The 72,089-nt window shown below is 40.5% G+C and overlaps 1 long non-coding RNA gene across 1 annotated transcript; it reads right to left on the bottom strand.

Annotated features, from left to right (window-relative positions):
- Positions 1-41,451: 41,451 nt before the first annotated feature.
- On the bottom strand, positions 41,452-71,031 carry LOC148354703 (uncharacterized). The gene is made up of 3 exons (XR_015852199.1): positions 71,010-71,031; positions 41,724-41,903; positions 41,452-41,639 (listed from the first exon to the last, which is right to left on the bottom strand). It is a non-coding gene; the product is annotated as an uncharacterized LOC148354703 (long non-coding RNA).
- Positions 71,032-72,089: the final 1,058 nt, after the last annotated feature.

Raw genomic sequence — 72,089 nt, 5'->3', positions numbered from 1 at the left:
ATGTGAAATAATTTAACTGTTCAGACGCTCCCCTACTTACGACCATTCAACTTATGCAAAACGGTAGATTCGAAAAAAAAATTCAGGACGTCGAAAAATATTATCATTGCTGTAAGTTAGATTTTGTATTGTGTCCACCTTTATCCAAGTAGAGGACAGTAGTCTAGTGCTTCTTTCCACCACTACTGGCGTGTGGCACTGTGAGAGGTCACCCAGCATCCACCCCAAAGATGAAATCCGGCTTCTACTTCCTAGTTCGTGTGTAAACACACTGCACTTTATCTCTAGCGCTCTAAGAACCTTAACGTTTTTATCGTTTAATATCTCGTGCATCCATTCAATATAGTTGGTGTAAAGTGTAAAGAAGAGGCGGGACGTTTCTTTTGAAATTAAAGTGGAATAAGAAAGTTTGATGCGATCGAGAAAATGGTTGGATCACTTTTTTTCGGCCACTTTTTACAATGGAGAAGGATTTCGCCTAACTCTTACAAAGGTATGTTAAACTTTTTTTATCTTTGTAGTCAAGTCAAGTCATATTTATTTGTACAGCCCTTAATCACAAGGAGTCTCGAAAGACTTCACAGACCACAGAATCTCAACGCCTAAAGTGTAGCTTTGTTTTTCAGTACTATGTCAAGTCAAGTCAAGTCATGTTTATTTCTATAGCCCTTAATCACAGGAAGTCTCAAAGGGCTGCACAGACCACAGACTATTGTAAACTACAGACTATTATTACACCATCCCCTTATCTAATACCTACATGAGGGCAAAGAAAAACTCAAAAACCTCAACATGAGGAAAATGAAGAAACCTTGAGAAGGGGACGACAAAGGGGGAAGAGTATTCCACAGCACCGGGGCCCAAATGGAGAATGCTTTCGAACCAGCGGATTTCTTCCTGGCTCTTTGATCACTAGTAGACCAGCATTTTCAGAGTAAAAACTCTGGACCAGAACATAGGGGGAAATTAAATCTGAAAGATATGAGGGAGCAAGTCCATGCATGATTTTGTACACTACCAACAGAACCTTAAAATCACATCTTGAGCTAACAGGGAGCCAATGCAGATTAGCTAATCATTCAGCCTGCTTTGTAACGTTATAGAACAGATTATTTTATGAAATGTTTATTTTTTAGAACATAACAATACTGGTTACTTATACAAGCCTTAAACATACAAAATATAGCACTGAAGCAAATTTCGAACAAATTCATCTTACGAACGATGCCAGATTTGCCAGATTTAAGTATTTTCTGATTTTAGTAATAAATACTTCTTAAATTGAGCTAAATCCCTGCCATCAAATATGTTTTGCTCATTTTTTTTAATCCTTTACACAAGAGATATAATTTAAATAGGTAAATAGTATTTGTTTCTGCCAGTGTATGCATTTATTCCTGAGTATAGTGTGTACAATGTAAAAGGTATTTATATTAATAAAGACAAAGTGTATTATATTATATTGATATCAGTTTGGAAAAGTAGGACGTTATCGGTAATAAAAAAAAAACTAATATCGAGCTTCTCTATTCGTCAGTTAGTATTTGGGTTTTATTTAGTTTTTCTATATGTGCTGCGCCATGAAATTAATGCTAACTCTATTGGGTCATCTGTCACTTTCCATAATAAGTTTGTATTCTTCTGATGACTTTACGAAATGCAGGTGTTGGCCTGGAACTTTTTTTTCTAATAAGCAGTGAAAAAAAAACTATCCCAATCACACGCACACACACACACACACACACACACACACACACACACACACACACACACACACACATATATACAGTATATATATATATATATATATATATATATAATAATAATAATAATAATAATTTCCTTGTATTGTCATTCTGTGTAACAATGTACACAGAACGAAATGTCGATTGCACCTGACCCGTTGTAACGAGCCGATGCAGCCGCAGCCAACAGAGGGCGCCGCCGACCACTTTTTAAGTCTTAGGAATGACTCGGCCGGGGCGCGAATAACGTAATTACAAATTATAAATTAAAATAAAGGCTTTTACAAATAATTACCTGAATGTCTTTGCAAAATTATTGTGTAGAGCAAATAAGCCCTGCACAAAATGGGCTTCCAAGGAACTCAGAACTTAGGAATTGATTGGACGGCTGCGTCCCCTTTTGGTCAGTTCCCGAACGTACCAATTCACCATGTACCATAATGAAATATTATAACGTGAAGTTTTGAATGTAATTAAAACATCCAAGTCTATGTATTGATAAAATAATGTCCTCATCATACGTAACCATGTCCATCAGAGGGACATTCTCAAGTACAAAACATTAAGTTTAGCAACTTCAATCATTGTCATCTGAACTCTGGTGGTCTCAGATGTCAACGACCGCGCCCAAAGAGGCATGACCTGGTCAAGCGTCCCTGGTTCATATACAAAGAGGAGGCCTCTTTCTCTTCTCCTTGCTTCATCGCAAGTCGACCACATGTCTTGAGAAGCACATGTGCCATACGTTGTGACCATACGAAGCACAAGACCAAATCTCGCAACAACAAGTAAGAGGGCGGTTTAAAATGTAACACCATGTTTGCTGGTTCTTGGGAATGAGCATTTTTTTTCTGTACAAGGGTATCTCCCCAAATCGACTAGCATCATAGCAGAAAACTTTCATTTTTGTGCTGGTAACTTTTCTCTGTCTTAATAAATTACTGTATGTGTGCTATTTTAATCGGCCTGGTTTCATTTAATCCATTTTCTAGTAATAGTTATCAAAACTCATAAGAACTTAAAGTCATAACATGATTAAAAAAATGTATCAGTGTAGGAAATGTTAGCATCCTTTAGAGAAAAAAAAAGATTTATGGTGGAGTACAAGAGGTAAATTTGTTTACTTAGTGCAGTAAAGAATAATTTGTTTCAATCCTAACGATTTTCAAAATTTAAAGCTATAAAAATCCTTACAATTGTTTGAAATTTTCTGTACAACTTCACCAAATATGCACAATGAAACAATCTAAACCCCGTGGAACATGTGTAAAAACCTCTGGCCAGTACGAGATAATGCTACAAATGATAGTACTGTATCGGAGGCAAATCTGAATAAGTTTTCTTAATTCATATAGGTCCACTACATTAATACCTGAAATTTTCACGTCATATCTTGTCTCTGTCTGATTTTGTTAGTGTATTTTTATAATATAGGTCACTTTGTCTTCTCGTGATGGCTTTAAAAGTATTAGACACTGGATGAGGGGTCACATGGTCTGTGGGATGAACAAACCATATTTACAGGCTCAGCATTTGTCTGGCAAACACAAATACTCTACTTTATTAACTTTTTTTCCTTAAATAACCTCTGTAAAATAACGTGCAGTCCATTCTCAAGGTTTCTTCATTTTCCTCATGTCGAGGGTTTTGAGTTTTCCTTGCCCTCATGTAGGTTTTAGATCAGGGGATAGTCTATAGTGTGTACAGCCCTTTGAGACTTCTTGTGAAGAGCTATCCAAATAAACATGACTTGACTGGACTTAAAATTAACACTTAGATTTCATTGTGACATTCCCCTAGACTCAATGAGTCAGCATCAGAAAAAGCTCAACAAAGACACATAAGGAAAGACCAGATTATGTCCACGATTTGCATTTTTTCACGCTTGAAGCGTTTAAAGCCTACAAAGACACACTTGCACTATAATCATTTGCAATTGGCCTGCTGAGACACACCAAGCCCCCAATGCAAATCTTTCATCTGTAGAATCACCGATTCCCTTTGTGCATTTAGTTGGAACACGGAGTTATGTAAGGTACTTCTGAAAAATGCAAGCACCCTCCCCGATGGTATCAAGTGTGTCCTGCAGGCTGAGCTAAGGAGACAAAACATCCCTGATTTCGGATAGCGACGGAAGTATAAGCCTCCAGGCCGCCATGAAACCCGACAAAGCGCTGTGTGTTTGTGCTGCCATATTACAAGGGGCCAAATTGCTGCTTCAGACGTGGTACCTATTGAGGTACTCTCTAATGCCTTTGACACGAGGGGCACACAGTGGGGCACTGTTAGTATTGCCAAGGGGATAGATGGGGATGGGACACACCTGAGAACAGCGGAAGCCCAGGGTATGTCTCTGTCTTATGACAATTTCACTTAATAGTGTGTAATAATATATTCTTTTCTCTTGATGGCATCCGCCCTTCTACACAACATCAGCAACAAATTACTGTGTGTGACCAAATACCCATAACATTTTACAGCAGGGGTCTCAAACGTGGTGGCCGCAGGCACCAGAGTCCCCCCTTAGAACAGTTGAGGTGCTGGATCATTGTAATTTTCTAATTTGTAATTTTCTAACAAAATTGTTTTGTTTCCGTTGGAGGAATCTTCCACACTAAACTGTGGAAATTTGGAGGCCTGCCTCACTGAGATAAAAGAGTGGATGTCACTCAATTTCTTGCGTCTTAACTCTGAAAAGACCGAAATGTTAGTCATTGGTCCATCTAAATGCCGTGACTTATTCTCAAAAACTGCTGTGAACATTGACAAATGTCACATCACACAGAGTGACTCAGTTAAAAATTTAGGTGTCATATTTGACCCTGATCTAACCTTTGAGATGCATGTAAAGAAAATTACTAGAACCGCTTTCTTCCATCTTCGTAACATTGCCAAAATCCGTTCAATACTGTCTCAGTCTGATGCGGAAACTATAATTCATGCATTTGTTACCTCCCGTCTCGATTACTGTAATGCACTACTCTCCGGTCTCCCGAAGTCCAGAATCAAGTCTCTTCAGCTAGTACAAAATGCCGCAGCGAGGCTTTTAACTAGGACAAAAAAGTACGATCACATAACACCGATTTTGGCTAAATTGCACTGGCTCCCAGTTAGCCAAAGATGTGACTTCAAGGTTCTCTTAGTATTGTACAAAATCATACATGGACTTGCTCCCTCTTATCTTTCAGATCTGATCTGCCCCTATGTCCCGGTCCGAAGCCTACGATCTGAGAGTGCCGTTCTTCTGGTGATCCCGAGAGCAAAGAAGTGTTCTGCTGGTTCGAGAGCGTTCTCCATCCGGGCACCGGTGCTGTGGAATGCTCTTCCCCCTGAGATCCGATCTGCAACCTCAGTGGAAATGTTTAAATCTAAACTTAAAACTCACTTCTACTCCATTGCATATGAATAATAACCTACTCTTCTTGTCGGCTGAAAAATAGTCTGTGTAACATAGTGTACTAATCTGTGAAGCCCTTAGAGACTTATTGTGATTAAGGGCTATACAAATAAAATGACTTGACTTGACTTGACTTGACTTTTTTTTAATAGCGGAGTCTATTTAACTCAATTTTAACAACTGTTAATAACAAAGTAACAACATAGAAATAACATGATAAGTTGATGTTTTAGTAATTCAAATAAATAAATATATTTAGGTAATTATTTAAGCAATTAATTAAAATGATTGAATTTGAATGTATTGAATAAATGTATTCAATTATATTTTATTGATTTCTTAACAGATATTATCACAAACAAAAATTTAATTTATGGATTTTTTAAAGCGAATGAGCAGAAAAAAGTTTTTTTAGCAAACTATCTGGCTACCTTAGATTTGTAGCTAGCTATCTTCATTCCCATTTCGCTGTTTAGAAAGCTATCTAGCTAGCTTTTTGGATTTTTGGTGCATGCTATGTGGCTAACGTTGCTAGTTATCAAGCCAAATTTTGGCCTCCTTTCTAGCTAGTTAGCTAGCTAGCTTTTAGCTTTCTATCTGGCTATTTAGTTGGCTTTTTCACTCTTTTATCTAGCTATCTAGCTTGCGAATGAAATACGGTCCGGACAATCGTTCATCAGTTGAAATTGTCCGTAAGTTGCTTTGAGGCTGTATTTTGTATGGAATGTACGTTTCAGGTTTATGTAAGTATGTTTAGGGGTTATATATGTATGTGTAAGGCTTGTATAAGTAACCTGTATGGGTTTGTACGGAAAAATAAACCTTTAATCAAATAATATGCTTCATAAAAATAAATAAAGTGAAATCGATCTTACTTTTGGAAGATGGGCTTCAAGAGTTAGGCGACTTCCTCCTACGCGGTAAAAAGTGTCCGAAAAAAAGTTATCCAACCATTTCTCAACCGCATTGAGATTTCTTATTCCACTTTCATTTCAAAAGAAGCGGCCCGCCTCTTCTTTACACTTTGCACCAACCATATTGAATGGATGCACGAGATATTAAACAATAAAAACATCAAAAATCTTAGCGCTAGAGATACAGTATAGCATGTTTACACACGAACTAGGAAGAAGCGGATTTCTTCTTCTGGGTGCTGGGTGAGCTCCACAGTACTGTCCTGTACTTGGAAAAAGGTGCACACAATACAAAATCTAACTTAAAACAATGTCCAGATATTTTTCAACATCCTGAAAAAAATGTTCGTATGTACTGTTGTTTGTAACTCGAACTTTCGTAAGTAGGGAAGGTTCTGTACTGTTTTGTTATCTTTTATCTGGGAACCTGGAGTTTGGAATGCATTGACTTCGCATTATCATAGGTTTCTATAGCCTGATATACGGCAAAATCCCTGATCACGAATCAATATGATAGCAAGAGAGGTCGAATGTAAAATTTTAGACTTGACTCCTCCCTCAAAAGTGAATTCCCAGGAACCAAATTACAAGGTAGGAAAACGACGATTACTTCTTTGGAGTTGCTCGTCTTAGTTTTTCAAACTGTAGCGCGTCCCTATCACTTTTTTACTTCTTCATCCGCCCTCTTCTCCTTCCCCTGCCGGCTTCTCGTATCCGTCCACCCACACTGACCCTGTTTTATTCAAGACATACTGTATAATAGAACACAATATATGAGTGCTTCTGAGGGCATCCTCGTCGGCTCGCCGTCTCCCTCGCACCTGAGGCTACTGTGGGCGGTGACAGCGGCTGCGGCCCAGCTTTTGCGTCATGGGATGGGGGGTGGTGTAAATGTCAAAGGAATTAGCTGCCGCTGCCACGCCCACGGATCGCGGCGTGACAATAGGCGGGTAGAGGGGTAAGAGGACAGCATACTTAAGCCGCCATCACAACTCTTGTTTTGATTTTTGTTTTGTTTTTCTTCTTCTCCATCTTCCTTGCCAACTTCCTCACTTGTCCTCACGCCCTCGCTCTCTCCTTCTCTGGTTCCGTATCGCCGTCTCGCCCACCTCGCCTCTGCCCGCGAGCGCTTTGGAGCAGATTATAGGCCTGCCACCCCCACTAGCCCATAAAACCCGAGCGCTCGCTTACACACGGGCATAAACACTACTCGCAAGGGCTACGCACACTTTGTAGGCTATTTTTTTTAGCGCCACCTACATGACAGCTTCATGTAAAGGAACATCCTGTCCAGTCCAAATGCGGTTCGGCCTCTGACAAAATGTCCTTGTGAGAGTAAACACAGCCGAGAGAAGGCGCGACACAAAAAGTGAATCCTGATTGAAGTGAGTCCAGACTGTTTCAGTTTTGTGGTAAAGCAACACTTGTAATTAAGGCGGCGTGGACCCTCTATGAGCCATGTAATTGCGGGAGTGAAATCTGTTGGAGGGAAAGCTTTCTAACTTTTGCTTATTGTGCTTTTTGTTCAGGGTTTCTCATTAGGAGGCAATACAAAGACCCACAGTGGAGAAGCCGCACAAACATGAACTTATTTCTTACTCCATTTTTTTTTTAAATCAGGGGCTATGTGTGTGTAGCGAATATGGGTGGTAAAAAAAATTCTAACAGACAATTTATAGACCAATTAAATTAAAGAGCCGAGTTTATTCTTTTCGTCTGGCCTTTTTGGAGCACCACATACATTTTTAGATCATTATGTCAGGAAAACGGATGAAAAACATTGTTTAGTGATTCTGATGGGTGGCTACACACACTTTAGGTGAATTTTAAGTGAATTATTTTTGATAATCAAGACACACACACTCTTGGATTTATGGACTTTTCGTTTACTAATCACCTACAGAAGAAGCTTGAATAGAACACAAAACAAAAATAAAATAAAACAGAGAAGACTAGAAGTTGATTATTTTATGACATTGCAAAACGGCATTCTGACCAAACGTTGAATACTCTACATGTGCAAGTCCAACAGTAGGACAATGAAATAAGTGAAAAAAAGATATCGAGATGAAAACTATTTGGCTAAAAAAAACAGCTAGTATTATGGCCTCATTGATCATGATTAATGGGGACCAGAAACGGGAATCCGCGAAGATATCCCCCCCTTCAATTTTTAAATGCTGGCCCCTACTCACAACAGTAGTCGACCAGGGATAATGGATCACAGCCACACGGTGCTGTTTATTATATGTGAACAGAAAGGAAAAAAGAGTCACAATGCATGACACAAATTTGCTCTCCGGGCCCCCACTCTCGGCAATAGTCAACTGGGGATAATGGATTGCAGTCAAAACAGTCATGACCCTCAAATGACCCTTAAGTGGCCCAAACTGAGAAAAATGTGTTCTGCTGGACCCTTGTTCTCAGGAAGAGTTGACAGGGGGTATTGGATTGCGACCACAACCGTGCAAAACCGCATGCCTCCCCTGCTCACAGCGATTTGGGATTGGGGATAATGGATCACAGTCACACGAGTGCAGTTCATTTGAGGAAATACAGTATTGTCAAAAAGAAAAACCGCCGGATGGATTATAGGATATTTTTTAACACATAAATGCAATGAGGACGCATAGTACGAAGTATGAAGTAGCAAGGAATAATTGAAACCATAACATACCTATCAACTTGTATGTTTTTCCCGTATTTTATAACATCCTTTGATCATTTCAAATACACTATATAAAATTATTTTACAGTAAAAAATAAATAAATACATAAAATCAAAAACAAACTTGTTTTTTGTTAGACCCATCTTGATTTGCCCATTTTGTCTCTAATACGAATAATTCCGGACACTCATAGCAGATGACAACGCCATCTTAGCATTTACTGCAAGTGGGAAAAGAACTGAGAAAGATGATGATGTTGTTTATCTTGTGAATAATTATATCTGTTTATCTTCTACATAGTTTGTCTCGCTGTGAGTAAATAGGCGCCGCATTGTATTCGTAAGGTTTATTGTCGCTTGATAAGGTTAATTGCAATCATCAATAACGGAATCAATTGGCTGAGGTTGACGGGTATGTTATTATGATTCAATCAGTCAAGCAATCAATAAAAAAACACAACAGAAAAGGTTTCAACAATGACAGAAGAAAGGAGCTCACTTCATACGAATTTTATGTCAACATTTGATCAGGAACGGGAAAAAAATGAATGGACTCCCAAAAAAGCCTTGTGTAGTATCTCCAATAACGAGCCTGTGTACATTTTTTCCAACGTGTTGATGCGCATCCTCGGTGGTTAATGGCTGCCCTGAGCACAACACCTAACCGATCCTCTAATTGCTTTCGCTCCTCTGCATTTATCATCATTCAGCCAGCCTGTCATGTTAGCAAATCTGTGAGGAGGGGACTGTCCACTTGGGAAGGCAGCTGGCATCACAAGGCTAGGGACACCTTTGTCATGGCTAAATTCAAGTCAAGTCAAGTCAAGTCATTTTTATTTGTATAGCCCTAAATCACGAAGAGTCTCAAAGGGCTTCACAGATTGTTACACTATATTACACAGACTATTTTCAACCGACAAGAGGAGTAGGTTATTCGTATGCAATGGAGTAGAAGTGAGTTTTAAGTTTAGATTTAAACATTTCCACTGAGGTTGCAGATCGGATCTCAGGGGGAAGAGCATTCCACAGCACCGGTACCCGGATGGAGAACGCTCTCGAACCAGCAGAAGACTTCTTTGCCCTCGGGATCATCAGAAGACCAGCACTCTCAGATCGTAGGCTTCGGACCGGGACATAGTGGCAGATCGGATCTGAAAGATAAGAGGGAGCAAGTCCATGTATGATTTTGTACAATACTAAGAGAACCTTGAAGTCACATCTTTGGCTAACTGGGAGCCAATGCAGGTTAGCCAAAATCGGTGTTATGTGATCGTACTTTTTTGTCCTAGTTAAAAGCCTCGCTGCGGCATTTTGTACTAGCTGAAGAGACTTGATTCTGGACTGCAATTTTAAGGCACTTTCGGGGCCAGATTTTTCCAGTAAAAGAGGAAATCTGGCGTAAATCATGCATTTTGCAAATCTACAAGTATATCTGCAATTTACATATGCGATTCATTGTCAGGACCAGAATGGAGACAGGACCCACTTGAGTTACGTTTCTCAGTTTTATTAGGAGAAGGATTGCACCCACGATCCGGTGACCACTGGTCGCGGAAAACAGGTCGCTCTGAACGCGGAAGTGGGACTTCCGTGGCGAGCGGGAACGGGAAAAAAACAGGTCAGTGGCCGGGACAGGAGAGCAAAAACGTGGTCGGGATCAGAAAGGAGTCGAAAGCCAGGAGGGGAGAGTAGACGAGGTCAGAATCAAAAAACAGGTCGAAGCCAGGCAACGGACGGGAGCAAAAACAGGTAGGACTCAGAGTCGAAAAGGCTTGCTTAGAGTAATCTGAGGTTCGCAGACGGACTGACAACAGATGATAGATAGACGTGGGTTTAAATAATGACAGGGAGCCAATCAGAGTCCGAGGCAGTTGCCGTCAAAGGAGCGAGCACAAGTGCATCACATCGGTAATCATGACATTCATAATCTTTTGTTATTTAGATATATGATTTTTAGATCTCTGGGAAATCGCGAATATATTTGTGGATTTTAAGAATATGTGTGCAAATATTTTTGAGACAAATCTCTCCCCATATAGGTGTTAAGATTAAAATTTACCCCTGGGAAACGCTACCTCAATTTTTTTATACAGACCTCAATGAATGTTGGTAATTGATACATAATTCTTGCACAAATACACATTTCATAGTGCCCTGGTTAGCTGTAGGACAGGGGTCGGGAACCTATTTGTCTCAAAGAGCCATAAAAGCTAAAATATTATTTTTTTTTTTTGAGAGGGCCACACCATATACTCTATTTTAAGACAAAATTCAATAAAAGCACAAAACCCGCTCTCCTGACCAAAGCTAATTGTTTAGCACATTTAATTTTACTGTTAGATGTTTGATGATTTTATTAAATCTATGAAATAATAATAATGCCGGAGTCTGTGTCCCATATGAATATCTCATCTCATCTCATTAGCTGTACCGCTTATCCTCATTAGGGTCGCGGGCCATATCAATATAAATATACCAATTCAAATTTGTCTCCCTCCCTCAGTGACTTAAGAGTGTTAAAGCTTATATTTGTCCTAAATAATGGCTTCAAAACAAGGTGCGAGCAAAGTTATTTAGTAAAAATGTCACAAAATACTGCAAATGAGAATAACAATGTGCATTTTCCTGCATCATACCAATCACACCGGTTGAGAAATGTTGGCTTACATGACATGGCTGAGTTTCAAATTATATATTGTTTTATTTCTTTTATGGGTAAAAACACAATATCGTAAGTTTATTTCGTCAACTTCACATGAGGTTTGTAAGGATCATATTGCGATATTTACCATAGCAGACATCTGGTTATTGTTCTATGGTATTATAGAACTGTAGGGGCTGTAGTAAATTCAAAATCCCAAAGGTGAGAACCACCAGGAAAAGTATGTGTGTGTCTGAGTGTGGAGTCAAACTTTGGAACAATTTACAAGACAAGATCAAACAATGTCCAACTATTCACGTGTTACTGGCAGAATACAGAGTTGAAAAAAATGGCGTATGAGTGATACTAGGGATTGGAAATACTGCGTTTACAACTATAGTTAACCTTGTTGTTATTGTTACGATTATTATATCATAACTGTTGTTATTGCTATTGTTGTTATTATCATTGGTGTCACAATGATATTTAGTGACTAGTAGGATTATAACGTTAATAGATAGGTACTACGATGATTAGTGTGTAAAATATCTGACTATTGTTTTTGTATTGTATTATTATTACATACCTGTCAACCTCCGCGGCTCCATGCCCATATAAACTGTCGTATTTTCCCGTACAAAATACTAAATAACTGTACACTATATCTTTTTTTTTCTGAATGATGCCTGATGGGAAATCCCCAGGCGGCAGACGCATGCAATTGACAAATGTGCATTTTTCCGTACAGATTTTCTTGTACGTCGTACTCGTTCTTAAATGCATAAAAAACGTACTTTGTACGGCAAAACCGTACAGGTTGACAGGTATGTTAATATTATTATTAATATCTGACCTATGTAATATGAATATCCGTGAGACTTTGCTATATTAGACACAAGAGATTAGTGTCTAATAGAGATAGTCCGGTTAGCACTAGCCCTAAACGGCATGCTAATCGCGGTGAGCCAATTCAGACGCATAACAAGTTCAGCCCCCTAGCTAGTCCCACTCCACCCCGGTCTACTGGCTCCCGCACCCTAGTTATAGGTGACTCCATCACCCGTAACATAAAGCTTAGCACCCCAGCCACGGTTATGTGTACTTCTGGGGCCAGAGCACCCGACATTGGGGCTAATTTGAGGGAGCTGACGAGCAAATCTAGACACCAGGACAGGGCTAGCTTCACCGATATAGTCATTCACGTCGGCTCTAATGATACTAGAATGAGACAATCTGAGATTACAAAGAAAAATATTGCTAGGACCTGTAATCTCGCCAGAAAGATGAGTCGGCATCAAGTAAATGAAATGAAATGATCTGCAATTATATAGCGCTTTTCAAGTCAATGACTTCCCAAAGCGCTTTACAATGTGCTCCACATTTCCCAATAGCGGCCTTGCAGCCATGTAAGGCACTAACCTGCTTATTGGGGGTATTAGGGGTTCAGTGTCTTACCCAAGGACACTTCGACAGCCGGGATTCAGACTGGGATCCCTTGATCCCAAGACGAGCGCTCTACCTCCTGAGCTACTGCCGCCCCAACTGTAGCGAGCCGATGCAGCCGCAGCCAAACAGGGCGCAGCCATTTTAGTCATTAGGTGACCAAATCCCCCAATTCCAACCCTTAATGCTGAGCGCCAAGCAGGGAGGCAATGAGTACCAATGTTGTAAGTCTTAGGTATGACTCGGCCGAGACTTGAACCAGCGACTTCCCAGTCTCAGAGCGGGCGCCCTACCATCTAGGCTACCGAGCTGGTATATGTCTTATTTGTAATTGTCTCTGTCCCCTTGCCTGCAAGAGGCAATGATGAGAGGTTTAGCAGACTAGTCTCGCTAAACCGGTAGCTGGCAAGTTTTTGCAATCAGAAGGGATTTATGTTTGTGGATAACTGGCCTGCTTTCTGAGGCCGACCTGACCTGCTGAGGAGAGACAGCTTTCACCCTAACTGGGAAGGTGCTCTCACTCTTTCTAAAAATATAGATTACTGTTTAAGCCTTCCATGACAGGGTGCACTAGTGCAGGCCAGGTCACAGGTGATTAGTGAACCTGTAACCACGGGTGTGGAGTCTGTAACGCTAGAGCTAACTAGCGCTATGCTAGATTCATGCAATTCACATAGTTTTTGTAGTTTAGAGCGTTCTATTGACTGCACCATACACCCTGATCTATCCTCTTCTATAGCATCTTCTTCTGTGCTTCTTCCCTCTGTTTCTCCCTTGTTAGGTGAGGAGGGAGAAGAAATAACATTATTTTATACCAATAGTCATCCTGCTACTCGACCTGTCAACAATATTCTTGTGGTATGGAATTCAGGCCGCATCTGCCGTCATGCAACGCACAAGACCCGGGACCGGCAGTATAATCCTGTGGAGGTTACCACTAAGGTTGCCATTAAGGTTCACAACTTGCGAAAGGTTTCAGCTCAGTCCACAGTGCTGAAGCTTGGCCTTCTGAATATTAGATCACTAGCCTCCAAGGCTTTACTTGTCTATGACCTTATTAATGAACACAATCTTAACTGTATTGGCCTTTGTGAGACCTGGTTAAAACCAAATTAGTTTGTAGTGTTAAAGAGGCTTCTCCCCCTAACTTTGTGAGTTTGCACTTGGCACAACCATGCAAAAAAGGTGGAGGTGTTGCTCTTATATCGGAAGGTAAGTTGAAATTTACTCCTAATACCCCTACTGGTTTTAAAACGTTTGAAGCACTTGTTGTGAGGTCCTTAATGTCAACACCAATTTATTTAGTTGTTGTGTATCGCCCACCTGGACCATACTCAAATTTTTTGGAAGAATTTTCGGAACTGTTAACAGACTTAGTAACTTCTGCGGACAATGTTGTAATCATTGGTGATTTTAATGTTCACATAAACTCCCCATCAAATTCACTTGCAATTGATTTTAGGTCACTGATTGATACATTTGGTTCCAATCAAATAGTTGTAGTGCCCGCTCATAAAAATGGGAACACTCTAGATCTCGTTCTGAACCGTGGCGTAGTAGCCTCAAATGTTACAGTGTTACCGTATCCTAATGCCATCTCTGCTCACTATTTTGGTAAGTGTGAGGTGCTGTTTAATGTTTACTGTGATAAGGAAAATTTAGGCTTCAGCAGTCGCAATATCCGCCCTAAAACAGTATTAGCCTTAAAAGAAGTATTACCTACAGTAACTACAGCCTTGCCTTCGTACACTGGGTCTTTTGACTCACTTACAAACAACTTCTATACTGTTTTGGTTAATGTTCTTGATTCTGTGGCACCCCTAAGGCATAAATTCCGACCTAAGAAGAATACACCTTGGTTTACTGAAGAAACTAGGTTACTCAAACAAAGTTGCAAAAAACTTGAACGAAAATGGCACACTACTAAGCTTTAATAAAAAGATTCAACTAATCAGGAATGAGATTTTAAAAGAACGCTCTGTATCCTCCTCCTATATCAAAGATGTGGAGGTGTTAGGTATGGACCGTGTCGGTGGTTGTTCAGAAACATTCTCCAGTTTCAATGATTTGTCCCTTGATAATCTAACACAGATGGTCAGTAGGGCCAAACAAACTACATGCCTGCTCGATCCAGCTTCACTGGTGAAGGATTTGTTTGGGATCTTTGGACCATCAGTTTTAAATATTATTAATATATCGCTATACTCGGGTATTGTTCCTGTAGCCTTCAAGTCTGCCGTAATTAAACCTACGCTTAAGCGACCTAACCTTGACCCAGAAAGCCTAGGTAATTATAGGCCAGTGTCAAATCTGCCATTTTTTGCAAAATTACTTGAAAAGGTCGTTGCACAGCAGCTAAATGACTTCATGTCAGAAAATAACCTCTTAGAAACTGTCCAGTCAGCATTTAGGGCAAATCACTCTACTGAGACAGCCCCGGCTAAAGTAACCAATGATCTCCTTTAGCAATAGATTCCGGTGCCTCATCAATGTTACTGCTGCTGGATCTCAGCGCTGCTTTTGATACTGTTGACCACAACATATTATTGGTTCGTCTAGAACGCATTGGTATCTCAGGAACTGTACTCTCGTAGTTTAGGTCCTACCTGTCAGACAGAATGCAATGTGTTAACTATGGCAATCTGACCTCTAAACAAACTAATGTCCCCTGTGGTGTTCCCCAAGGCTCTGTACTTGGCCCCCTTCTTTTTAGTATTTATATGATCCCGCTTGGTGACATTATCCGCAAGTATAATATTAGTTTCCAATGCTATGCAGATGACACTCAACTGTATGTGCCACTGGAAAAAAATGGACATTTAAGTTGTAGAAATCTGGAGGCTTGCCTTATTGAGATTCAAAGATGGATGTCACTTAATTTTTAACGCCTTAACCCAGAAAAAACTGAAATGTTGATTACTGGTCCAGCTCACTGTCGTCAGTTGTTTTAAACACTACCCTGAACCTAGACAAATGTAATATCACCCATAGTGACTCGGTCAAAAATCTAGGTGTTATATTTGATCCTAATCTGTCGTTTCAGTTACACGTGAAAAATATTACTAGAATAGCTTTCTACCACCTCCGTAATATTGCGAAGATTTGTTCGATGCTGTCCCAATCAGATGCAGAGGTTTTAATTAATGCTTTTTTTACTTCTCGGCTTGATTACTGTAATGTATTTCTTTCTGGTCTCCCGATGACTAGCATTAAAAGTTTGCAGCTGGTTCAGAATGCGGCAGCTAGACTTTTGACTAAGACCAAAAAGTTTGAGCATATTACTCCTGTAATGGCCAACTTGCACTGGCTCCCAGTCCACTTAAGATGTGACTTTAAGGTTCTTTTTTTAACATATAAATGTTTGCATGGGCTTGCACCCTCTTATCTCTCCGATTTGATTTCCCCCTATGTTCCTGCACAGAGTCTGCACTCGGAAAATGCCAGTCTACTTGTGACTCCGAGAGCCGAGAAGTCTGCAGGCTCAAGAGCGTTCTCCATCCGGGCCCCAGTGTTATGGAATGCCCTGCCTCTCGAGATAAGATCTGCAACCTCAATGGAAGTTTTTAAATCAGGGCTTAAGACACACTTCTATTCCAAAGCGTATGATTAATGCCCACCTCATATTCTGTTTTGTCCTGTCTTTTTCCGACGCCTGCCTGGCTGATATGAAGGAGAAGGACAATTTGAGATGAGTCAGCGGACCAGCGTTTGACCTGAAGCATGTCAACCCCTGCATTTACCAGCTGGCAGAGATGGGAAGCAGCGTCGTGGCCGTCATAGACTTTCTGGACCAGTTTACAGGCTGGGGGTGTCGTTGGTGTCATGCTCTTTCCGGACATCTTCAACATCTTACCTAATATTTACTATTATGTGTACAGTAATGCTAATTGTAATTCACCCTGGTCAATCCTGGAAGGGGGATTACCACATGTGAGGTCCTTTCTCAAGGTTTCTTTTTTTTCCTCACACTGAGGTTTTTGAGTTGTTCCTTGCCTGCATGCTGGTTTAAGATCTGGTAATTGTGTAATTTTGTAATTGTAATCCTGTGCAGTCCTTTGAGCCTTTTTTGTGATTAAGGGCTATATAAATAAATGTGACTTGACCTGAAGAGGAGCTATCTATAAAATGTATTTAATAGGGAAGATGAAGGGGTAGGGAAAATAAGCCTCTCCTTCTTACTACCCCTTTTCGAACATGACCGGCAAGACAGGACAGGCAGAATCAGGACCGGCAAGACAGGACAGGCAGAATCAGAACCGGCAGAATCAGAACCGGCAAGACAGGACAGGCAGAATCAGAACCGGCAAGACAGGACAGGCGGAATCAGAACCGGCAAGACAGGACATGCGGAATCAGACAGGCAAACAAGGGGGTCGGACTGGCAGGCAGCGGAGTCGGAGTCGGACTGGCAGGCAGGGGAGTCGAGCAGGCAGGAAGGGGAGTCGAACGGGCTGGCTGGAGAGTCGAACAGGCAGGCTGGAGAGTCGAACAGGCAGGCTGGGGAGTCGAACAGGCAGGCTGGGGAGTCGAACAGGCAGGCTGGAGAGTCGAACAGGCAGGCTGGGGAGTCAAACAGGCAGGCTGGGAGGTCGAACAGGCAGGCAGGAGAGTCGAACAGGCAGGCTGGAGAGTCGAACAGGCAGGCTGGAGAGTCGAACAAGCAGGCTGAAGAGTCGAACAGGCCGGCTGGAGAGTCGAACAGGCAGGCTGGAGAGTCAAACAGGCAGGCTGGAGAGTCGAACAGGCAGGCTGGAGAGTCAAACAGGCAGGCTGGAGAGTTGAACAGGCAGGCTGGAGAGTCGGACAGGCAGGCGTCAAATCCTCCCGGGGCAATACCCAAAACCCCCCCTCGCACCCCGGAATGGGTCGACGCTCTCGATTGGGGCAACCCCGCTCCCTCCTCTGAACAAGCAGGAACGAGGAGAGGCAGGCGCCATCGGCGTCGGACGGATCGGACTCGGCGCTCGGCAGGGGGGATTGGACAGGCAGGCACGGGAGTCGGATGGGATCGTCCGCTGAGTTCATTTCTTGGCTGGCTCATTCTGTCACAAGGAGGAGCGGGCCAGAACGGGAGAACTCATTTGCGTTGACAATCATAACCTTTATTTAACAAAATAAAAGTCGTAAAAAACTCTGGGACAAAACAGAACAAAAACATTCTTACACTCAGAATGGGCAAGTACAGGTTTCCTCCGACTCAAACTAAACAGGACAGGGCATAACAGAACGGAAAATGTGTAATGAGCCAACACCCGCAATACCCACAACCCAACCTTAAGTAGCACACACGCAATTAGCTGATCTGCTTCAGCTGGTGCCCAGGGGGCGGGGCAGACCGGTCGCCACGGCGACCATGCTGGCCATGACACCGAGGCCACCGTTTTGGTCCTGTAAGGCTTTTATTTTTGTTTTGTGGCTCTGGACATTTTTCTTTCTAGTCAGTTATGGCTCTGTCCACATTTTCGATTGCTGATCACTACACTAGTGTGTCAAATTCCCTAACAACAAAGTGTCATAGTATGTGGAATGCCAGAAGCATGGACTTACACTGTATAGGTTTGGATACAACTGTTGTATTTTTGCCGTAGTGAAATCAGCCAGTACACATATGGCTTTTTAGCGAGTAAGCCAGAGTTTGCGCCAATCATTCGCCTACAAGACATCCAGAGTGGCATTAAAATACCCCAGATGAGAAAAACTGCCAATGGATGTGGTATAGATGATCCCTGGGTGGTTGGATCCCTTAACCACTAGGGTTGTAGGGGCACCATTTCCAGTGGCGTGTCTTGGGCAAGTACACCCTGCTGGCGCCTATTCTTCTTCCAGCCAACATATTGTGAGAGAAATTATGGTCTAAATATGCCTTTTATACTATATTTTACTTACTTATATCTTTATACATTTATATTTCTATAGTGCTCAATAAGTGTCTGGTTTTACGATTTTGCAAACACCTTCAAGGTAAGGAGAATACGTTCTCAGGCACCAAGGGATGTGCCTCTGATTAAAAAGCTACAACTTGAAAGCCACTATGAGGCCTGCAAGCTGGGTAATCAAGGTGATCTTGACACTCCCACATTCCAAGCCGAGAGATTGCTTTTCTTCTCACAGAGACACATTGTGTATATTAAGTTTCTCTATCCTTATAACTCATTTATACTCACACACCATCTAGCGACCCACATTATACACTGCATTTACCGTAAATTCCGGACTATTGAGCGCACCTTATTATAAGCCACACCTACCACATTTTAAGAGAAAAAACGATTTTGTACTTACACAAGCCACACCTGTATATAAACCGCATGCGAACCCAAACCCGACTTCAAGTCCCGCGATTGAAACTAAATGTCCTTCATTAAAGTACACAGTCCAAAAATCACAGCCGGGAAAATGAACGGAAAATGATACCAGTACTTAAGGTTTGATGCAGACCTGCAGAGTCCGGGTCCCGTTGAAAGTAATCCAAGGAAAAAAGTGTATATTTCCAAAGGTAAGGGTGGGAAAAATATATATCCACTATTGTCCGCCGCATCCACAAACAGGTCTGTCTGTTCCTCACCTTTACCCCACTTCCCGTCACCCCCCGTTTGTTCCGCCCCTCCTTTTTTATCCGCCCGTGCAAAACATATCAGAATAAGTGTCTAAAATAAATACAAATAAATACATTACAAAAATATACAGTTGCAAATACATATTATACATGGGTTACACATATTTACAAAGAAAGACGGTGAACCGAGAGAGTTTTCAGAGCTTTAATAATAATAATATAACTTTCATCCCAAACGGTGCCTGTGACAGGGCAGTTAATGATAGCAACACGCTAGCAACACGCTCGCAACACAGTAAACAGGTCTGGTAAAAAAAACATACCATTGTAAAAATCACGGTAAACCGTCCTTATCTTCCTCCTTAGAACTGAAGCCATCAAAGTTGTCTTCCTCAGTGTCGGAAAGAAACTTTGTCATATAGACGTCGTCCAACGCTCCCTTATTCCAAAGCACGCTACCAACACGCTCGCAACACAGTAAACGGGTCTGGTAAAAAAAACATACCGTACTTTTAAAAATCACGGTAAAGCGTCCGGACTGCTCGATTGCTTTTAGCTTGAAAGCTGCGTCATGTGCCTTTCTTTTTGCATTTTGCATGATGAGGGTATGTTTATGCTAATTTAATTTATGCACAAGCCAAGAAGTTGCAGTCTTCCTCAGCACATATATTCCACCGGTCTAAATCTTACCTTTTGTACTTGAGCGCCACTGGCGGCCGTTAGAAAAATTACATAAATTGGCCGCATCACTGAATAAGCCGCAGGGTTTAAAGTTTGGGAAAAAAGTAGCAGTTTATAGTCCGGAATTTACAGTAAATATGTGATTCCTGTCCAAACCAATCATATTTCTTTCCTGTCAGATGTGTAGTCAGAGTCTGAAATAACGTCTGCCAGGACGCCCGGTACAACTTACAAAACGTCTCTGCCTGGGTGTCCGACAACTTTTTCAAGAAAAAACTAAAAATAAACGAAATATTTCGGGTTATTATTTTTTTTTTTCTAATCAAACGTTTGCTTTATTCCGATTTCAAAATATTTTTTCGGTTTTGAAATTTCGGAATTTCGTATGGCAATTTGCATACTCTGCAGCCAATCAGAAGCCTGCATCGAATAACTCCGTGCTTCCGGATTTTCCCGAGTGTTATAAGGTCATGCATTTGCGTATCATATATTTTTTAAAGTAGACGCACAGACAACACAAGAAAAATGGATAGGTGGTTAGGAATCAAGCCAAAACCTCAGCCCCAGAAGAAATATTCAAAAGAAGCAAACCAAATTTATGACGCTACAACACGTAAACGTACATTAAAAGCATCGAGGAAAGAGGAAGTCACGTGGCTTGTATGAAGATGAGTAAATACAGGAACATACTGATGGCAGATGGAAAACAGCGAGGTCATATACATGCAATGAATGTTTTAAGTAGATTTATAATAAACTTATCTTTAAAGTGTTGTTCTGTTATATAGACTGATTATCAATCCTTAATACTTTGCAACAATGGTTTCTGACTCAGAGTGGGTTATTTTCTTCTTGCTACTACAATCGCCATCACGAATGGCAGCCACTCCAGCAGCTCCCGTGTTATTTTCGATTGTTCTCAGCTCAGGGATGCTGCTGGAAAAGTGAATTTCCCTTCGGGGATGAATAAAGTATCTATCTATCTATCTATCTATCTATCTATCTATCTATCTCAAGTTTTAACCTTGCTTGACACACAAGTTTCCACCCGGTCTTAAACGAGGGACCTTCCGCATATCAGGCGGATGTGCTAAACACGGCACGACGGAAGCATGAAATATTGCTAACCACTCAAACAGTACAGGTGTTACCAAGCGCTTCGACCTAACTTCATCCGATTCCCTTCCAAACAAGCTGAATCTTTGAAGCCGCACATTTTCGACAACATTCGTGTCCTCGGGGGTCTTTTGTGCAATAGTTATGGCTAACATATCTTGCCGCCCGGTATCGAACCGGGAACCTTTCGCGCGTTATGCTAACCACTGCACAACAGAAACGCTATGGTCCCACATTGCGGAAATTCACTTAATTAATTAGGGCGGATTTAGGGCAACACTATTACCACCGAGGGCCAGACTATGTATTTTGTAAAATTGGAACAATAACATTGTTGGTAGAAAAACATTTGGAAAAAATACAGTCCAGACCAGCTTTTTCTGCTGAATATACAACAGCAGCCTGCTTACGTGGCCAATTTCACGCAGCAATAGCAACCAACGTAAACACAGACAAAGACGATGCTGTGTAATAGGAAAAAAAACAGAATGAGGAAGGGGGGTGGGTGTAAACGTATTCGAGGACATGCTGCACGGCATGACCACCTCAAACAAAAGGAAAAGGCGCAGCCAAAAACACAGATGGAAAAGACTCCTTCTGTCTGTTCTCCTTCACACACATTCTCCTTTTCATCCTCCTGCTGTGCAAAGCAGATGCGGGCAGCCTCGGCACGAAGAAGCAGGGCGACTAAAAATAAATGGATCCTCGGTGAGGGAGAGCCGAGCTCAAAGCTCTTAAAATAGCAGCTCAAACAAAGGCGCGAATAAACGAGATCGAGTGAGTGGGTTTTTTATTTTTTCGAGAGGAAACCACCCACCCGACCATCCTCCCCGCCTCCCGCGCCCGCCTTTATCACTCTGCCACCGTTGCTAGGTTACGACACTTGTGGCCGCCATCCTTGGCCCAGAGGTGCTCGTGCTTTAAAGGAGGCGTCAGGAGCAGTAGGGCGGAAGTGGGCGGGTTTTTATTTTTGGGGGAGGGGGGCTTTTGGTTTAATTTAAAAGACCATAGACTGTGTTTGGGTTTAAGATCAGGAGATGTTGCTATTATCATCTGCTGGTATGTGAAGCCCTTTAAGACTATTTTTTGATGGAGGCCTATTGAAATATATGTGACTTGACTACCATGGAAACAAGAGGGGACGCTATTTTGAGCATGCGAACGGTCCATGCAGGGGAAAGTAAACGTTTTAAATGTTTGCGCTATTTTGATGCGCCTTAAAAACATGAAATAAATTGTAAAGAAAGGCAAGTGCAGATACTAGGAATTTTGTATATCTATCCTTAATTAAAACAACAGGAACTCTAAAGGTAGCTTGTACTGTATAGGTATGTAATTGTCATTAATTCTATACTATTGTGATGACGATATCCAGTGCCAGTATGGTATTACCTAAATTAACTCCCACAATACTTTTTTTTCATTCAGTCTAGAATATCCTAAATTTTCGAGTGGGGGTTAAAATACACTCTTTTTTTTTTGCACTTATTCACAATGGGTCCAGAGGTTTACAGTGATGCTAAACGAGGAAGCAAAAACATAAATACCGTGGAAAGAAGCTTATGATGATTAAATATGAAGGAGGCTCATGAATGGCCATCCTTGTCGCAGACCCTTCTTTATTTTTAATAATTGTCCTGATCCCCGATTGATTACGGCTATGCAATTTAGTGAGGGTAGGACTTGATGTGCCTCCTTTGTGTTAGCTCCACTGCAAGTCTTGGGACTCCTAGTAGATAAATACAACAAAAAAATCAGTATTGTAAGTCCTAACAAATCAAATAAGATTCTGTAATAAATGGAAAAAGAGCATTAAGGGAGTTCAGCCATCAGCATTTTAAGAACCAATAGAATACCAGCATTCCATATGGTGTTGATCAATAGCAGGTGACCTAAATCGTCAGTTTTTGGGCATATATTGGGGAAAATGCGGTGGAAAAGGGGCTGAAAAATATCGTATTCCGGAAAACTAAGTAAAATTTTTGTAAGGCGGGGACACCCTATGTGTACTGTATTGTCATCTATCTATCTACCCTGGTCATATCCATCGTGAGGGATGACCGACCGCAAGACAACACATACAAAAATCAAGGAAATGAAAGAAAATAAAAAGATAAGAAGGGAAAAAGTAGCAAAGAAAACACACCCAAAAATATTTGGACCATGGCCAACCCAAATGCCCAAACACCCAAACAAGTTAAACACCTCGACATCGAAGTTGGTCATGCTTTCGTCCCTCCAGATGAAATCATGTACTACAGCATATTCACCCGAATGGGACATATATTTTCATCACCATACTAACAGACGGAGTTCAAACAAATGAGCAACACAGACAATATATTAATTATGTAGTGTGAAAGCAGAGGGGTCAAAGTTAAACCCCCAGGGACGTGTCACTTCCCTCCGCCTCCTGTGGATCGGTGGACAATGTTTACTGGTCAAAGGAATTCTTTTTGGCCTCCCATGGCCAGCAGGGAGTTGGACGGATTTTAAAGGCCGGGCCTGGTGGAGGTGATTTAAAGCAGCCTGAGCTTTAGCCGCCCCATTTCACCAGTTCCTGTATTTCATTTGCAGTCCAGTTTAAAAAAAATAAAGATCACAGTCCCCGTGTCCCTCTCTCCTTAGGAAGTCGTTATGGAGATTTACAAGCCAACCTTTTTGTACCAGGAGGCGCTTTTATTGGTTGTTTTTGCTTTCATTTTCAGGTTTCCGAAAAAGGTAATTAGTCGTCATGGTTTATTTGTTCATCTTCTTTTGCCAGTTTTCTAAAATAGTTTATCCTACAATTTAAAAAGGTTTTCTTGATATAGAAATAGAATGAATGAATGAAAACTCTATTTCGAACATTAAAAAAAAACAGGACAAAACACTGACTCAACAACAAAAATAACGTTAACATAACATGTTAGAAATATAACACAATCTCACGGATATACACATTACATGGTTCAGATATCAATAATTATAATAATAACAATAGTCACACATTTTATACACTAATCATCGTAGTACCCATCTATTAACGTTATGATCCTACAAGTCACTAAATATCATTGTGACACCAATGATAGTAACAACAATAGCAATAATAACAGTTATGATATAATAAGAGTAACAATAACAACAAAGTAAACTATAGTTGCAAACATAGTATTTCCAATCTCTCGTATCACTCATACCCCATTTTCTTCATCTCTGTGTTCTGCCAGTAATGTTTTTCTGTATTTAAATTTGAACACGTGTATAGTTGGACATTGTTTGTTCTCGTCTTGTAACACAGACAGACACATACTTTTCCTGGTAGTTCTCACCTTTGGGAGTTTGAACTTACTACAGCCCCTTAAGTTATAATTTCCCTCTTTCTGAGTGAATAATTTTTGGATGTTTTCTGGCACTAAAACCTTAAATAGCAGTTGTGAAGTGAAACATTTTACTAAACTATCCAATTTTAATAATTTGGACTGCAGGAATAAAATATTAGTATGATCCCGATATCCTACCCTTTGTATGGTTCTAATTGCATGTTTTTGGAGGATAAAAAGGGGCTGTAGTGAACTTTTGTAATTATTGCCCCAGACTTCTGCACAATATGTTAAATATGGCAAAACTAGAGAACAATAAAATAAATACAGTGCATTATAGTTTAAAACAAAAATTGGCTTTATTAATTATTGAAATGCTTTTAGATACTTTAGTTTGAAGGTGTCTGTTATATGTTTTACAGCTTAATTTATTGTCTATTATGACCCCTAAAAACTTAATTTCTGATACAGTGTCTATTGCAGGACCATCTCTTTTGACTTCTAAATCTTGATTTGTCTTGCGATTACAAAAGAATATTACTTTGGTTTTATTTAAATGTAAAGATAATTTATTTATATCCATCCATACTTTAATGGTTAATTAATTCACGATTAATGCATGTTACCAAATCAATATAGTTATCATTTGAATAGAAAATGCTAGTGTCGTCTGCAAATATTACTAATTTTAATAATTTTGAAACATTGAAAGTATAGTTAATATATAAATTAAATAACTTTGGACCCAGGATAGAACCCTGTGGTACTCTACAACAGATCTCCAAGTATTCAGATGACAACTCTCCCATTTTCACATATTGCTTCCTCCCCCCAAATAGAATCATATTCAAATGGAAAAATGGGTCATTACAGTATTGCTGTACTTCACAACTGCACTTATTATTATTGCACTATTGTTACAATACACTATTTTTCTTTGCATTATTACTATTATTATTATTATTATTATTATTATTATTATTATCTCATCTCATCTCATCAGCCGTACCGCTTATCCTTATTAGGGTCGCGGGGGGGCTGGAGCCCATCCCAGCCATCTCCGGGCAGTGGGCAGGGTACACCCTGAACTGGTTGCCAGCCAATCGCAGGGCACACAGGGACAGACAACTCATTCGCTCATTCACACCTAGGGACAATTTGGACCGGCCAATTCACCTGAAATGCATGTTTTTGGAACGTGGGAGGAAACCGGAGTGCCCGGAGGAAACCCACGCAAGCACGGGGAGAACATACAAACTCCGCACAGGAAGTCTGGAGCTGGATTTGAACCCACGACAGGTTCCCATGACATGAACTGTGCCGCACAAGCGCTAACCACTGCGCCGCCGTGCTGCCCATTATTATTATTATAATTATTATAAATTAGGCCAATATGTTGTAATTATTATTTTTATCAGGTGTTTCTCCTGATAGCCCTTTCTCCTTTTTCTCTTCAAAGTCTCTATTTTACATGTTTTACCCTGGAATGCCATGTCTAATCTCGTTGCATACAATGTTTCACAACGTTGATATCAAAGATAATAAAGACTATTTCAATTCATCCTGTAGTATATTTCTTATAATTGATTTGGCCAGGAGAGGGGTTGGTACCACCATACTGTACTTGTCCAACACACACCAAGGGATATGGTGCTCTTATGACCAAGGGCCAAGAAGAAGTCTGCAGGCTCGAGAGCGTTCTCCATTCGGGCCCGGTGCTGAGGAATGCTTTGCCTCCGGAGATTAGATCTGCAACCTCAGTGGAAGTTTTTAAATCAAGACTTAAGACACACTTCTATTCAATAGATTATGATTGATATCCACTTCATACTTTTCTTTTTCTGGCTGCCTGGTTGGTAGTGATACGAGGGAAATGGATAAATCGACATGAGTCAGCGGACCAGGGTCTGAACCTGACCAGCCGGCAGAAATGGAAGGGGGATTCGCACTTGTGAGGCCACTTCTCAAGGATTCCTGTTTTCATCAGGCTGAGGTTTTTGAGTTTTTCCTTGCCTGCATATTGGATTAAGATGAGGGGATGGTGTAATTGCAACTTGTGCTGCCCTATGAGACATTTTGTGATAAAGGGCTATACAAATAAATATAACAGGACTTGACAACCCTAGGGGGTTAAGGGATCCAACTAACCAGCTGACCAACCTCTCAACCAACCAACCAACCAACCAACCAACCAACCAACCAACCAACTAACCAACCAACCAACCAACCAACACACCAACCAACCAACCAACCAACCAACCATAGCTTATTATTTTCAGTTCATTGGTTTTATTTCAACTTTTGAGATACATTTGTTCAATTAAATACATTTTTAGTATTACATTTTAGATGATTTTGGGCTAAAAGCTTAACGCTTAAAAGAATTAAACGAAGAGGGTCTCTCGAGTGAAAGCTTTTAACTCAAAAGTAACTTTAAACCTAGAATGAAAGCTTTCAAGCTGTTTTGACTTATAAGCATTTAAAGAGCTTTGATTAAAGTTTTAACTCAAATTTGGACTTTGACAGCACCACAGACATATTTAATTGAACAAATGCAAGAGTTATAGGAGTATTTTGTAGGTTATTTTCAATTAAAAGTTAAAAGTTAAAAAAAAAAAACTCCAACCGAAGAGCTGTTAATTGAATGGTTGATTGAAAAGTTAAAGTAGCTCGAGTCAAACCTTGAACTAAAAAAACAACTAACTTTATAATGACAGTTTTTAAGCTTTATGCCCAAAACAGTTAAGAAATGTAAAAAGCAGTCATCCAAACACTTGGTACGTGGTGAAAAAATTACTCAAGTACTGAGTAACTGTAGCAACGTCGTATTTATTGATTTTTTTTTAAAACAACCAATCAGATCAAATTATCAAAGTCCATTCAATCAATAACAAAAAACATTTAATTTGAAAGTAGATTCAAATAATCAACGTAAATTCAAGTGCTCTAACAAACAAAAAAAATTGCATCACTCTCATAAATAAATGAAGCACATGAAGCAGCCCATTTAAAGCCCCGATACTTAGCCGAACAGGTTCTGCAAGCAGAACAACAAGCTAGCCTATGAACTCAAACATTACACATTGTAGCAGGTGTTTCGCAGCCCTTTTAAGGGGAACCTGCTTTTGAGGTGAGGCCAGGGGTGATTCTCCTATTCTGTGTTTTCATAGCCGCTATTGCTAAGCGTCATTTTCTGTTTCATCCGTAAATAACTTTTCGCCCGCTGAAGGGACTCATTAAGTAAGTGAAGGGATTTATTAAGTAACGACTTCAGTGCTGCCTAATGTAGCGGAGTAAAAGTTTTTTTGTTTTTTTTTTTCACAAATGTACTCAAGTAAAAGTAGAAGTATATGGATTTTAAATACTCCTAGAAGTAAAAAAATTCCCAAAACTTACTAAAGTATATGTAATAGTGAATGTACTTTTTTACTACCCATCTCTGCACACACGTAAACATACGCTAGATTCTTTCAGGAGGGAACTTTGCCTCTGGCTAGCAGACACTAAGCAGGAGACATTTCTTATGAGGAAGTCAACGAGAACCAGATCCTCGAAGAACTTGTCCTTCATAAAGCAGGCTGGCCGAAAAAGTAATCGGTCTGCTACCAGAGGGGAGACCTTCATGTTTGGTAGTGGGAGGCAGAACACCTCTGGGACAAAGCGCTTGTCCATTGAAAAGGAAGAAGAGGACGGCATTGATCTGGCCCACGTCTTTGATGTCAAGACATCTATTTTGATGCTCTTGAGTTGTCATTTACTTTTAAGCCGAGTGATGTACGGATTGCAGGGGGTGATGAATGTCCCCCCATTAGGCCCTTGGCGAGGACTTTTTAGCGCAATAACAGCAATAAAAATCGCTTGAGCAGACCTGTGATTGATCTTGTGTCAGCCTACAGCTGATGTCCACAGCCAGATTTTCTCATCTTTTCTCTCGGTGAGGACTCTAGCTGTAGTGTAAATATGTGATGAGTTATATTTTATAAAACATGCATAGAAAAATCAACACTGAATTAAGTGCACTTCTTCTATGCATTTAAAGTGACAAGCATAATGGCCCTGCATGGCGTAGCCGGGCATTCTACTTGGCAAGGTTGTTGTTAAAATTGCAGCAGGGGGCAACAGGGTGTGCCAATGAGCAGTATGACTGCATGCAACCCCAATGCAGATTTGTATATCGATTTTGGTGTTTTTTATTGTGGGTGCATTGACACATACCATAGCTAAAGACACTCACAGAGGCGTAAAGTACTACTGTGGAAATGTTAATGAAAATCAGTTCAGTTGGTTCGGAGCCTATAATCCACATACAAACACACGCACAGGCACACACAAAATAGTCAAGATATTTTAATGAATAAGTTAGACCCCAGAACGCGGCTACCCCGCCCTATGGCGTTTTCACTTTGTTTAGAACAAGAAGTTTATTCGGCCTCTATTTGCGGCATTCCCGACCCCTAGAAAATATTACCAACTTGTTTTGCATGTCCAAAAACATTGAAAATGTAAACTTTACAGAGTTCCTGCATATGACAAGTTACATGTCTAACATGTTTGCCTGCTATTGGTCGACGTCTTATACAATGCTGGTATGTGATTGGTTTGCACCACCTATCATGAAAATGCCGATATGTGAGTGACTGAACTACCTCCCACAATGCTTTACTCTTGGTTCAGTTCATAATCTTGTATGCTTGGTAAAGATTTTGCGAGTCGGCGGTACATATATAGTGTATTTTTTCGTACAGTACGAATTAACTACTGCGACTGGCTGGCAACCAGTTTAGGGTGTCCCCTGCCCACTGCCCGAAGAGGGCTGGGATGAGATCCAGCACCCCCGTGACCCTACTGAGGATAAGCGGTGCAGATGATGGATGGATGGATGGATGCATGGAGTAATAAATTAGCTTTGGTACCAAAAATGCTAAAGGGGAGATGCAAACACAAGACAACCATGGAAACAAAGCTGGCGGTCATCAAAAAAATATGAAGAAGGCACATGAATAAATACCCTCGCTAAGATACACAGGCATAACCGATCATTAGGACGATTAAGGATTAGGAGGTGATTCAATCAATTAATTCTTCTAAGTGCATGACAATACTCAAGATTTCCATCCACCGACTTCTCCTCCCCTGGCATCCACCCACTATCTTCACTGTACCAGCTCAAGACACACCGAAGGTACATACATGTTTGTTTTTTCTTTCCATTTTTATTTCTTGATAATCTAATTTAATCATATACTCGACCACAATTATAATTAGTACTTACTTTATATTATTGTGTTATTTTAATGTTTTCTTTCTGGGGTACGGTGGGTTGGAATGGATTATCATTTTACCATGGGGTTTTATGACAATTTCACTATGCAATCCCCCAACTCAGAACAAATTAATATCTTGTATCCTACTGCAATATTCCATAAAAAAGATATATGTAAATAAACACAAAATAACGGTTTCATTTGCAAGTTAAACCATGAAAAAATGGATCTTTTTTACTGTGCCAAGTACGCCCCTAAAAGTGGCCTCTAATCTAACAGATGCCATCTCTTAATTAAACTACACTAGTTAAACAAATTAATACCTGCCTTCAAACAGTCCCTAAAGTCGTTAAACATCCCTCTCTGATATGTTGCACCCAAACAGTTTGCCTTTAGTCAAAGTCGTCCCCAGATAAACTCAGGCAGTAAAAACCTGGCCTCAAATAAATCCTAGATTGTTTATCCGTCCCCTTACAATTCACACTTCCAAAACTTGTCTCCAGATAAACAAATAAAGGCGCCCATTCGCATCGTTATCCCAATCCAAATTGGTTCGGCCTCAGGAACTTGCCTCCATTCCTCATAAAAAACATTTTAAAGAGAGTCAGCACCACCCTAAATAGTTGATAAATTAATTTTGTCCTATGTAAATATTGGCTACCCAGACAATGGGCAACAGGAAATTTACATTTACACTCTAAAAACAGTTGGGTCAAATATGACCCAAGTTTGGGACAAAAACACAACAACCCAATTCTTTAACCCAACATCCTGTGCTGTTTTGCAGAAACAACCCCCACAAAAATTGTCTAAAGTTTTTTGTAGAAGCAAAATCTTTGTTGAAAATAAAAACCCCGAAAATTGGTTCATTTTAAGCTAAACACTCGGTGTCATTTTATTTAGAACAAGCCAAACATTTGAGTTGTTTTGAGTAAAAAGACCGAGAAAAAATCTTCAAATCAGCCCAAGTCTTGGATTAGTCCATTTTTGATCTAAGAATTGAGTTGGTCCAATATTTAGTGTGTACATACTCAAACAGTTAGGTTGAAGATAACCCAGGTTTAGCTCAAAAATAGACGAATGCAATATTCGGGTTGATTTAACCCAATGCTTCTCAGTTATTTTACGTCACGCCACCCCTCAGAAGAAGAAATCCTCTCGCACCACCCCAAGAAGTATGTCTCCTCACCTGGCTTAATATTTTTTTCATGTGAGGGTCTGATCCACTTTGTATCGACACTTCATACTCAATACTTATATTGTACTCTGTGCTATCTGCATGGCGTAGAGGTTAAATGTAAACAAAAAACTGCAAATGAGAGCGCCGCAGCTGTCTAGTGTAGTGGAGGTGCTATTGTACTTGATTCTTTGGCCAGCCCCACCATTTGTGAACCTCTATTTTAACCCTATCAGTGTCTGTTTTTTGTAGAAACAACTTCCACAAACACGGTGTATTATTTTGCAGTACATGTAGAATCAGGATTTATTGAAAAAAAAAAAACGCTGATCAAAATTAAAACACGGACCTAATAGATTATATTGCCTTCATTCTGATCAGAAATAAAATACTATAGAAAAACTACAAAAATACTACTAGACTACTGTATCATATTATATGATACAAAAATACTATCACAGGACAATTACAGCAGAAATACTATAAAAATACAGATAAAGTAATATTAAAAAAAATACTAAATAACTGCTACAAAGATACAAGTATGGAAATACTTAAAAAACTCTTCTACAGACATACTACCAAAACCCCACAGTGACATTATAATACAAAAATACAACTACAGAAGTATTACAACAGAAATACAACAAAAAATGCAACCACCGAAATACTTCAAAAATACAGTAATACTCCAAAAATGTGACAGCAGAAATTCTATAAAGTACTGTAAAAATAGAATTACAGTAATACTACAAAGCTAAATATCAAGAGCCTTGCTTGGAATCCCCGATGTTTTGTTTACTTCTTCTTTGTACTTGTCATGAATCAGTTGATTTATGATTCATATTGGGGAGTGGTCCACAACCTTTTATGTACCATGCACCAGTTTAATGGCCAGTCCAATAATATAACAACAATAATGATAAGCCTTAATCCAGGTAATTGTGTAATTGTATTTCTGTGCAGTCCTTTGAGACATTTTTGTGATTAAGGGGTATATAAATAAATGTGACTTGACTTGACTCCACTGTGTAATCACTGGACCAGTATTTCCCAACCTTCTTAGAGCCCCTTCTCAAGGTTTCTTCATTGTCTTTCATGGTGAGCTTTTTGAGTTTTTCCTTGCCCTCATGTAGGTGTCAGATCAGGGGATGGTGTAATAGAAGTCTGTACTCTGTACAGCCCTTTGAGACTTCGTGTGATTAGGGGGGCCCCAAATAAACATGAGTTGGATGTGTATAAACTAGACAAGACATTAGATTTTATCTCATCACACTACTTTTACTTACGTTACCAAAGACAAATGTTAGACTCTAACATCTACATCACTAGTGGTCTGTTGGTTTAGGGCATGGTGTAATTGTAACCTGCGCGGTTCTTTGAGAAATTTTGTGATTAAGGGCTATACAAAAACATGACAAATGGACTGAACCATATTCAAGGCAGTGGAGTATTTCTGACGCAGTGCTGTTTGTATTTTTGTTTTGTTTTCCTTTTTATTAATTCTTTTTTTTTCATCATATTTAATGTTATCCTGTCCTTTGTTAGGCAAAAGAAAGTTTTGTAATTTTTAATAGAATTTTAAAAATTGGGATTGCTTGGGTTGATATTGAGGGTGCTCGAGCACCCCCAGAAATGGGCTGATTACGCCCATGACTCGGACTCAATCCTCTGTCAAATAAATTTGAACAATTGTCTTCCTTCAAATCGACCCTCCCTCAGATCAGGGGATGGTGTAATAGAAGTCTGTACTCTGTACAGCCCTTTGAGACTTCTTGTGATTAAGGGCGTCACAAATAAACATGAGTTGGATGTGTATAAACTAGACAAGACATTAGATTTTATCTCATCACACTACTTTTACTTACGTTACCAAAGACAAATGTTAGACTCTAACATCTACATCACTAGTGGTCTGTTGGTTTAGGGCATGGTGTAATTGTAACCTGCGCGGTTCTTTGAGAAATTTTGTGATTAAGGGCTATACAAAAACATGACAAATGGACTGAACCATATTCAAGGCAGTGGAGTATTTCTGACGCAGTGCTGTTTGTATTTTTGTTTTGTTTTCCTTTTTATTAATTCTTTTTTTTCATCATATTTAATGTTATCCTGTCCTTTGTTAGGCAAAAGAAAGTTTTGTAAATTTTAATAGAATTTTAAAAATTGGGATTGCTTGGGTTGATATTGAGGGTGCTCGAGCACCCCCAGAAATGGGCTGATTACGCCCATGACTCGGACTCAATCCTCTGTCAAATAAATTTGAACAATTGTCTTCCTTCAAATCGACCCTCCCGACCTAAATTCCTGCATTTGAGAGACACTAAAGAGATCTTCAAAACACACTCCATCCACTGTAAAAAAAAAACGTTCAATCCAGTCTTGGTGAAGGTGTGTGGTCTTCTCAGTTCTATTCTTCCTTCTCTCTATTGAAGACCATCCACTTGGGAATACACCCGAGGTTGCGGCCTTCACAGAAGTCCCTGCGGCGGGAAGTGTGGGACGTAGTCTGAGTTTCCTGGCCGTGGTTTGCGGCATCCCCTCTGTTTAACCCCATGCGCTTCCTGCCCCGGCAAGGAAGAGTGTCCCTGGCAGGATAACGCAAGCCTGCTGAACTTCATGACTCATGCAGCCACCATTGGCCAAGCCATCATGTACTGTTCATTGTCCAATAAAAAGAAAACTTAAAAAAAGCTTGGTGCTAATTCATAAACTGTTCATTTTTAACCCAAACAGAACCAAATCCAAAGTGGAGTTTAACTAGAAAAGGGGCATTCTACTAAAACCTGGATGATTGTTTTTTGAGGAAAAGCTTTAAAGCCCCAAGGGGATTTTATAACGCGACTCCTGGAGTCAAAAGACTTCGTTTAATGAAATAAAATGCTATTGATTTGAATAATAACCATAAAAACATGTAGTGTCTTATAGATTTGATTATTTTCAAAGATTCATAAGTTAAGAAATTTGTAACTATAGGACAAACCTTGAGATAATTTTGCAGAATCTGACGTGTTTGGCCACCATCTTACTACTACGGAAGGATTGTTTTCAAAGCTCTGGGACCTAAAGGGATACCCATATTCTAAAACGCGCAGGATGTCGTGTTAAAGTATTGGGTTGGTCTGTTTTTGAGCCAATATCTATATATACAGTATGGCATTGGTATATTCCAATTATTTTCCGAGCTCACACATTTTGAAGATATTCTGTCAGCGTATGACTTCCTGATGCCTGACGTCATGTGAGGAACATCAGCAGCCTTCCTGATGTGTCACAGGTGGGTGCAGCAATGGTAAAACAAATGGCGAGGAGCCAAAGTGGGGCAAACTGGTAATTATAACACACAGAGAGCTAACCAGAGCTAAACGAGCTGGGATGCGGCAGGCTAGACGGCTGCTAAAATAGGCTAACCGGGACCGATAGGCAGAAAAAAACGGAGGCTGGCTGAGAAAAACACGCACACAGCAGCTAACAATAAAAAAAACGATTATGGCAACAAACACGAACCCAGCCAGGGAAAAAAATGGCATGGCAGTCTAGCCACCTAACCAACTGCCAACAAGCCCGCCGGCTAACGAGAGTTCTATCTGGACAATATCATATTAATTGCAGGACACAAGGATAAAAGCTCACAAGGAAATGTCACAATCGCATACCTAAAAGGAGGCAAAGGCAAAAAAGGAACGCATGCTGCGCAGGTAAACTTACCCAACGCACGCAGCTTTTGATGATCAAATCATGCAACTCAGACAAAACAGTCACGAGTTCCCCAGCAACATAGTAAGCAAAGTTTAAATATCTCCAAGCAAAAATGAGCGCTATGCATTTGCTGATGACTACATTTGTCGTCTGTTTTTTTATTTATTTATCATTATTCAGCCAGTATCAACCATCAACGTGATATCTACCGGAAATCATTTTATCACGAGAAGCTATCGACGTGACTCGTCGCCTTCGATCGGCGCCGGGTTTTTAGACCCAACTGCTGTGTTGGGAGTCATTAGGTGACCAAACCCCCAATTCCAACCCTTAATGCCGAGCGCCAAGCAGGGAGGCAATGGGTTACCAATGTTGTAAGTCTTAGGTATGACTCGGCCGAGGCTTGAACCAGCGACCTCCCAGTCTCGGAGCGGGCGCCCTACCATCTAGGCTACCGAGCTGGTCTTTTTCAATGGGACCAGCGTTTTTTTTTTCCTCTATGTCTTCTAGTGACATCACAGCTCTAGGGGCTATGAGGTCAAACTGTCAAGTCAAGTCAAGTCAAGTCACCTTTATTTGTATAGCCCTAAATCACGAAGAGTCTCAAAGGGCTTCACATCTTTCAGATCTGATTTGCCCCTATGTCCCGGTCCAAAGCCTACGATCTGAGAGTGCCGGTCTTCTGGTGATCCCAAGAGCAAAGAAGTGTTCTGCTGGTTCGAGAGCGTTCTCCATCCGGGCACCGGTGCTTTGGAATGCTCTTCCCCCTGAGATCCGATCTGCAACCTCAGTGGAAATGTTTAAATCTAAACTTAAAACTCACTTCTACTCCATAGCATATGAATAACCTACTCTTCTCGTTGGCTGAAAAATAGTCTGTGTAATATAGTGTAATAACTGTCTAAAATAAGAATTAATTTCTCAATATCAATCGTGCATGGTATATTATGAAGCATATCTGCATGATCTGGGGAGGAGCACTACAAATTTCGTGCCTGATTGGAAAAAAAATGGTCTTTTGTAATCCTTTAAAGACCACTTATCTTCCGGCTGATTCCTACATGTGATGCTCACCAAGACTCTTAATTTAGGCATCTTACACTTTTTTCAATGTTTTTTATATCTAGCTACTTATGTCAGCTACTTGGCTGCAGGCTATTGCTCGCTGCTAGCCGCTATTGTTAGCTGTTCCGTGTTTGCTCTCCAGTGTCACTTGCCTTCCACAGATGGTCATGCAAGCGGACGTCGCTAAGTTCCTTTTTCAGACATCTTAGGCTTTTTTCAACTCTTTCCTTCTCCTTTTGTTAACACTCACTGGGATGAAAAGCCGCTTTCACGTACTGCTGACTGAATTTAATTTTTGCTAACACAAGAAAATATAAAGACTAACCATAGTGTGCTTTTTTCGAATGCACACGCTCCAGCTCCATTCTGAGATAAGCAGACCTCTAGTGGTGAATTATTACACACTGTCACTTTAGAGCAGGGGTGTCAAACAGGCGGCCCGCGGGCCGGATTAGGCCCGCTAAGGGATTGACTCCGGCCCGCGAGACAACGCTGAGGGAAGTGCAAGATAAAAACAAGCTGCAGGTTGAAATATGCCTCTCATAAAGACACTGTACTTGTATTTCGTTCTCTCTCTCGCAACCCTTTCCATTTCTTCTAATAAAACTAGTGAGTCACGCAACGCAAGTGGTTCCTGTCTCCGTTCTGGTCCTGACACCATGTTTGTCTTTCTGCTTGCTCGCACTGGACAACAGTGCCATCTAGTGGTCAAATATTACACACTGGGGCCGTAAATATCTCTATCTCGGTCCGTCCCACTTTAGGTTTCTGGTTTTCTCAATCGTGTTTGTTGTTCTCTCTCTCTCTCTCTCTGTCCGTTTCTGTCTGTCTGTCTGTCTGTCTGTCTGTCCGTCTCGGTCTCTCTCTGTGTCCGTCTCTGTCTCTCTCACTCTCTCTCTGTATCTGTCTCTCCCTCTTTCTGTCCTTTTCTCTCTCTCTCTCTCTCCCTCTCTTTCTCTCTCTCTCTCTCTCTGTCCATCTCTCCCTCTCTCTATCCATCTCTCCCTCTCTCTATCTCTCTGTGTCCGTCTCTCCCTCTCTCTGTCACTCTGTCTCTCTGTCTCTCCCTCTCTCTCTCTCTCTCTCTCTCTCTCTCTCTCTCTCACCCTTTTCCTCTCACTCTCTATCTCACTCTTTCACGCTCTGTCTTTCCTTTTCTCTTTCTTTGTTCCTCTCTGTCTCCCTGTGTCTTTTTACATTCTTTTGCTCTTTCTTCCTTTTTTCCTTTTCTCTCTCTCTCCCTCTCTCTTGCTTTCCCCTTCTCTCCTTTTCTTTTTTCTCTCCTTTCCTTTTCTTTTCCATTTGTCTTTGGATTTGTTTCTTTCTACCTGTCTTTCTTTCCCCCTCTCTCACTATTTCTCTTTTTATCTCTTGTTCTCACGTTCTCTCTCTCATTCTCTTTCTTTCTTTTCTGCCTTTCTCTCTGTCTTTTCTCCCTTTTCTCTCTTTCTTCCTTTCATTTTTCTTTGTGCCACTCTCTTTCTCTTATTTCTTTCTCTTTTTTTCCCTTTCTCTCTAATTTACTAGTCAGGCCCACGAGAGAATGTTTGTTCTATCACGTGGCCCCCGAGGTAAAATGAGTTTGACAACCCTGCTTTAGAGCATGGGTCCGGAACCTATGGCTCGCATGCCATATATGGCTCTTTACATGATTACATCTGGCTCTGAGACAAAATGAATGATGCACAATTATATACAGCATTGTTACATGCAAAGCCTGAAAAAAATAAATGGATTCGGTCCAGGGCACACCAACCAACACCAAAGAATCCTTTATATGAAAGCTCATTAAAAAACTTATGTTCACTGTTGAGACACTTTATGAAAAAAGACCACAAAACAAACAGTGAACACCCCAAAAACTCTAGCTAAGCCACCAAGCTATTCGATTGGGTAAACTGTAGGAATGGGCGGAGCTATGCTCAAAGTGCCGTCTGCACCGAGAGTAAATAAATTGGTATCCTCGTATGCAAAACTTTGCTCCCACTTTGTTTTGACACTCTAATTTAGGACAAAAATGACTGTCAAAATGAGCCTCAATGAGTAACTGCATGAGGGAGAAAAAATTTAAGTGGTATATTTATATTAATATGGGACACAGGCTGGCATTTTCTTTGGCAGTCAAATAAAATGTGCTAAAGAATTAGCATTTGTCACGTGGGTGAGGTTAGTGATTTTGTTGAATTCAATCTTAAAATATGCAAAAAAAAAAAAAAAAAATCTAAATATGGCTTTTGGGGTCAAAAAGGTTCCCGACCCCTGCTTTACAGCAACACTAAATATTTTTCATTTTTGGGAGTGTATGGCATCACCATACGAGACCTGAACTACCAAAATGAGTCACAGTGAGGCAAATATCAGATTTGGGATTTCGGTATCAATGGAAAGAAATGAGCTTTGGAATGATATCATTCTGCTAACTATGTTGAAGATATGGCCATTTAAATTCCGGCCTTCCATACCATTTTTTTTCTGTTGAAAAACCTGAGAAAATCACGTTTAGAGTTTTCATTGCTTTTTTGGTTTGATGCTATTTAAATATTTTTACAGTTAAAGGGATAGTGTAGTTTTAAAGTTGAATTTAAACAAAAGCATTTGTAAACATATAAAAAATAATTAGACCAGACTGAAAGACATTTTTACCTCATACAGACGCTCCCCTACTTACGAACATTCGAGTGACGAGGAGATACGAACCTTTTTTACGGAATGTCTAAAAATAACCGGACATTGCAGTAAGTTAGATTTTGTATTATGTGCCATTTTTTCCTAGTATAGGATATTAATGTAGTGCTTCTTTCCGCCGCTACTAGCGTGTGGTGGCGCTCTGAGAGCTCACCCAGCATCCGGCTTCCTCTTCCTAGTTCGTGTGTAAAAATGCTATACTGTATCTCCAGTGCGCTAAGAACTTTGAAATTCTTATTGTTCAATATCTCGTGCATCCATTCAATACGGTTGGTTTGAAGTGTAAAGAAGAGGCGAACCAGACATTTTCAACACCTCGCTAGACCAAGCCATAGTACCATCATGCTTCAAATTTGCCAACATCATCCCAGTGCCAAAGAAACCCCAGATCTTATCATTCAACGATTACCGGCCCGTTGCACTGACTCCTATCATAATGAAGTGCTTTGAGAGACTGGTTAAAGAGCACATCACCTCCAGTCCCCCCTCCTCATTCGACCCCTTTCAGTTTGCCTACAGGACAAACCGCTCCACCAGGGATGCCATCTCCTCTGCGCTTCACCTGAGCCTGACACATCTAGAGGAGAAGAACACCCATGTGCGGATGCTGTTCCTGGACTTCAGTTCAGCATTCAACACCATCATCCCACAACATCTGGTAGACAAAATGAGACTCCTGGGTTTCAACACCCCCCTGCGGAACTGGCTGCTGGACTTCCTCTGTGACAGACCCCAATCAGTGCGGATAGGTCAGAATAGTTCAGATGTCATCTACCTCAGCACGGGCTCCCCCCAAGGCTGCGTCCTAAGCCCCTTGCTGTTCACCTTGATGACACACGACTGCGTCCCTAGGTCCGCCACAAACCACATCGTGAAGTATGCTGACGACACAACAGTGGTGGGCCTCATCAGGGATGACAACGACCTGGCCTACAGAGAGGAGGTGGAGCAGTTAGTGGGCTGGTGCAGGGACAACAGCCTGGTCCTGAATGTTGACAAAACTAAAGAGATCATTGTCGACTTTAGGAAAAACCAGCCCAACCATGCCCCACTTTGCATCAACAACAAGGCTGTGGAGGTTGTCAGCAGTATCAGGTTCCTAGGGGTGCACATTACAAACAAACTCACCTGGTCCGTGAACACTGCATCACTGGTTAAGAGGGCACAGCAGCGCCTGTACTTCCTGCGGAGGATGAGGAGAGCCCACCTGCCCCCACCCTCCCTCATCACATTCTACAGGGGCACCATAGAGAGTATCCTGACCAGCTGTATCTCTGTGTGGTGTGGAGGTTGCAGCGCTACCGACTGGGGTAGTGTGAGGAGGGTAACGAGGACAGCAGAGAAAATAATCGGGACTACACTTCCCTCCATTCAGGACATTGGCCAGAAGCGCTGCCTATCCCATGCTAAGAACATTACCGGGGACCCCTCTCACCCCCATCATGGACTGTTCACTCTGCTAGCCTCTGGGAAGAGGTACTACAGTGTGCGGTGCAGGACCACCAGGCTCCGCAATAGTCTAGTCCCCCTGGCCATTAGACTGTTAAATGGTCAATCTAACATATAGTTAACTTAAATCTAAACGGCTGCTAATCTGACTTTTTGCACTACTGGCAGTTTTTTATAGCTTGCCACTCCTTGCACATTGCTCTCTGCACTATTGTAATTACAGCGTTATTGTTACAGTGTTAATGTTACTGTGTACCTGACTTGTTAACCTGACTGCCCATTTTGCACATCTGGTTATCTACTCTTCTTGCACTATCGGCACTATGGTAAAATACTATACGTAGCCAAAATACAATACAACTTTATTTATATCTGTACATTCAAGGAAACTGTGGGGGTCAGATGCATCGACATTTCGTTCTGTATACACGTGTACTAGAATGACAATAAAGTAGATCTGAATCTGAATCTGAATCTGAATAAGAAAGCTTGATGCGGTTGAGAAAATGGTTGGATCACTTTTTTTTCAACCACAGAGGAGGAAGTTGCCTTACTGTTGAAGCTCATCTTCCAAAAGTAAGGTAAACTTCACTTTATTTATAATTAAAGAGCATGTTATTTTAGTAAATGTTTGTTTTTTAGTACAAACAATGCAGGTTTAAACATACTTATAAAAACCTTTAACATACAAAATAGAGCACTGAAGCAATTTACGAACAAATTCTACTCAAGAGGGATCGTCCGGAACGTATCTCGTTCGTAAGTAGGGCAGCACCTGTATTTAAATACAAATTCAAAGATTCTCAACTGAACTTTAATTGCTGTTTTGTTACTTTCCCTATCAAAGTGGATCATGAAACTATTTTCGAATATCATATCTTTCAAAATCGCGAAAATTTAAAAGAATAAATAAAAATGTTTTCATGATATTCCTCATTTTTTGTCAGTAATCGGCCTGTAGCTGAAAATAGAACGTTGCCACTTGCGTCTCATTTCGGCAGAGCGTGTCACATATTGACAATTTTTACTGTGTTCCAAATGAACCTGATTTTCCAACTGTCCCATCCTCGATCTCCAACAAACAACAGAAATGGATATTCTATCAGAAAATGTATGTATCAGAAGTAAACACGTTGTGTCAGAATATCCCTATTCAAAATTATTGTATTCCCCTGGAGGGGGAGAGATGGGAAGCTGCGTCATAGACTTTCTGGACTAGTTTACAGGCTGGGGCGTCGTTGTTGTCATGCTTCTTGCGGACATCTTCAACATCTTACCTAATGTTTACTATTCTGTGTACAGTAATGCTAATTGTAATTCACCCTGGTCAATCCTGGAAGGGGGGTTACCACGTGTGAGGTCCTTTCTCAAGGTTTCTCTTTTTTCCTCACACTGAGGTTTTTCAGTTGTTCCTTGCCCGCATGCGGGTTTAGGATCAGGTAATTGTGCAATTTTGTAATTGTAATCCTGTGCAGTCCTTAGAGACATTTTTGTGATTATATAAATAAATGTGACTTGACATGTGACTTGAGGTAAAAAAGGAATTGTCTATTTCAGGAGCATACTTATTATTTTTCCCAACCTGAACAAACAATATTTGTTTAAAAAACTGAAAGTATCTCATCGTAAACCCAGCAGACCTGCAAAAGCATGACACTTTGAGCGATGACGGACTGTTGTTGGCGAGCTGCTTCCTTCCTCCTTGCCTGTTTTCATCACGGGCCCCTCAGACCGAGACGGGGGCCCGGGCGGCAAGTCTGGACGGCATCAAAAACACAAGAGTGGCTGCACCCGGAAGACAGGCTCGGCTGCTGTCTGTTATCAGGAACCTGACCTAAAATGAGCACAGACGGGCTGAGGGCTCGCCAGGTGGGGAGGGGGACGTAAAACCAACATTCGGTCTGCTTTTGTTACCCACCTGTTTTTTTCTTCTGTTTTTGTTGTGTGTCTGATTACTTAATGGGTCTTTCTCAGAGTAGCGTCATTATCTCCATTTGTCTCTGATCCTTTTCGTTACACGATGTCACGTGGAGGAAAGTATGCTTCGTTGAGAGACGGGTTGGAATAAAGACAAGCCGCTAAGGTCAAACAATATCCCCTAACAAACACACAGAAGCAGTAAATTGGAAAATTGCGGAAAAGTCCTGCTATAGTCAGTAAAAAGCTCCACAAGTTTTACTATTTTTTAATCTTGATTATATGTTAACAAGTTAATTGGGACCGGCCCAAACCTTTATGGGGCCCAAAGCAAAAATTAGATTTGGGGGCCCCTATTAATTGATCATTTATATCCATACTAGAACTCATTCCATGTTCTACTCCAAGGGTGGGCAACTTTGTAGAGTCGGGGGCCGCATGTCACATGTTATAATCGATTAGTTTAATCCAATTGGTTTTTAAACTATCAGAGCAAAATAGTAGATTAGGTCCCTGTTTTAAGTACTTCATTTGTTATTTAATTTTGAAGTATTACTGTAGTTTTTTAGTATCTCTGAAGTCGGATTTTTATTGAAGTTCAGTGGTTTTTTTGTAGTCTTAATGTAGTTTTATTTTTGTACAACTTTTGTAATATTGAAGTCATTTTTATGTAGTATTTCCATAGTAGTATTTTTTTAGTATTTCTATAGTACTTTTGCTGTATTTCGAAAGTAGATATTTTGTTGTGTATCGGTAGTATTTTCATAGTGTTCTTGTGCTATTACAGTAATTGTATGATGGTATAGTATTTTTGTAGTATTTTTGTATCATCTCTGTTGTATTTTGTAGTATTTCCATAGAAGAATCTTTATTGTATATCTGTAGTATTTTTGTGGTACAGTGTTACTGCAGTTTTATCTTTGCAGTATTTTTGTGATTTTATCTATAGGAACATTTTTGTGGTATCGCTATTGGTGTAATTTGCAGTATTTATGTTGTAAACCTCTTGTAGTAATATTTTTGTTGTAATATATATCCGTTACTTATTTATATTATATTATTAGGTATTTATATTTTTTTAGTATTTCAGTAGAAGTATAATTGATTTATTTCCAAAGCAGTATTTTAGTAGTATTTTTGTAGATTTTTTGTAGTATATCCATAATAGTATTTTGTCATATTTCTATAGTATTTTTGTAGTGAATAATTCTGTAGTAGTATTTTGTAAAATAGTATTACTGTAGTGGTATTTCTGTAGTAATTCTGTTACTGTTTTTTTCAGAATTAATATATAAGTTTTTAAGCACTATATTTGATATTTAGTTTTGAAGTATTACCGTAAAGGTTTTTGTTGTTGTAGACACACAAAAGTGACAATGGGGACAATGTTGACACAAAAAAAGTTAACGAATATTGGGGGCCCCCTAGTGGTCGCGGGGCCCTAAGCAGCCGCTTAGCTCGCTTATGACAGTAATGAAAACCAAATATATGTACAGTATCATATCGTCACTTTATTTACGATCTAAATCATCTCTCGACAGTTTATTGAAAGGATATTTTAAGAATAGTTATTTTTGTGTAACTGTATTGTATTTTTCATGTAAAAATGAGTCTTCTGTGGAAGATTGTTTTTCATCCTCTTAAAAAAACATTTACTATTGACCTTTTATCATTTAACAAAAGAAACACACTAAAATGTTATGAAATATACCAAAATACTTTCCAGACAGGATTTAATTGAACTTTGTTTAAATTTAATTTTACAACTCCTTAGCAAGTTTCTGACTATTTTCTTTCATGTTCTACAATCACATTTTGGAAAATGTATTAATTTTCTTGACTTTTATTCAAATAGTGCAAGTTTTTATTAAAATGTTACATTATTTAACATTGGGCTTAAATGCCAAGCCACTAGCGTTAGCAGAGGCGTGTTCAGGAGAGTGATCAGACATGTAGTCTCTTGATAATCGCTTGCCGCGCACTGCTGAACGTTTTGTAATCGCTCACTGTGATTGCCTTACTGATCCAAAATGGCCGACGACAGTACAATGGATTTCGTTCTACAGCTTGCTTTGAGCGAGTTGGCTGATATGAGCGACAGTTCGCAAATTGACACAGTTAAGGTTATCCTAAACGCAGTGGAAGGGTCATACCTGTCTTGCATTGTTCACAAACATTACCAGGCAATGTAAGACGATATATTACATCGCCAACAGCACTCGTCAGGGTGAGATCCTCCATCTTCTGCACTGTCGACGCCATGTTGGAAATCAAAGTAAGCGGTCTTTCTCCCGTGATTACTCGGGCACGCGAGCGCTCAATAATCACTGGCCGTTCAGAAGCTAGCGATAGCTCGCGATAGCAATCACTCACTCTCCTGAACACGCCTCAGGTATTCGCTGTGTTCACAATGCTTGCAGTAGTAGTTAAGGTCTGTGAAACTAGCATTTGCTAACATATTTACCATCAACTATAAATGATTCGAGACTAGCCTCTCTTCCAATGTTGTTTGCTAATGTGTCTAGTAGCTGGGTTAAAATATGAGCTAAACCCTGACCAGGAAAAGAAAAACAGATCTTTCTATTTTTTTGGGGGTGATTATGATCCTGTCTAAATCCTTCACGACCTAATATCACCTTCCCCCAAAACTGTTGATATCGATCATTTCCCCCAAATATGTTGCCTGGAAAAGTACTCAAGTGCAAGCCTTATTAATGTAAGTAGTTAAGTGGATTTATGTGACCCTCTAATGTAGTTGTTCATTTATGGAAGCGCATCAAATTGACCTAAATGAAATCGTCCCTTCAAAAGTGGAAAGTGACAACGCTAAATAAAAGAATTTGGACACATCTCATCAAATAAATTCAACTCGTAATGTATGGCAGCGGTGTGCACACCAGTTGAAAGGTACATGAAAAATGACTACCTTGGAATGGAAAACCGTCATCAGCTACAGAAGAAAAACATGGCATTAAAACATTCCAAAATGTCTTCTTTAAACATTTTTCTTAACATCTCAGTAAGAAATGCTAACATGTCATCACTGAACAAGACCAGACGAGACTTAACGGAACTAAGCCGTGGCAAGTCTGCATCGTACCGGATCAGGGCTTATGTCAACTCTCCGTCAGTCTGGACGGCAAGCTTCGTTCGGTCAGTCTGGGTCCTATCGATCTACCCGATTGATCCGAGGCTTTGTCCATCTGCCTGACGCGGCCCCTTAATGCCGCAGAGTACACGCCAGCTAAGGAGGCAGCAAGACGAGCAAGATAGACGGATAAGGAGCCCGATAATGATACTCCAGGAAGTGAGTGGGGGCTGGTCTTACGTAGTGAATCTCGCCAGGCTGGCCAGACAGCTGGCGGTGATAACTAATCTGCCCATTTGACGGACGCTTTTTTGTCAAACATGAAACCGGGCAACACGATACAGAGCAAATTAATAAATGAACAATTTCTCACACAAGGGGGTTCCCCTGTTCTCCATCGGGGGCTCTTGTCACACGACAGAACAATAAACGCTGGGAAGGGGCCCTCCAGGGCACTCGGTCCCTCAAGTGCAATGTAGATTTGTAGTCGGCTGCGAGGCACTTTATTGAATAATGAGACTGAGAGAGGGTACATGGCCCTAGAGGACGTACGTTGAGTTAGACCCCGGGGGTCGAGTTTTATTTTTGCTCTTTGGATAAAATGATGATCTAGCATAAAATCAGAGTTCCAGCCCAAGGTATTAGGAGTGGTCCCGTCAAGTAAGTGTTCCTGATAGAGCACCTAAATCTCTCTGGGTAATTGTCATTGGCTATGAATACATCTCTTTAGGAACTGTGAACTTTCCTTTATTGCAGGGGTTGCTTTCTAAAAATAACCCATGAACCCAAAATCCGTGAAGTCGAAACTTTTCTATATTTTTTTCAATAACACTAAAACACAATCGAATGCTTTTGCCGGTGAAAGATGTTTTGTGATTGGTTTTAGAGAATATTGAAATTGCAAAAAAATGTGCACGAGCGTTAATTAGGCAAGCAGTTATATGAGTGTTTACATAAAAAAATCACAACGTTATTGACACACAAGTAGAGAGGAAGCAGATGGACTGTTTAGCCATTCAGAATTCAGAACACAATGCGCGATGTAAATCGCTGAAGTAGCGTCACCGTGAAAGTTGAACAGCGTTATAACGAGAGTTCACTGTAACACGAAAATACATAAGCTGAATATTGGCAATTTTTATCTTAATTGGACTACAGTTTTCTCTGCCAGGAGAATGGACTTATATGATGTCTGTAAACATCGCCTGTGCCAGTTCACCATAGGGACAGAAAATAAAATAGATATGTCATTGAGAAATGGATCACTGTGTGTGAGTTTTGGTACGCAAGTTTGCCAGAGTTAGAGTATCATTTGCTTATATACTATAACTCTACAGTCTTTGTAGCACAAACAAAAAGGAAAGGAAAATACTTCTTAATCAGACTATTCCTTGCCAAAAGAATGGAACTACACGGTGTATGGTGTGTGTATGCTGTGGCATTTTCACTGTGGGGACTGGTGGAAAAAAAATTGAAATGTCCTTGAGAAATCAACCACTTTGCGAGTTACGCGAGTGAGCCAGAGTTGGACTGTAGCATTCATTTCTGTACTACCAGTTCACAGTTTACATAAGACGAATATTGGCAATATTTTTAACTCTATCGGACTATTTCCCTGGACCTACATGCGATATGCTGTGGAATTTCCGCCTTGCTGCAAACCGTTTTCAAAAAAATCAAAAACTTTGTGTAAGCTTTGTTAAGCGTGTAGGCCAGAGTTAGTGTGTATCATTTGTTACTGTACTACGGGAACACAGTTCGTTGTGGCAGCAACAAAGAAAAAATACATAAGCTAAATGTTGGAAATATTACAGTTTTAATAGGACCCCTGTCAGAAGAATGAACTTACACGATATATGCAGTGGCATTTTCTCAGGGTGATAGAAAATAAAAGGGAAATTACCTTGAGAAAATCATTGTGCGAGTTACAGGAGTCAGCTAGAGTCAGTGTGTAACATGTGTTTATGTACTATGAGTCCACAGTCTTTGAAGCATTAACGGTAATATTTCAATTTAAATCACACTGTTCCCTGCAGGTACTAATTGATGCAATTGATGAGAAAAGTACTAAGAGTTAGGGTTGATGCAGCAGATGTATAGCAATCGAGAAGCTGGTCCTGGGCGTTTGCAGGCTTGGCTGAGGTAAAGTGGCAGGTGGGGCAACGATTTGGAGTGCAGTTAAGTGCCAGAAGGAGTGGAGCAGGCATGCGAGCTATGTGATGATTATCAGAAAACAGAGGGCCCGTCTGTTCTCCACCTCGCTTGCACCGGGGTTGGGCTCCAGCACCAGGCTTTAAGAGGGAGGGGTGCGAGATCCAGGGCAGGTGGGAGTTGCGATGTCACAAACTGGGCTTGGCGCCTGGGCAGGTGTGTAGGGTGAAAGAACACGAGGGGGGATGTTTGGGGTGACAGTTGGGGAAATTGACATTGGGAAATGAAAAAAAAAGCAAAGCTATGCAGAGGATAAGAAAAAGAGACGGTTTAGGCCATTAGGTTCACTCTGTAAAGGTTTGTTTCTGATATATGATGTACAGAATATTGAAAACGATTTGTGCAAAAGTTTTTTGGGGGTGCTGTCTTAATGAAAAGATCTTTGTTCTGATAAAGCCTTTTTGTACCTTTACAAACTTCACATGCAGGCAATAATTCCAATTGGAAACGAAGTATTGCCAGCATTTCAACTATGTAAAGCCATGTTAACACTCACAATAATCTAAATGTAATCTTGGACCTACTGCGAGTATTCTGACTATAGCCATTAAGTCGGTACTTTCATTTTCTGATTTATCGTGCATTTATGAGTCATTTCCCTTGTATGCCCCAAAGCACTGTGCGACTTGTAGTGAAGAGATGGATGATATAATTTGGCTAAAAGATGTGTATTTCTCCCTAACATTTCCAATTTATTTCCTGCTCCTACGGCGAAAATGCCACATACGTATCCATCTATATATAGTGTGGATGTCATAGTTTTATCCAACCATCTATATTGTAAGTTTATGCTTCTCACAAGCAACGTAAGCATACAACTTGTAAATAAATGGGATTCTGCAATGGAGCACACTTTTAGAGAAAACAAGCAAAGTACTATGAGGTTTTCCATTTGTCTCTAGGCTTGTAAACGATACATTCGGGTTGATCGAGAAATCCAATATTTAGATTCCAATCAAATTATTGCCTGAATATAAACATAGTTATTAAGTTTCAAGTTTATGTCAAACTACTTCATATACAAGACAGAATCATATATAGGTGACAAAAAACAACTTTTAAGACGAGTCAAACTGAAATAGAAGGTGCAGTATTAGTGATTTATGCAGCAATGGATGTGGCTAAATTGTTCAACCAAGACCACGGCCTCTCTTGTCAAAGAGGACAAAAACAGAGAAATGAAGCTATGTTCAGTCATAGAGAAAGATGCTGCCTTTTCCTCCTTAATATAGAAGTAATTTACTGTTGTTTTCTGCTAGGTCAAAGGACACAGTAGTTGAACATAAAAATTAATGTATTTTTTTAATGGAAAGTCATGGATCTGGGCACAATCATGGTAGCTACATCAGAAATCGAGCACTCACACAGTGTTAGAGAACGTTCAACTCTGTTTTATTCTCTTTAATCACCGTTTACAATTGTTTGTATTAAAAGGTTTGCATCCATGTTTTGTAGGCTTTAATTTTCCTTATTTCGAATGAATACACGTAACAATTATACTAGGTCGGACCTGAAAAGCCTCAAGTGCAGCCAAGTTTGATGATGGAAAGTTTGGGGTGTGAACACATAATCTCCCGAGGGCTCAACCATCCAATTTAACGAGTTGACGTGACTTTTGGAGTTTCCAAAGAAAGTGTCACTTTCGTCATGCAATGAGGCTTCAGCTTGGCATCTGAACAGCAAATACCAAAAGCCAAATCAGGATGAGAACCCCTAAGTGGATGTAAATATTGGTGGAAGCACTGTCCCAGTTTTACAACCTAGCAATGACGGGAACATTTTGATTTGTTTTCGGTCATTGTCAAGTTTTCTTAGCTGCTTCCTATCCATTTAGTGTTGAATTACCAGAATTGATTGCAGGTAGATTAAGGCATATTATATTCAATTTTGTGCTACCGGATTAACTTGCAGGCCTATCTTGCCCAGATAACAGGTTGTAAAGACATATACATGACAACCTTTTAAATTTCTACGAAATTGGACAAAGTAAAGACGACAATGATACAACTTTTGGGGGACTAAAATTGGCCCCGATAGACAAAAAATATTATTTTTTGACTAAATTTGGACTATTTGGATAAGCTCTATACGTTCAATTTGTCTATGTTTTGATTAAATTAGTTTTAGCCCAAAAACCAACGTACTGAAGATGTCTTATACCTGTGGAATTGTTTTGAGGAATAAATATTTTGAGGAATAATTGACAAATTACATAATTAGGATAACAAAAATGATATTTAAAATGTATTAATTTTTCAATGCAGTGTATGGTTTAAAAAAACATACTGCGACAGAATTTAAAGCGACTATCAGCCAAATGAAACACAATTTACTGAAAACTAAACATTATTATGTGTAAAGTAAAAAGCCCTTCGTTCTGCATTTCAGTTTAAGTAAAATAATTCACAATAAAATTGTAAAATATGATTCATCGAATCACCTAATTAGATGAAACTTATAGTCACTGCCACTAACATTATTATCATATTAATTCGAGGGCCAAAAACTACCATTTCAAGACAACTTCTCGTCACTTTGAAATATTACAACAGTATTTGCCAAATTATGAGGCGCACCTGAAGAACTCTAAATTGGCAAGAAATGTATAGGCGCGCAATGATAAACCGACGGCATAAAAATATTTTTGCCTGTAAAGGCAAACAGAAATGCTCAATGATCTGTGTTTGATTTTATTGTTGATATCAAACTGTGGTTGGCCTGAAATTTTCTTTATTGGAATGCTTTGCCCACTGAGATTTGATCTGCAACCTCAGTGGAATTGTTTAAATCTAGGCTTCGATCACACTTATATTTAATAGCTTATGAATTACCTATATTTCATGTTGAAAATATCTGTGTTTGTTATTGCAACATCCGTTGCATCCTGGTCATCCTGGAAGGGGGATTACCTCATGTGCGGTCCCTTCTCAAGGTTTCTTAATTTTCCTCATGTTGAGGTTTTTTAGCTTTCCCTTGCCCTCATGTAGATTTTAGATCAGGGGAGGGTGTAATAATAATCTGTGGTTTGCAATAATCTGTGGTCTGTGCAGCCCTTGGAGACTCCTTGTGATAAAGGGCGTCACAAATAAACATGACTTGACTAAAATGTTTGAATAAACATTAAGCCTACCAGGATATTACATTAAAACATTCTGAGATGGAGATGGTCATATGGGTAGGATAGAAACAACTCGATATTAGCTAATGCTTTCAAAATCACTTATTATTATCTCTTTGTTTCTCTTGATATCGTCTTGCTTCTACCTTTAGCATCAGTGCAAGTCCTTGGGTCCATATTTTATCAAACAAAATTTTGTTAAAAAGTATTCTCAACTGAGTGAAAAGAAGGGACAGGTAAAACTATGGGCTGGAAGTCAGCAAATAGCATATCGGAATCTGCATAATACCGTGATGCAAACCAATAGTAGATAACCAATTTATTTCATGTTGATCATTTGCAGACTGGCATTTCAGAGAAAACTTCTGTACACATTTTAACGGCCAAATTCAAGCACAGTAGCTCAGGAGGTAGAGCGATCGTTTTAGGATTAAGGGATCCCAGTTCGAATCCCGGCTTGTCCGTGTTACATGCCGAAGTGTCCTTGGGTAAGACACTGAAACCCCAATACCCCCAATAAGCAGGTTAGCGCCTTACATGGCTGCACAGATCACGGCCGCTATTGGGAAATGTGAAGCACAATGTAAAGCACTTTGGGAAGTCATTGACTTGAAAAGCGCTATATAAATGCAGATCATTTCATTTCATTTCACTTTTAAGGGCTTTCAAAGCCAAATTTCCAATTTCTTCAGTACCATTAAAAGACAAAATCCAATGTAAGTCATGTATTTTGCAGAGCCACAAATATATGTGTGATTTACATTGCAATTTTTTTATCTTGCTTATGTGTTTATCAAAACATATGATTTTTAGATCTTGAGTAAATTGTTAATATATTTGTTTTTGAGACATATCTCTGTCCATATAGGTGTTGGGTAAGAATCGATTATTATCTAGCTCATATTTTCAGTTGCAGGAAGTTCTTCCTTATACAATTTACCACTGAGAAACGTTGTTTTAATTTTTTTGCATGACCACAATAAATGTAAGTAATTGATACACAATCCTTGCACTATTACACGTTTCATAGTGCCCTGTTCAGTTGTAACGTGAACCTGTCCTCTTGGGCGTGACCTGTAGTGGGCGATGGCGCTTCGTGGGACAATGCCCTACGAATAAAAGCTGCAGTTAATCACGAGGGATAGCAAAGGCAAATCTAAGCACCAGAGAGCAGTGTCTGCTTCATTTCTTAGCAGAAACATGGTAACAATTTCTAGGATTTACAAGCTCTTTACCCAAAATTTGAGCAATTTTCAATACGTAAAAACACAATATTAACATGCAAGCATTTTCAAGGATTTTAAGCACCCGTATGAACCATGCACATTGCCTTGCATATTGCATTCTACACTGCAACTTGAACATAGCTGAAGCTAGAGACCCCATAACCTTAGGGTCTACTGAAGCTTCTGACTTTATTGTTTGCAGGTGTACCTAATCTTGTGGGTTGTGACTGATGCTTAACGGGGAAACACACAGAAGTAGAGAAAATAGCCAGTTTCTGATGCAGAGTGCGGTAGATGAGGCTTATTCCTCTCCGGAGGAAGCGATTCTTTCTTTAGTGTTTGTGTTGAGAGACGTCCAAAGCGTGCTTTCAATTGGAGTGGCCTTTCATTAGAAAACGTGGCTAACGCGAGCGGCACAGCAGTTCTATTTTAACGGCGCCGCTGAGACGCTTCAAGGGGCTTATGAGCTGAGCAGGGGGGAAAAAACACGTCAACCACTCCCCTTTGCTAATAAAGGGACACGCGGTCGCAACCCCGGGTTCTCTCTGCACATCCGACTGAGTCGATGCCGGAAAGTCCGAGCCCAATTGTGGCTTAGACCGTTTAATGCTCTCGTTGCTCCTGCGAAAAATGGATCGATATCTGGAGTCATGGACAGCTGTGCCATATGAAAACCATCCATCCATCCATTATCTGCACCGCTTGTCCTTAGTAGGGTTGCGGGGGTGCTGGAGCCCATCCCAGCTATCTTCAGGCAGTGGGCAGGAGGCACCCTGAACTGGTTGCCAGCCAGTTGCAGGGCACACAAGGACAGACAACTCACGCTCTGATTCACACCTAGAGACAATTTGGACCCGCCAATTAACCTGACATGCATGTTTTTGGAATGTGGGCGGAAACCGGAGTGCCCGGAGGAAACCCACGCAAGCATGGGGAGAACATGCTAACTACACACAGGAGGTTCGATCTCACGACCTCAGAACTGTGCCGCACACGCGCTAACCACTGCGCCGCCATGCTGCCCCACATGAAAACCAATAGACATAATTCCAACAGGGTTGGGTAGGGTTACTTTAACTTAATTACTTTCAATTACTTTTGGATTACTCCAATACCAAATATGCTAATGAAAGACAAAAGACACTAAATATGAATAAAACTGCTAAATTTTGTGCAGGTTTGGGGAGTAACGGAGCACATGGAACTGCAAAAATGATGTTGGCAAGCTGTTTGGATTTATTTTCATTTTGTTTCTGTCGCATTTTATGTTAGTTTTGCCGGAGATCAAAGAGATCAAAGCCAGGAGAGAAAGCTTACCACGTGTCGTGAGTCATGATTTTATTCATATTTAGTTTCTTTTGTCTGTTATCAGCATTATGGTATTGGAGTAATCCAAAAGTAATTGAAAGTAATCAAGTTAAAGTAAACCCACCCAACCCTGAATTCCAAACTGTTGTTCCCAAACGGATGTCCCAGTAGAGTAGCTTACAATTTGCAAGATGCTCTGTCATAAATGATTAGGATGTCGTTTTTTTTAGGGGTTCTGGTAATTGACGCAACCATAGAAAACATACCACACATTTACTGCTCCTTTACTTAGGCAGGCCAATTTAAAACAAGCAATAGCAAAATCCTACAGGTAATCTTTAATATTAGTTTTTTATGGGAAGGAACACAGTATTGCAGTAAATAGGTACTATAAAATAACACAACGAATCTATTTACTTGTGCACATTAGTTTCCCTCATCTGGGATATTTTTATGCCGCAAAGAACTTTGGTACTTGTAGTACAGACAAATGATATACACAAACTTAAACGGCTTACTCACGAAAAAAAAGGCTTGTATACTGGCTGATTTCTTCTGGACTTTTCAGTTTTATTTTCCGACACCATGGCAGAAAGGACACAGTTGAATCCATCTAGACATAGTGTAAGTCAGGGGTCTGCAACGCAGTGCCTGCGGACACTGGGGTTCCCCCTGAGGACCTGTTCTGAAAATAGATCACCAGTGCTGGGTTATTATTATTTTCAGGTAAAATTCTTTTTTAGTTGTTGACCGAGTGTATTTAACCCAACTAACCCAACAATAAACCTGGCAATGACATAGTAACAACATAGTAATAACATGATAAGTTCTTATTTTAGAAATACAAATCACAATAGTTACCCTTTATCGCTAAAAGCAGCTTTCAGCTTGAAAACGATTGGAGACCCCTGGTCTTAATCTATACTTCTGACAAGCCACATAGTAGCACACCTTGTAAACACAATGGAGCACACTTTTTTAAGCCCTAAAATACTACTGTCTATTTAGCTTTTTTTTAAACAGTTGTATCTAACCAAATATAGTGTCAATCTTAGCTTTTTAAAAGCCACAAACAAGCACAACCAAAAAAACACTTGGGATATAGGAATTTCAGTAGACGAGTCCAAGGTTACCCCAGTTAGTTTTGTTAAAATATATTCGAACAATGCAATTTTCTTATCCCAGAACTAAATACAAGTCCACAGGATAGTTCTGTTTTATTGTCATTAAGATTTATAAAATGGCAAAACGAAAATGCTCTTTTTCACTCGAAAAGTCAGCAAACAACTTAAGTAAATGGTGTTAGCTTTGGTATCTGCGTTCGATATTGTTTCCCAACGACAAGCACACCCCAGTCGTGAAGACATTGATGAATTGGCCCCAAAAGCGGGCCACAATTAAGATGGGATCAGGATAAAGCTATAAATTAATGATTTTCACGAGCGCCACAAGAACATTTCTCCACCGAGTGGCCCTGCCTTCACTTGGTGACAGAAGTCGGCTTGAATAGTTTGTACTTTTAATACATGATGCTGTAGATTTTTTTGCATTTGACTGAGTGAGGTTAATGTGACATAAAATGTAACATACAGACACCATATCACATGTTTGACTCCAAAAAACTGTGCTTAAGGAATATCCGCTTCTCAAAATCAGCTGAGTAACAGTTTCCTAAAAAGCCTTTCAGTCTAGTTAAACCAGCTTCTGCTTTTTAAATGTGCTCAATCTCACGTGAATGTCATTTAGAGTATCTACAGTAATTTAACTATATGGCTTTTAAGGAAGTTTATGGGTACTTGAGCACCAAACAACAGAATCTACCAAACCTTGTTTTTTAGCTGGAAATGAAGGTTGGGAGAACAGTTTCCAATATCAGTCATCATAAGCGTCATATCTTGAGGCCAGTGGGGGGAAGTATACAAGAAAGATTAGTAGAATACCGGAAGTATAAGGACTTTATCTTAGTAAAGCTTTTCATAGAACTTCCATCCATCCATTCATCTTATCCTCAGTAGGGTTGTGGGGATGCTGGAGCCAATCCCAGTGGGCAGGGGACATCCTGAACTGGTTGCCAGCCAGATAACTCACTCGCTCATTCACATCTAGGGACAATTTGAATCCGCCATTTGACCTGACATGCATGCTTTTGGAATGTGGAAGAACATGAAAACTCTGCACAGAGGGATTCGATCCCATGACCACAGAACTGTGCCGCGGACGCGCTAACCACTCATCTGCCGTGCCGCCCTTCATAAAACTTTTAAAACCATAATTGTAATCACCCTGCCTTGCATTAAATTTTTGACAGTAATGCTAAAAGGTGATACGTTCATAATTGTTAGGTAGCAGCAGGAAGCAAGTTTATTTGTCTTACTAATCTCAAAAACAGTGCTGATCTGAATGCCAACCCTAAATTTTCCATTTGATGTCGATCATGTTTGTTTGACGGAATCCAAAACTAACATTTCCCATTCCTGCGACATTAAGATAACATTGCTAAATGAGCACACAGCGCTCCAATTACGTTTGTTTGCAGCACATAAACACAAACATTTGTCCTTGTACTTCAAATTCCTCCTGTGGAAAAGACTGTTTATTTGCACCATGGAATGTTGAAGTGTATCTTGGCTGTAGTTGTTGCATATTTTTTTCTAGAGTGACAGTGTAATACAGAAACCCCTCGCTACTTCGTGTTTTGGTCATTGCTGATTCGTTCCTTCGCAGATTTTTAAATGAAATCATTTTGTCTTTTTTGTCATTAATATGATTGTAACGTGCATCGTGTTCAGCAGGGACAATTTAGGCAGGGCGCTCTGGGTTGGTTGGGAGAGACAGTCTGTGTGCGCGGCTGTGATAGGATGGTGTATGGTGTCAATGAAACAGCAGGTGACAGACGCCTCGGTAAACAAACTTGGGATGCATAACGACCGCTAGCTTTTAGCGGCTTCAGACAATGAAAATAAATTCATCATTTAAATTGGACTCTGAGGATAGACGGAAATTCGCAACAAAATGTTGATCACCAGCAGGTACGGCGTGGATTATTATCTTGTTCCAGTAGTGAATCTGGCGGTGTCTGGAAGAAGGCAAGAGCGGTGCTGTTGGCTAACCACTGCTACGGACCCTGTATCTTGCTAACGCCAACTCGTAGACACTTCTGGACACTCTGCCTACCCAAAGTAAATTGGATGTAGTAATGAAGGCAGTCTGGGCAACCCATAGCCTATGCTATTCCACACGTATGTCAGTGGACATTAGCGTGAACTCTTTTGGTTGTACATGAGATAATCTGTGAGAGGCACTTTAAAGTCAAGTAACTGGAATCCATTCGTGAAACAACAAAATGTCAATTTCAGATATTGACTTTTCATTGCAACAACAAATAAACTAAGAAATACAAGTATAAGGTAAACAATTTTTGTTTTTAAAGCTAATTGCGAAACACTTCATTGAAAAACACTGGAAACATATATTTGTATTTAAATTTTTGTATACTCAACAAATTTAGCAAAAACGTTAGCAACACAGAATCCATGAAAAAAAATGCTTATTGACCAATCACTAGAAAAAAAAGGCGTCTGGAAGGGAGTTGACAGTCTACTGTTTGAAATAATGAAACCTGGTGCAAGATGTTTCTTGTGGTGCTGTTGGTTATGTTTAACATGCAACATAGCAGTGTCTGAAATAACGTCTGCCTGGCTTTCATCCTTTATGTTGGGCGTACAACTTACAAAATGTCTCTGCCCGGTTGGCCAACAACTTTTTCAAGAAAGAAAGAAAAGTCATTTTTTATATTTTTTTATTTTTTTCAAGGGCAGTGGTTAGCGCATGTGCGGCACAGTTCAAGTCATGGGAACCTCCTGCGTGGGTTCAAATCCAGCTCCAGACTTCCTGTGCGGAGTTTGTATGTTCTCCCCGTGATTGCGTGGCTTTCCTCCGGGCACTCCGGTTTCCTCCCACATTCCAAAAACATGCATTTCAGGTGAATTGGCCGGTCCAAATTGTCCCTAGGTGTGAATGAGCGAGTGAGTTGTCTGGTCCCCGTGTGCCCTGCGATTGGCTGGCAACCAGTTCAGGGTGTCCCCTGCCCACTGCCCGATGATTGCTGGGATGGGCTCCAGCACCCCCGCGACCCTACTGAGGATAAGTGGTGCAGCTGATGAGATGAGATGAGAATTTTTTTCAAATCAAACGTTTGCTTCATTCCGATTTTGAAATCTTCGTTCGGTTTGGAAATTTCTGAATTTCGGTTTGTTTGGCAATTTGCATACTCGGCAGCCAATCAGAAATTTGCATCAAATAACTTCATGCTTCCGGACTTTCCCCAGCGTTATAAGGTCACGCATTTGCATATCATTTTCCAAAGTAGACGCACAGAAAACACAAGAAAATTGTGTTAGGAATTGTTAAGATTTGTCAATTTAATAGCGCTCTTACTCGTGGTATTGCGGTAAGACGTTTTTCCTTTTGTGATGTCATTACGCACGCACCATATTTCGTTTTGCTGATTGTCAATTGTCATGTTGTATTGTTTGCATGCTGTTAGGGAATAAATATGCTTAAAGGCTGAACCACAATGTCCTGCTTATCTTCTCACGCATGAGGAAACTGCACACTCTGACATATCCTTACCAGGAATCAAGCCAAAACCTCAGCCCCAGAAGAAGGATTCAAAAGAAGCTAACACAATTTATGACACTACAAAACGTAAACGTACATTAAAAAGAATCGTGGAAAGAAGAGTTCACGTGGCTTGTAGCAGATGACGCAGCGCAAACATTGCACGAATGAAGATGAGTAAATACAGGTACATACTGATGGCAGATGGAAAACAGTGATGTCATATACATGCAATGAATGTTAGAAGTAGATTTATAATAAACTTAATTGTAAAGTGTTGTTCGGTTATATATTCTGATTATCAATCCTTAATACTTTGCAACAACGTTTTTTTTTTTTGCAATAGTTGTCTTATTGCGTTTCAAGTTGTGATAAATGGGGCAGGCAACTTTATGGCTTGGGAGGCAACTTTTTAGAGTTGTCTGCCCTGGTGTCCGGTAACTTTTTCATAATTTGTTACAGTTTTTTATCACTCAACTCATGACCCAAACATTTCAAAGTACTAAACGATGTTTGCAACGTAAGTTTCTATGTGTGTTTTTTGTGTATTTGTTTTCTCATGCCCAAAATGAAAAGTGACAAATGATGGGAATGAGAAACACAATGTGGGTGGGACAAAGTTCCCCATTTTCACAGAAAAAAAACCTGTTCCGTTATGAGTCGTATGACACGGGGGACTTACTCAGAAGACAACGCCGGCACATGAGTTTGCGTTTCCTCATCCAGACTGGCAACAATTGGGGAGTGCCCATAACTGGAGATGTCTGGGCTAAATCAGCATATGAAACAGTTCCTCCTTCAGCAAACAGACTTACTAGCCATATGAAATATCTTCCATTGTAAACACTATTAGTCAATTTCATGATTTTTTTTTAACACATGTCCAAATCTATTGTACTGCCCACTCATCAGCATCTGCAGCCCACCATCCATCCATCCATCCATCCATTATCTGCACCGCTCATCCTCAGTATGGTCAGGGGCTCTGTAGCCCATCCCAGCCATCCTCAGGGAGTGGGCAAGGGACACGGAGACAGACAACTAACTCACTCATTCACACCTAACCTCAGGACGATTTGGACCAATTAATCAATTAACCTGACATTCACGTTGTTGGAATGTGGGAGGAAACCAGAGTGCCCAGATGAAACCTACGCAAGCACGGGGAGACCATGCAAACTCTGCACAGAAAGCTGGAAGCTGAATTTGATCCCATTACCTCAGAAATGTGCCACAGACGTGCTAACCACTGTGAAACCCAGATAAATGTCAAATAATACATTTAGAGTACAGTGTGCTCACCATTACACCATGGAACCACGCACTCAATTTCCATAGAGGTTTCTGTGCAGTACTGATCAGTGTTCCCTCTGAAGGCCCGGTCACACAGCCTTTCACGGGCGTATCGCGGCTGAATCACGGACAGAAATTTCTGTCCGTGAAGCAGACGCTGTTGGACGCTTTGAGATCGCAATACAGACGCGATACAGCCTTGCTTTACACGCGGTAATAAATTCATACGCTGATGGCCGCGCGAAAAAGTTTTGCGATGCTCAAAAATTTAGACCACGGGTAACCGCGGGCGGCACAGCGATGCAGCCGCGGTTACCCGCGATAAGGACGCGGAACAGTCGCCGGCCAATTTTGCACATTATCCACCGCGCGCAACCACGGGCAAAAAAAAAATCGCAAAATTTTACCCGCAATACAGACGCGAAAGGCTGTGTGACCGGGCCTTAAGCTGTGTGCATGGGCAATTGCGCACTGCTCGCACATTCTCAGGGCACAAGAAAATCTAGCCAGCGCACAAAAATGAGGGCTCAAAATTACTAATTAAGAAGCGACTTAAGTCAAAGTTACAGTGCATGAAGGTAAAAATACACGGGTTCCCCTGACGTTGTGTCCTAAATGCGGTATTTTGAAGTCGAGTCGAAGTAGAACGAAGTTGAGTGAAGTTAGTAGAGTTTGTCAAGAACCGGTTTCTTCGGCTCGGCTCGCTAAAAGGAACTGGCTCTTTTGGGTCCTAAACGGCTCTCCAGGTTGTTTTTGCTTCTTTAATCCCAACATGACCAACTATTATGTAAAATTATGCACAAAATGACTTGAAGGAAGGGGGAAATAGAACCAAAAAGAAAAAAAATACCAAAATGAAAAAGTAGTGAAAAGCTGAGAAAAAAGAAACAAAAGGAAGAGGAAAAAAAGAAGGAAAAATTTAGAAAAAAGACAGAAAAAAGAAAAGAAAGAAATGTAGGAAAAAGGAAATAGAGAACAAAAAGAAAAAAGTAACAGCTCGGGAAAAAATAAACACAATGAGATTTTTTTAAAGGAATTAAAAAAAGGTGGAAAAAAAGGAAAAAGATGAAAAAGTTTGTGTTGCATTCAAAAAATTTCCAATTATATCAAGTGAATCGTGTTGCCAACATTGTACTTCCACAAAAAAATGAGATTAAGTACAGTTCTGTATCTTGCAACCGACTAAATAAGCCCCCAAAAATGTTAGTATTATGCGACAAAATATATCAGGAAAAAAAGAAATGGATATCTTGTACAAGAATTGTAAAAACAAATGACGCTTGTAGGCCGTACAACCTTTCCAATAGTACATGAGTTAATTCATTCAAAAGAGAAAAATAATTTTGCATTGCCGGAAACTCAAAACGCAAAATGTAACGTGATGTCAAGTTTTGGACATGTTTGATAATTAATTATCTTGCCGCACTTGGGATTATGGTTGCTCACTGTTGTTTCAAGCGTTGTGAACGCTCAGACCCGTGGAAAATTAGAGGGAACATTGGTACTGATGAGGATGAACACACCATATATAATAATAATAATAATAATTTCCTTTGTATTGTCATTCTTTGTAACAATGTACACAGAACGAAATGTCGATACACCTGACCCGTTGTAGCGAGCCGATCAATAGAGGCTCAGCATATAAGGTCACCGACAAATTCAAATGACATAAAACACATGATCCTACCGAGACTTGAACTGAGATCTCTGGATTGAGAGTCCAGTGTGCTTACCAATACAACACGGACCCAGGCAACATTTTTGTACAGAGGTTTCTGTACAGTACTGATAAGCATGAATATGCCATAGTTCCATATGGGGTCAGCACACAAGGTCACCAACAAATTCAAATCGACAAAATGCACAAGGTCCCACTAAGACTTGGACTAAATTTTCTGGATTCAGAGTCCAGTGTACTCACCATTACACCATGCAACCACATGGTCAATTTACAGAGGCTTTTGTGCAGTACTAAAGAGCATGAACACACCACGTATTCAAACGGGCTCAGCATATAAGGTCACCGACAAATTCAAATGACAAAAGACGCAAGGTGCCACCGAGACTTAAACTTAGCTTACTGGATAGTCCAGTGTGCCTAACATTACACCATGGAACCACATGCACAATTTAAATAGAGGTTTCTGTGCAGTACTAAAGAGCATGAACACACCCAAATAAATAGGGGGTCAACATATAAGGTCTACAAATTCATATGACAAAACACACAAGGTCCCACCGACATTTGGACTAAGATTTCTGGGTTCCTGGTGCAGTTTGCTCACCATTAGACCATGGAATCACACACTCAGTGTACATAAAGGTTGCTGTGCAGTCCTGATGAGCACGAACATGCCATGCTTCAGCAAATAAAGTCCCCGACAAATTGAAAAGACAAAAAACACTAAGTGTCACTGAGAATTAAACTATGGTTTACAGTTTCTGAGTCCAGTTTGCTCACCATTGCACCATGGAATCACACACGCAATATACATAGAGGTTTCTGTTCAGTACTGACGAGCATGAACATACCATACATGCATAAGGGCTCAGCACATAAGGTCACAGACAAATTCAAATGACAAAAAACACGAAGTCCCACAGAGACTTGAAATAGCTTTTCTAGATTTAGAGCCCAAAGTGCTCACCATTACACCATGCAACCACACACTCGTTATACTAAAAAGGTTTCTGTGCAGCACGAATAAGCATGCGCATCACATGCTTCCATCGGGGATCAGTCTATTAGATCACCGACAATTTCTAATGACAAAAGCTGCAAAATTCCACTGAGGTTTCAACTCAGAATACTGGATTCAGAGTCCAGTGTGCTCACCATTACACCATGGAACCACATGATTAATCTAAATAGAGGTTTCTATGCAGTACTAAAGAGCATAACCACACCACGTATCCAAAGGGGCTCAGCATATAAGGTCACTGACAAATTCAAATGACAAAATACAAAAATCTCCACTCAGATTTGAAATCACATTTCTGGATTTAAAGTCCAGTGTGCTTACCATTACACCATCAAAACTCACACTTAATATCTATAGAGGAATCTTTGATGTACTGATGAGCACTAACATGCCACCTCACGATAAGGTCTCAGTACATAAGGTCACCAACAAGTTCAAATGACAAAAGACACAAGGTCCCACCGAGACTTGAACTCGGATTACTGGATTCAAGATCCACTGTGCTCGTCACTACACCATTGAACCACACACCTAAAGTACAAAGAGGTTTCTGTGAAGTACTGATGAGCTTGATTGTGCCACGCTTACAATAGGTCTCAGCACATAAAGTCCCCAACAAACTAAAATGACAAAAAACACAAAGTCACACCTAGACTTGAACTCTGATTTACGGTTTATGAGTCCAGTGTGCTCAACCATTGCACCATGGAATCACACACTCAATATACATAGAGGTTTCTGTGCAGTACTGATGAGCATGACCATGCTATGTATCCATAAGGGCTCAGCACATAAGGTTACTGACAAGTTCAAATGACAAAAAATACAAAGTCCCACTGCGACTTGAACTCGGATTTCTGGAGTCAGAGTCAAGAGTGTTCACCTTTACAAACTGTACCACACACTCATTGTACTTAGAGGTATTTGTGCAGCGTGGATGAGCATGCACAACTCATGCTTCCATAGGGGATCAGCTCATAAGATCACCAACAAATTCAAATGACACAAAGTTCCACTGATACTTGAACTCAGATCTCTGGATTCTGAGTCTAGTGTGCTCACCATCACACCATGGAATAAGACATCAGACATACCTCAAGGTTTCTGTGCACTACTGATGAGCATGAACATGCCATGTTTCCATAGGGGCTCAGCACATATGGTCCCAGACAAATTCAAATGACGAATAACACAAGAAGCCACCAGGATTTGAACTCTGACATCTGGATTTAAAGTCCAACGTGCTCACCAATACATCATGGAATCACAAACCTAAAGTTGACATAATTTTTTTTGTGCATTACTGATGATCATGAGCATGCCATGCTTCCATACGGGCCCAGCACATAAGGTCACCGACAAATTCAAATAGATAAAATGCACAAAGTCCCACCAAGACTTGAACTCGGCTTTATGGAATCATAGTCCAGTATGCTCACCATTACACCATGAAAGTCTCACACTCATTGTACAACACAAATATGCATTGCGACATAAAAGATGTCCCAGGCAAATTGAACTTGAATGGTGATTATATGAGGGGTTTAATAAGAAACACCTTTTGGAGGAGACAAGGTTCCTCCGAAAGTTGGACCCAGACTACTGTGTTCTAAATCCAGATTATTCACCATTACACTATGGAACCACAAATTCATTCATGAGCATGAATATGCCATGCTTTCACAGGGGCTCAGCACAAAATGTCATTGACAAATTCAAATTACAAAAAAATAAAAGATCCCACTGAGATTTGAACTCAGGGTTGAGATTAAAAATTCAGCATGTTCACAATTACAGTTACACCACGGCCCCAAACACTTAAAAGATGGAGATATAATGGTGGAACCGAGATTAGCATGAATGCACCATAAATTCATAGGGGCTCAGCACAAAAGGTCCCCAACAAATTCAAATGGAAAAATTACACAAAGTCCCAAGATTTAACTCGGATTACTGGATTTAGAGTCCAGTATGCTCACCATTACATCATCGGACCATAAAAAAAATCTATATAAAGAGAGGTTTCTGTGGAGCGCAGATGAGCTTGAACGAGCCATGCTTTCTTAGGGGTGCACAAATAGTCTCAGAGAAATTCAAATGACAAATAACGCTAATGAACCTTGAACTCTGCACTATTGTACTCACAGCGTTATTGTTACAGTGTTAATGTTACTGTTTACCTGACTTGTTAACCTGACTGCCCATTTTGCACATCTGGTTAGCTACTCCTCTTGCACTATCGGCACTATGGTAAAATACTATACGTAGCCATAATACAATACAACCTTTATTTATATCTGTACATTCAAGGAAACTGTGCGGGTCAGATGTATCGACATTTCGTTCTGTATACACGTGTACTAGAATGACAATAAAGTAGATCTGAATCTGAATCTGAATCTGAACTCCAATCGCTGAATTTAGAGTATTTACCATTAGACCATAGAATCACACATATTTTTTTCAGAATGGTTACTGTGGAAAACTGTTGAGCATGAAAGACCAATTAATTAATAGGGGGTGCATAAAATATTCAAATAAATTCAAATGGCAAATAATTATGGTTCCACCAAGACTCAATCTCAGATTACTGGAATCAAAACCTGCAGGGCTCACTATTACACCATGGAACACAGACACAAAAAGAAATATTAGAAAGGTACCACGCAAATTAAACTTGAATCATGATTTTAAGAGGTGTTTAAAAACAGTCACCAAAATATTTTGGGGGAGGGGACAAGGTTCCACAGTGAATTGAATCTGGATTATTGGATTCTAAATCCAGATAGCTCACCATTACACAATGAAATCACACGCTCAGTCAAGTCAAGTCAAGTCACATTTACTTATATAGCCCTTAATCACAAAAATGTCTCAAAGGACTGCAAGTGTAAAGAGACATTTCTGTGCAGTACAGATGAGCATGAATAACCCAAGCTTTCATTGGGGTTCAGCACAAAAGGTCCCCGACGAATTCAAATGACAAAACACACAAGGTCCCACCGAGACTTGAACTCGGATTACTGCATTCAAAGTCCAATGTGCTAACCATTACATTATGGGACCACAATCCTATCATGTACAGAGAGGGTTCTGTGGAACACAGAAGAGCACGAACAAGCCACATTTTTATAGTTGTTGCACAAAAGGTAGCCGACAAATGAAAGAAAACACAAGGTCCCACTGAGACTAGAACCTAGTACACCCGGATCAAAGTCCAGAATGCTCATCAGAACACCATGGAACCACACCCATAATACGCAGAGATGTTATGGTGGAACAGAGATGAGCATGAATGCACCATGAATTCATAGAGGCTCAGCACAAAAGGCCACCATCATATTCAAATTCCAAACTACACAACGCCCAACCAGGACTTGAACTCAAATTACTGTGCTCGCCATTACACAATGGGACCACAACAAGGCCTATGCACATAGAGGTTTCTGTGGAGCACAGATGAGCTTGAACAAGCCATACTTTCATCGGGGGTAAACAAAAGGTCACCAACAAATTTGAATGACAAACAACACATGGATGCCAATGAACCTTGAAGGCAGATCACTGGATCCAGAGCCCAGAGTGCTCACCATTACACCATGGAACCACACATATGTTGTATGGAGAGGTTACTGTGAAACCCTGATGAGCAGGAATTAGCCATTATTTCATAGGGGGTGCACATAATATCCAAATAGATTCAAAAGACAAACAATTTATGGTTTCACCAAGACTCAATCTCAGATTACTGAAATGAAAACCTGCAGGGCTCACTATTTCACCATGGAACACAGATACATTTTGAGACAAAAGAAAGGTCCCACGGAAATTAAACTTGATTAATCATGATTTTATGAGGGGTTTAAAAACAGTCGCCCTAAACTTCAATTTGGAAGAGCCAAGGTTCCAAGGAGAATAGTATTCGGATCACTGGATTCAAAGTCCAGAGTTCTCACTATTACACCATGGGACCACACACACAAAGCACGAAGAGGTTATTGTGGAACACTAATGAGCATGAATGAGCCATTTTTTCATAGGGGGTGCATAACATGTCTCCTCAAATGTCAAATGACAATTTCAGGCATAGTCAAGACTTGATCTGAGATTACTGAATCAGAACCTGCAGGGCTCACTACTACACCTAGTAACACAGATAAATGTTGAGACATGAGGGAATTCCCACGCGAGTTAAATTTGAACCTGTCAGGACCAGGACAGGAAGCAGAAAGCAGAACCCAATCGCGTAACGTTACTCACATTTTATTGGGGAGAAGGGGAGTGAGTGAACGCAGATTGGGGCGAGAACAAAACAGGAGCAAAACACAGGCAAAAACGGAGATTCACAGGGCTTGGCAAAACAAGAGCAAAAACACGGGAAAAACAGGGATTCACAGGGCTTGACGTATTACAAAAGAGTTTAGCAGGAGTTTCGCAGACGCTCTGACACCAGGCGACTTACAAGACAGCGTTTAAGTAGTCCGGCAGAAATCTGTTTCTGCGTTTCAGCTGGTGTCCATGGGCGGGGCCAATTGGGCTCCGTGGCAACCGTGACAGAACCTGGCGCCATGGCAACCGTGACAGAATCATGATTTTAAGAGGGGTTTGAAAACAGTCGTTGAAAACTTCCATTAAAATGAGATAAGGTTCCACCAAGATTTGGACTTGGATCACTGGATTCAGAGTCTAGAGTGCTCACCGTTACACTTTTGAACCGCATACCAAAATAACAGTGAGGTCACAGAGTGCTCAAAATGACACAATGTAACCCACTTATAGACAAAATATGGAACTTACAAGGTTAATCATGAGCGGTTCCATGCAAATTGAAGTTGGACCAATAATACAGCCATCATACAAATGTATTTGGAGGAGACGTTTCCATCACCCCGAGACCCAGGGTTGGGTAGGGTTACTTTAACTTGATTACTTTCAATTACTTTTGGAATACTCCAATACCAAATATGCTAATAAAAGACAAAAGAAACTAAATATAAATAAAATGATGACTCAAAACACGTGGTAAGCTTTCTCTCCTGGCTTTGATCTCTTTGATCTCTGGCAAAACTAACATAAAATGCGACAGAAACAAAATGAAAATAAATCCAAACAGCTTGCCAACATAATTTTTGCCGTTCCATGTGTTCCGTTACTCCCCAAGCCTGCACAAAATGTAGTCATTTTATACATATTTAGTTTCTTTTGTCTTTTATTAGCATATTTGGTATTGTAGTAATCCAAAAGTAATTGAAAGTAATCCAGTTAAAGTAACCCTACCCAACCCTGCCGAGACCCAGCTGAGTATGAGCGGTGCAGATAATGGATAGATGGTTTCCATCAAGAGTTGATCTCAGTTTGCTAGATGTAGTGTCCAGAGTGCTCAGTATAACATCACAGAACCACTCAAACAAGGTACTGAGAAGTTATTGTGGAACATTGATGAGCATATTTGAGCCAAGATTTCATTGGGTTGCACAAAAGGTCACAGGCAAAGTCAAATGACAAAATTATACTGTCTACCTAGACTTGAACTCTGATTACAGGTTTGTTGAGTTCAAAGTGCTCCCCACAACACAATTAAAGCCACTTATATGATTGGGATAAAATATGGAATTTAAAAGGTAATTCATGAGAGGTTCTCCGCAAATGAAACTTGTATAAATGGATTCAACGTCCAAAATATTCACTCAGAACACTGAACCTGATACTTAACTAGACTCAGAGAGAGAATATAATTTGAATTCGCTTTAGAGGAGACAAAGTTCCACCAACTCTTAAATGTAAACCACTGGATACAATGTAATATGCTCAACATTGCACCATGAAACCACAGACACAAGCTAAATAGAGGTCACCATGGAACCCTAGTGAGCATGAATGATAATTACACGAGTGGTGCACAAAAGGTCACGGATAAATTCAAGCTCCAGAGTGGTTACTCTGAAACCCTGACTGTTAACTACTGTTAATAAGACGTGATTTTTTGAGGGGTTTAAAAACATTCATCAAATAACTCACTGAAAGAGATACAGTTCCACCCATCCATCCATTATCTGCACCGCTTATTCTCAGTAGGGTCACGGGGGTGCTGGAGCGCATCCCAGCTATCTTCGGGCAGTGGGCAGGGGACACCCTGAACTGGTTGCCAGCCAATCGCAGGGCACACAGGGACAGACAACTCACTTGCTCATTCATATCTAGGGACAATTTGGACCGGCCAATTAACCTGACAAGCATGTTTTTGGAATGTGGGAGGAAACCGGAGTGCCCGGAGGAAACCCACGCAAGCACGGAGAGAACATGCAAACTCTGCACAGGAAGGTTGGTAGCTGGATTTGAACCCATGACCTCAGAACTGTGCCGCACACGCGCTAACCACCGCACCGCCGTGCTGCCTGAGATACGGTTCCCCCATTTCTTATACTTGGATCACTAGATTCAAAGTCAAGAGTTCTCACCATTTTATTATGGAACCACACACACTAGTTAAAGGGAGGTCACTGTGGAATCCTAATGGGCATGAATGAGACATGAGTACATGAGTGTTGCACAAAAGTCACCAACAAATTCGATTATAAATGTCAAAGAAGACTAGTTCCCACCAAGACTTAGAATAAGAGTCCAGAGTGGTCACCATTAGACCATGGAACCAGCAGAGGCCATTGGGACAAAATATAGAACTTACAAGGTTAATAATGGACTTCATCAAATCAAACTTGGATCAATGGATATAATGTCCAGACTAGTTACTCAGGTTCACAAACCCAAGCATACATAACCAAGATCAGGGTACACAGTGGTCAGTCTGAAACCCTGACTGATAACTTAATAAGTCATGATTTTAGGGTTATGATTTAAAAAAGGTTATCAAAGATTTCTATTTGAAGGAGACGAGGTTCCAGACTTGAGCAAGAGTCCCTAATTGAAATTCCACAGCACCTTCCATTACAACCATGGAACCACACAACAAGGCCCAGAGAGGTCACTGTGGAACCCTAATGAACATAAATGAGGCCTGATTTCACAAAGGGTGTACAAGAAGCCCCCAACAAAAATTCTAACCGGTCATATGTCAAAGATCACAAGGTCGACCGCGATTTGAATAAGGAAGACCGCATTCAGAGTCCAGAGTACTCACCATTACACCATGGAACCCATTGAAATAATTTGGACGGAATATAAAACTACAAGAAGTCCCAAGCAGATGAAACCTGAATGAATGGATTCAACATCCAGAATAGTCATGCAAAATTGGGGAACCTGACCATAGATAACCAGAATCAGGATCAAGAGTGTTCACTTTCTAACCCTGGAGACATTATTTTATAAGGGGTTTAAAAAACTTCTTCAAATAATTCTATTTGGAGCAGATAAGTTTCAACCTAGGCAATGCCTTGGACCAATTCACCCAGAATACAGAGTGCTCAACAAAAAAAACCCACTCAAGCTATAGAGTTCATCGTTGAAGCCTTATCAGCATGAATGAGACGTGACTATCTAAGGCACAGATGTCAAACAGGCGGCCCGCGGGCCAGATCAGGCCTGCTAAGGGATTGAATCCGGCCCGCGAGACAACACCCAGAGAAGCGCAAGAGAAAAATGAGCTGCAGGTTGAAATATGTCAACTTGATGTTGCCAAAGCCAAGTGCCTCTCACAAAGACACTGTACTTGTATTTATCTCTCTCTCTCTCTCTCTCTCTCTCTCTCTTTTCCACCCCTTTTCTCCCACTCTGTCTCTGTCTCTTTCACTCTCTGTGTCTCTTTTTTTCTTCCTTTGTTGCTCTTTGTCTCTTTCTCTCTTTGTGTCTGTTAACCTCTTTTGCTCTAACTTCCTTTTCTCTATTTTCTCTTTCTCTCTCCATACCCTTCGCGCCTTCTTTTCTCTTTTCTCTCCTTCTGTCTTTCTATTTCTCTTTGGATTTCTTTCTTCCTCTCCCTTTCTTTTCCCCCTTTTTTTATCTTTCGTTTCTCACGCTCTCTCCCCCCTCTCTTTTTCTTTCTTTGTCCCGCGTCTCTCCTTTTCCCTTCTTCTTTCTCTTTCTTTGTCCCGCGTCTCTCCTTTTCCCTTCTTCTTTCTCTTATTTTTTTATCTCTCTTTTCCTTTCTCTTTAATCTACTAGTCCGGCCCCCGACAGAATGTGTGTTCTATCGTGTGGCCCCCGAGTTAAAATGAGTTTGACACCCCTGATCTAAGGGGTGCACAAAAGATCAACAAAAATTTCAAATCTAAATGTCTCAAGGTCTCGCCAAGACCAGATTCAGTTTCCAGAGTGATCCCCATTTCACCATGGAACCACACTCACAAGGCACAGAGGGGTCAACATGGAACTCTGACGAGCATGAATGAGCCGTGACTTCATGTATAACCCTTGATCACAAAAGGTATCAAAGGGTTTAACTGTCCACCATTACATCATACCCTGATCAGAAACCTATTTTAGGAAAAGGAATATCTAAAAAATAAAAATAAAATAAAAAACATAAGAAGGAACCACACATCAGTTAACCCCCCTTCCAGGATGACCAGGCTGCAATGGATGTTGAAAGGGCATCAACAGACAATACAATGACCTCACGAACATGTACACCTTACTTAGTACTCATTCCCACAGTGTTCTATCTTTCTTCTCATTAAAATTCCCATCATAGAAGATGCCACATTGTTCATGTAATTTCTAGCTTCTTTAGCAAAAGAATATTTTTCCATGACAGCAGGATAACAGTTGCACGCAATGTAAAGTGAAAATGAGAAAAAATAATGACTTAGAGGTCTGTTTAATATGAAGCCATTCTTGAGGGACTATGAGCAGCATAAAGAGAAGTGTGGGCTGTTTTTTTACAGCGCACAAGCTGCCTCCCTCCAGGGCTCTTTGACTCGAGCTTGTCCCCGTTCCTACCTCGGCTCCCGGCCTCCAGAAAAAGAAAGGCTTTTAGGCTTCGTCCAGGCAGAGTTAGAGGAAACTGCAGATGGGGGAAAAAAAGTTTGAATAGACCCCTTTTCTCATCTGGAGGGAAAAACAAGTGCCTACTAACGCCAAGTCCAAATCGTTAGTTTATTCATCTTGCCTCCTAAACATTGAAGTAGTCAGGCTACAAAACCAACAGATGTGACACTTGAATAGGGCCACTCCAGAGTGTTAAGGCTAAGAAAAGTGATAAAAATGAAAGGGAAAAAAATGTTGAAAAGGCGGCAGCCTGAGAGGATAGAATTCTTTGGGATTGTTAGTACGAGTCGGGGCGCCATGCGGGGGCGCCGCCTGTCAGTGTGGCCCCGGTCCCAGGTGCCCTCCTGTATCATGGCTCTCGCAGCCTGTCAGGAAAAACAGCCGAGCCCTGCAACACAACTGCGCACAGGGAGGCTGCGGGGGCGATGATGGTGGAAAAGACACTCTTTTGTTTTCCATTTGGCAGTTCATACAGCCAGACCGTCTTTATTTTGTTGCTGGGGTCTTTTTTAGGCCACGCATGAGATAAAAAAAGCTAATGTTGCGATTTTTGGTGGTCCCAAATCCAGGGAACCAAACGCAGAGGCTAGGGCGCTTGACAAAGGATGATATTCAATACAAATCACAGGAGCAAAGTTACAGAAAAATGGTCAAAAACAACAATAACACTGTCAGAAACCAAAACCAAACTTCACAAATCCAGAAGAAACTGTAAACAGTGATGGCGGTATGGATAGTGAAATTGATAATGCAAAATGAAGGTGGGAAATACCGGTAGCAGGCTTCGTCCAAAATTTCATTATGAAGATTTTGAGTAGTTAGGGACAGGTGTGGGGTGATTGGAAACACCTGTCCTAATTCCAAACCCAAACCGCTTAATTCTGTTTGGAGATCTACCAAAAAGTCTATGGATGATCAATTTCTTGAGTGATGCCCATGAATGAAATAAGAGAGTGCATTCCTTCAAACTCCTGGGTGTGCACATTCTTGACGACTTCTCCTGGTCTTCCAACACCAGGTAAGGCCCAGCAGCGACACCACATCCTGAATGTCCTCAATAAGAATTACCTGGAACAGAAGTTACTGGTGTCCTTCTTTAAAGCCACAGTGGGAAGCATTTTGGCATAAGGCATCACCATGTGGTATGCTGAGAGCACGGCAGCGGACAGGGAATACATCTAGAGAGTAATCAACATAGCCCAAAAGATTATCAGCTGCTTTATTACCTAGTTTAGAAGACATTGTCGGCTTGGGATTCTGTAGCAAAGCCATCAAGTGTATAAAGACAACTTCTTTCACCTGTTGCCCTTTAGTAGGTGCTACAGGTACCTCAAAACTAGGACAAACAGGCAAACACAACTCTAAACGGACCAAAGACTGGTTAAACATATGCAATTTTGGTTGTTTTTTCTCTTTTGTTGTTGCCAAATGAAACTGTGAAAAAATATACTATTTCACAAAACTGTTAAAAGATATATGTACTGTATATACATCTATATACCTTGTGAATTGTTTTTGTGCTTATTTTCATTGCACTATTGTTACAATGCACTATTCATCTTTGTTGCATTATTGTTATAATAACTTGGGCCAGTTTTTCCAATCAATATGTTATCATTATTTTTTCCCATCTGTTCATTCTGATTGTCTACATTTTTTTTCTCTTCAAAGTCTTTATATTACATGTTTTACCCCGGAGTGCCATGTGTCAGGACCAGGACCCAATTGCATGACGTTTACCACACGTTTTATTGAAAGAAAGAGGAAGGGCTGCGCCCACGATCTGGTGTTTGCTGAACGCGGGAAGAAAGTCGCTCTCAGATTCGGACTCTGATCCTAACACAGAAGTAGA

The sequence above is a fragment of the Urocampus carinirostris genome, chromosome 12, assembly GCF_059441175.1.
Source record: "Urocampus carinirostris isolate Australia breed hairy pipefish chromosome 12, RoL_Ucar_1.0, whole genome shotgun sequence".
Taxonomy (NCBI): Eukaryota; Metazoa; Chordata; class Actinopteri; order Syngnathiformes; family Syngnathidae; genus Urocampus; species Urocampus carinirostris.
Note: the sequence above shows the minus strand (reverse complement) of the source record. Positions and strands in the feature narration are given on the sequence as shown.